Raw genomic sequence first — 72,089 nt, forward strand, 5'->3', positions numbered from 1 at the left:
GTCTTCCAGGAAGGGAGCCTACAATGGGTACAGAACCAGCAACCTGGCTTGAAGACTGAGGTCACGTGGTGGCAGCCGCAGCAGCCCACACTAGGCACAATTTAGCCATAAGGCGGGTGACCCTAACAGGACGGTGACTGATAGTGTGCTGGTTTCTGGTTGGGGTATAATGGTAATGGCAAATTATTTGCATTATTCTTGCTTTTTTTCTAATGAATACTTGTGACTGGAGAACACCAAAGCCATTGTAACAGTGATCACATTTAACGCACAAGTGTTATCATGATGCACGGTCTTGGTTTATGTAAAGATTCTGTATGTTCTGAGGCCAAAAAGTTACGGAGCATAGTAAGGGTTAATGCCAGAGATTTGGTACACTTGTAAGTCAGATAATTACCAGAGGTCAGGGGCTGGAGTTTAGTGGAAAGCAATGTCAGGGTAAAGATTGATGGTAGATATGTTTGCAGGGTAAATATAGTGGTTGAAGCGTGTAAGGCACCAGTGATGACATAATATGCAAGTCCATATAGTTTTCTCCATCAGATCACATGGACATGTGAGACACAGCAACAATCTAGTGTTCTTGGAACAGTCTTGCCAACCACTGGCACCAGAGACTCGTGTGTGCAACAGTCTCAACCAGGATGGCAATGACAAGAATGATTGTGGCAAGATGTCTTTATGAAGGCTGACTCTTACAGCATAAATGATCTAGTTATACATTATAGGACACAATGAATTGCTGTGATTCTGGATAAAGATATACTGATGTTAGGATTAATCAAAGGAATCCTTCAGTTAATAAATGTTTGTGAAACCCTAAAGAAAATGGAATCCCTAAAAGTAATAGAATAATGTGTCAATCCTCATAAAGGGGTCTAGTCATGTAGCAGTGAGAACTGTGGAGACGTGAGCCAGTGGAGAAGAACCAATCAGCATTAAGGTAACATTTATCATTTGCATACTATACAATTATACAGAGCAGCTGATTGGTTGCCATGGGCAACTTCTCCACAGGCTCACTTCTCCACTCTTTTCACTGCTTCATGAATAGACCCCCTGGTACCTACAACAATAATGTATCTCGGTAAGATATAACATTTCTGGTGTTTTTAGTTTTTAGTATGTTTTATACAGGACGGGTAGTTCTTATCATTAACCCTTTCACACACAGGGATCTATTCATGAAGCAGTGAAAACTGTGGAGAAGTGAGCCTGTGGAGAAGAACCAATCTGCACTGAAGTAACATTTATAATTTGCAGACTAGAAAATCATAGAGAGCAGCTGATTGGTTACCATGGGCTCACTTCTCCACACTTTTCACTGCTTCATGAATAGACACCTTAGTGAAAAGCCAGGTACAACTGGAGAAGGGGAAGCCACCTATAGATACATACATTCCCCCAGCCTCAGCCATCGTGCACTCTGTCAGTGTCCTCGCCTGTTACACTGTAGTAACATTATAGGACATTGGGATGTATAGTCCCATGACAGCTGGAGCCGGGCACAGGCTGCCCCTGCCTGTCAGCGCTTATCACCGACCCAGCAATACAGGACGTGGCAGACTATGTATGACGTCACGGGTATGATGTAGCCGGGTGCTGGCACGGGCTGTAATGTGCCCGGCAGGAGGCGGCGCCGGGTGAGCGCTTCCGGGTTAGCGGGTTACTGTTGTTATTATTATTATACGGTGAATGGGAACCCGAGCACCCGGCGCTGACATGTTTACCCCCCAGTACGGCGGCTGTGCCTCCGAGTGACCGGTCTGGCGGAGTGTATGGCGTCCATGTCCCACCTGGCAGCCTGGCTCTCCCACTCCGCCGCCGCCCGCTCATACGGGGTTTTCTCCAAAGGCCTGAGCCGCACTCTGCTGATATTCTTCAACCTGGCCTGGAGGCTGAGGATCAAGTTCCCCTACCTGTATGTCATCGCCTCTATGATGCTGAACGTTAGGCTGCAGGTGAGCGGACCTGGTGACCCGAACAGCTTCGCTCCCCACCCCACCGGGCCATATTCATGGCCCTAACTGTGCTTCCCCTCTGTATACTGACCAGCCTATGGCCCCAACACCTCTCTATACTGTTACAGCCCCTGGCTCAACCCCTCTATATACTGTCCATTATATGGCCTCCAATCCCTCTTGTATACTGTCCATCCTTTGGCCCCTACCCCTCTGCCCTTTGTATACTGGCCAGCCTATGGCGGCAACACCTCTGCCCCCCTTGAATAGCAGCCAGCCCCTCTGCCCCATGTATGCATTCAGCCCTTTGCCCTTCATATATACTGTCCATACTATGGTGGTAGAGACTAGATCCCCCTCTGTTTCGGTAACTGAAGAGGAACTAGACTATTTAGTATGAGCCTTCTATTTCCTCTTCTGTTTATGTACGTTTTTATGGAAGGGGAACTAGACACTATCAAAGTGTAGACTAGATCCCCCTCTGTTTCAGTAACTGAAGAGGAACTAGATTATTTATTATAAACCCTCTATTTCCCCTTCTGTTTATGTAAATTTTTGTCCCCGCTGTTCAGATAGGTTATTTGTTTTTGTCTATGCACCAATGGACGCTCGCCACGCTTCGGGCTCGGTGTCTCGCTTCGCTCGCCACAGGTTACTATTCCAAATAGTTTGTGACATGTCTTATGGGAAAGGTCCTCTCCACGAAGGGAAACTAGATGCTACCCTGTTGAAAAACGGACCGTCACATGGTCTGGTCACATGGCCTGTGATGTCACCGGCTAACATTTACGGAAGGGGAACTAGACCCTTCCATCCTATAGTACCAACCTTTGTCATTCTTATGTAACGTACTGTACATCATATGGATCCAACCTTTCTGCCTTTCGTATATATAATGTCTATCCTCATGGCTCCAACTCCTCTGCCCCTTTGTATACTGTCCAGCCCATGGCCCCAACCCCTCTGCCGCTCTGTATACTCACCAGCCTGTGGCCCCAGGCCCTCTGTATACTGTCACGGCCCCAGGCCCTCTGTATACTGTCACGGCCTCAGGCCCTCTGTATACTGTCACGGCCTCAGGCCCTCTGTATACTGTCACGGCCTCAGGCCCTCTGTATACTGTCACGGCCCCAGGCCCTCTGTATACTGTCACAGCCACTGGCCCCAAGCCCTCTGTATACTGTCACAGCCCATGGCTCCAGGCCCTCTGCATACTGTCACATCCCATGGCCCCAAGCCCTCTGCATATTGTCACAGCCCATGGCCCCAAGCCCTCTGCATACTGTCACAGCCCATGGCCCCAAGCCCTCTGCATACTGTCACAGCCCATGGCCCCAGGCCCTCTGCATACTGTCCCAGCTCCTGGCCCCAGGCCCTCTGCATGCTGTCCCAGCTCCTGGCCCCAGGCCCTCTGCATGCTGTCCCAGCCCATGGCCCCAGGCCCTCTGTATGCTGTCCTGGCCCCAGGCCCTCTGTATGCTGTCCCGGCCCCAGGCCCTCTGTATGCTGTCCCGGCCCCAGGCCCTCTGTATGCTGTCCCGGCCCCAGGCCCTCTGTATGCTGTCCCGGCCCCAGGCCCTCTGTATGCTGTCCCGGCCCCAGGCCCTCTGTATGCTGTCCCGGCCCCAGGCCCTCTGTATGCTGTCCCGGCCCCAGACCCTCTGTATGCTGTCCCGGCCCCAGGCCCTCTGTATGCTGTCCCGGCCCCTGGCCCTCTGTATGCTGTCCTGGCCCTCTGTATGCTGTCCCGGCCCCTGGCCCTCTGTATGCTGTCCCGGCCCCTGGCCCTCTGTATGCTGTCCCGGCCCCTGGCCCTCTGTATGCTGTCCCGGCCCCTGGCCCTCTGTATGCTGTCCCGGCCCCTGGCCCCAGGCCCTCTGTATGCTGTCCCGGCCCCTGGCCCCAGGCTCTCTGTATACTGTCCCAGCCCCTGGCCCCAGGCTCTCTGTATGCTGTCCCAGCCCCTGGCTCTCTGTATACTGTCCCAGCCCATGGCCCCAAGCCCTCTGTATACTGTCACAGCCCATGGCCCCAAGCCCTCTGTATACTGTCACAGCCCATGGCCCCAAGCCCTCTGTATACTGTCACAGCCCATGGCCCCAGGCCCTCTGTATACTGTCACAGCCCATGGCCCCAAGCCCTCTGTATACTGTCCCAGCCCATGGCCCCAAACCCTCTGTATACTGTCACAGCCCATGGCCCCAAGCCCTCTGTATACTGTCACAGCCCATGGCCCCAACCTCTCTGCTCTTCTTATATACTGTACTTAATATGGCCCCAACTCCTTTGCACTTATATAATTAATGTACATCCTATGGTCCCAGTCTGCTGCCATTCTTATATAATGTACATCCTATGGTCCCAGCCTGCTGCCCTTCTTATATAATGTTTATCCTCATGGCTTCAACCCCTCTACCCATCTTGTATAATGTCCATCTTATGGCAAAAACGCCTATGCCCCTCTTGTATACTGTCCATCCTTTGACCCTAACCCCTCTGCACCTCTTGTATACTGTCCATCCTGTGGCTCCAACTCCTCTGCCCCTCTTGTATACTGTCCATCCTGTGGCTCCAACTCCTCTGCCCCTCTTGTATACTGTCTATCCTGTGGCCCCAACTCCTCTGCCCTCTTGTATACTGTCCATCTTGTGGCTCCAACTCCTCTGCCCCTCTTGTATACTGTCCATCCTGTGGCTCCAACTCCTCTGCCCCTCTTGTACACGGTCTATCCTGTGGCTCCAACTCCTCTGCCCCTCTTGTATACTGTCCATCTTGTGGCTGCAACTCCTGTGCCCCTCTTGTATACTGTCTATCCTGTGGCTCCAACTCCTCTGCCCATCTTGTATACTGTCCATCCTGTGGCTCCAACTCCTCTGCCCCTCTTGTATACTGTCTATCCTGTGGCCCCATCCGCTCTTCCCTTCTAGTAGACCGTTCATGCTTTGTAGATGTATATGACTGCTTGAAGCACTGTGTTTGGTGCAGAAATACTGTTTAGTTATTAATTAACCAACTAGTAAATTAGTGTTGATTTTAATTTATTTTATTGACTTATTTATTTTCGGGGGGGGGGGGCGCTTTTAATGCTTATTCGTATCCAACAAAATAACACCTTTTGTATGCAAACATTAGGCATTAGTCATTGGAAAGTTGGAAATAATTCTCCAGCACTGGTTACCTGCCCTGCCCGTAGTATGTGATAATAGGACAGCCATCTTCCTTTAGTAAAATCAAATCCTATAATTCCTGTATTGTAGTTGTAAAATCTCCTGATGGCAATTTTTACTAGAAACCCTTGATATGTACTGCTTGGCAAAGCTGCATCTCAAACAAAAGCAGACAGTAGTTTCTATGCATGCCCCCCAAAAAATGCATTGTCACCCCTTTACCCCTTCCATTGTAATCTCAACAGCAAAGATGACTAAAGGTGCATACACACGGTGAGATTCGGGCTAACTCTGGTTCTCATTCTGGGATAGGAACTAGGTCGGTATTGCAAGCAAATAATGACTGTGCTTGCGATACTGGCTTTGTCTGATTTTGGCTAAGTGTCAATTTTGACTATCTTTTCTACAAGATAGTCAAAATTGACTTGTCTGCACAGTCTATCTAGGCTTGCGATGCCAACCGTGCGCGACCGCGCATCGGTATCACATCGGGATTGCAAGTTGACTTTCACCTTGCGATATGCACTAACTTTCCTTACTTTATAGTCAAAATCGTAAGAAAAAATCTCACCGTGTGTACACACCATTAGTGCTTAGCATTACTAACTTACAGCAATGAGGTCATGAGTTCATGGAACATCTGTACGGGGTTTGTATGTTATCCGTGGGTTTGCGTGGGTTTGCTCCCACATTACAAAAATATACTGGTAGGTTAATTGGCTTCTGACAAAAAAAAAAAAAAAAAAAAGTAACCCTAGTTTGAGTGTCTGTGTGATAGGGAATGTAGATTGTAAACTCAACTGGGGCAGGGACTACTGTATGTGAATGACTGACATATTCTCTATACTGCGCTGCAGAATATATGTGCACTGTTAGTAAATAACTAACTTTTTGCTCTCTGTGGCGGGTATCCAATTAGCCCTGATGCTGTTTCGGCCGATCAAAACGGCTGGATATCACGATTAATGACTGATGGTCATTATTGTGGTATCCAATTAGAGGACGTTTTGATCGGCAGAAATTGGACTCGCGATCTGGCAAGAACACATGGTATCGGGGATAAGTCCCTGATCCCACGTGTTATTGCGGCTCCAGTGGCCTGCTTATCATGAATTATGCTTCAGGTGCCTGAGGCACCCGAAGCATAATCCCCAGTAAGTGCCGGTATGTGGAGGAGAAGTCCGCCGCTTCAGGGCTAATAGGATATCCCCTGGTGATACTATTACCCGCGGTAATTAGCTACCCCCTATGTTTATTTGTTCATAATTCTAACTCCAGGTCAAAGAGGGAACAGAAACATAATGCGAGGCTACGTGCAATGACCGTGACACTGCACAGCATAACTATTGACACACCTTGTGTCTGATGCGGTTTCCAGCTGCCAATCACAAGCACAGTCTAATATGAGAGGGTTCTGCATGTATCCTTATCACCAAAATGATAATTTCTCTGACGTCCTAGTGGATGCTGGGAACTCCGTAAGGACCATGGGGAATAGCGGGCTCCGAAGGAGGCTGGGCACTCTAGAAAGATTTATGACTACCTGGTGTACACTGGCTCCTCCCACTATGACCCTCCTCCAAGCCTCAGTTAGATTTTGTGCCCGGCCGAGGTTGGATGCACACTAGGGGCTCTCCTGAGCCTTTAGAAAGAAAGATAGAAATTAGGTTTTTTATTTTCAGTGAGACCTGCTGGCAACAGGCTCACTGCAGCGAGGGACTAAGGGGAGAAGAAGCGAACCTGCCTGCTTGCAGCCAGCTTGGGCTTCTTAGGCTACTGGACACCATTAGCTCCAGAGGGATCGACCGCAGGCCCAGCCTTGGTGTTCGGTCCCGGAGCCGCGCCGCCGTCCCCCTTACAGAGCCAGAAGCAAGAAGAGGTCCGGAAAATCGGCGGCAGAAGACATCAGTCTTCACCAAGGTAGCGCACAGCACTGCAGCTGTGCGCCATTGCTCCTCACACACACTTCACACTCCGGTCACTGAGGGTGCAGGGCGCTGGGGGGGGGGCGCCCTGAGAAGCAATAATAACACCTTGGCTGGCAAAAATACCACAATATATAGCCCCAGAGGCTATATATGTGGAAAATACCCCTGCCAGAATATAGGAAAAAGCGAGAGAATAGTCCGCGGAAAAGGGGCGGAGCTATCTCCCTCAGCACACTGGCGCCATTTCTCCTTCACAGATCCGCTGGAAGGAAGCTCCCTGGCTCTCCCCTGCAGTCTACACTACAGAAAAGGGTAAAAAAGAGAGGGGGGGCACTAAATTTAGGCGCAGTATACAATTATATAGAAAAAGCAGCTATAGGGGACATAACTCAGTTAGTCCCTGCATTATATAGCGCTCTGGTGTGTGCTGGCATACTCTCACTCTGTCCCCCCAAAGGGCTTTTGTGGGTCCTGTCCTCTGTTGGAGCATTACCTGTGTGTGTGCGGTGTGTCGGTACGGCTGTGTCGACATGTTTGATGAGGATAATGATGTGGAGACGGAGCAGATGCCTTTAGAAGGGATGTCACCCCCTGCGGGGCAGACACCTGAGTGGTTGAGTTTATGGAAAGAAATGAGTGCACGTATAGACTCCTTACATAAGAAATTTGACGACATGCCAAATGTGGGACAGTCGGCTTCTCAGCTCGTGCCTGTCCAGGCGTCTCACAGGTCATCAGGGGCTTTAAAACGCCCGCTACCTCAGACCGCAGACCCAGATGTCGACACTGACGATGAGTCTAACCTGATGCCCACTAAGGCCATTCACTGCATGATTGAGGCAATGAAAGAGGTGTTACACATTTCTGATATAAATACAGGTACCACTAAAAAGGGTATTATGTTTGGGGAGAAAAAACTACCCGTAGTTTTTCCCCCATCAGATGAATTAAATGAAGTGTGTGAAGAAGCGTGGGCTTTCCCTGATAAAAAATTGGTAATTCCTAAGAAGGTACTAATGGCGTTCCCTTTCCCGCCAGAGGATAGGTCACGTTGGGAAACACCTCCTAGGGTGGATAAAGCGCTCACACATTTGTCTAAAAAGGTGGCACTACTGTCTCCGGATACGGCCGCCCTCAAGGAACCTGCTGATAGAAAGCAGGAGGCGATCCTGAAGTCTGTATACACACACTCAGGCATTATACTTAGGCCAGCTATTGCGTCAGCATGGATGTGCAGTGCTGCCGCTGCGTGGTCAGATAAATTGTCAGAAAATATTGACACATTAGACAGAGACACGATCCTGCTAACCATAGACCATATCAAAGACTCAGTCCTATATATGAGAGATGCACAGAGGGAAATCTGCCGACTGGCATCTAAAGTAAGTGCATTGTCCATTTCTGCTAGGAGAGGCTTATGGACTCGCCAGTGGACAGGAGATGCAGATTCTAAAAGGCACATGGAAGTTTTGCCATATAAGGGTGAGGAATTATTTGGGGATGGTCTCTCGGACCTAGTTTCCACAGCAACGTCTGGGAAGTCAGCATTTTTACCCCATGTCCCCTCACAGCCTAAGAAGGCGCCGTTTTATCAGGTTCAGTCCTTTCGGACCCAGAAAAACAGGCGGGTCTTTTCTGTCCAGAGGCAGAGGTAGGGGAAAAAGGCTGCAACAAACAGCAGGTTCCCAGGAGCAAAAGTCCTCCCCCGCTTCTTCTTCCAAGTCCGCCGCATGACGGTGGGGCTCCACAGGCGGAGCCAGGTACGGTGGGGGGCCGCCTCAAGAATTTCAGCGATCAGTGGGCTCGCTCACAGGTGGATCCCTGGATCCTTCAAATAGTATCTCAGGGGTACAAACTGGAATTCGAGGCGTCTCCACCCCACCGGTTCCTAAAATCTGCCTTGCCGATTGCTCCCTCAGACAGGGAGGCGGTGCTAGCGGCAATTCACAAGCTGTATTCCCAGCAGGTGATAATCAAGGTACCCCTACTTCAACAAGGCCGGGGTTACTATTCCACACTATTTGTGGTACCGAAACCGGACGGTTCGGTGAGACCCATTTTAAATTTGAAATCCTTGAACACATACATAAAAAAATTCAAGTTCAAGATGGAATCGCTCAGGGCGGTTATTGCAAGCCTGGACGAGGGGGATTACATGGTATCCCTGGACATCAAGGATGCTTACTTGCATGTCCCCATTTACCATCCTCACCAGGAGTACCTCAGATTTGTGGTACAGGATTGCCATTACCAATTCCAGACGCTGCCGTTTGGACTGTCCACGGCACCGAGGGTATTTACCAAGGTTATGGCGGAAATGATGATACTCCTTCGAAAAAAGGGAGTTTTAATTATCCCGTACTTGGACGATCTCCTAATAAAGGCGAGGTCCAAGGAACAGTTGTTGGTGGGAGTAGCACTATCTCAGGAAGTGCTGCACCAGCACGGCTGGATTCTGAATATCCCAAAGTCACAGCTGGTTCCGACGACACGGCTACTGTTCCTGGGTATGATTCTGGATACAGTCCAGAAGAAAGTGTTTCTCCCGGAGGAGAAAGCCAGGGAGTTGTCATCTCTAGTCAGAGACCTCCTGAAACCAAAACAGGTATTAGTGCATCGCTGCACGCGGGTCCTGGGAAAGATGGTAGCTTCTTACGAAGCAATTCCCTTCGGCAGGTTCCATGCCAGAATCTTTCAGTGGGACCTGTTGGACCAATGGTCCGGATCGCATCTTCAGATGCATCGCTTAATAACCCTGTCTCCAAGAACCAGGGTGTCTCTACTGTGGTGGCTGCAGAGTGCCCATCTTCTAGAGGGCCGCAGGTTCGGCATACAAGACTGGGTCCTGGTGACCACGGATGCCAGCCTTCGAGGCTGGGGGGCAGTCACACAGGGAAGAAACTTCCAAGGACTATGGTCGAGTCAGGAGACTTCCCTTCACATAAATATTCTGGAACTAAGGGCCATTTACAATGCCCTAAGTCAAGCAAAATCCCTGCTCCTACACCAGCCGGTGCTGATCCAGTCAGACAACATCACGGCAGTCGCCCATGTAAATCGACAGGGAGGCACAAGAAGCAGGATGGCGATGGCAGAAGCCACAAGAATTCTCCGATGGGCGGAGAATCATGTTCTAGCACTGTCAGCAGTGTTCATTCCGGGAGTGGACAACTGGGAAGCAGACTTCCTCAGCAGACACGACCTCCACCCGGGAGAGTGGGGACTTCATCCAGAAGTTTTCCAGATGCTGGTAAACCGTTGGGAAAAACCACAGGTGGACATGATGGCCTCCCGCCTCAACAAAAAGTTAAAAAGATATTGCGCCAGGTCAAGGGACCCTCAGGCGATAGCTGTGGACGCTCTAGTGACACCGTGGGTGTACCAGTCGGTTTATGTGTTCCCTCCTCTGCCTCTCATACCAAAGGTATTGAGAATAATAAGAAAGCGAGGAGTAAACACAATTCTCGTGGTTCCGGATTGGCCAAGACGAGCGTGGTACCCGGAACTTCAAGAGATGCTCTCAGAGGACCCGTGGCCTCTACCGCTCAGACAGGACCTGATACAGCAGGGGCCCTGTCTGTTCCAAGACTTACCGCGGCTGCGTTTGACGGCATGGTGGTTGAACGCCGGATCCTGAAGGAAAAGGGTATTCCGGAAGAAGTCATTCCTACGCTTATTAAAGCCAGGAAAGATGTTACGGCAAAGCATTATCACCGCATATGGCGGAAATATGTTGCATGGTGCGAGGCAAAAAAGGCCCCAACAGAGGAATTTCAGCTGGGTCGATTTCTGCATTTCCTGCAAGCAGGAGTGAATATGGGCCTAAAACTAGGCTCCATTAAAGTACAGATCTCGGCTCTGTCGATTTTCTTTCAAAAAGAACTAGCTTCAGTACCTGAAGTTCAGACATTTGTGAAAGGAGTGCTGCATATTCAGCCCCCGTTTGTGCCTCCTGTGGCACCTTGGGATCTCAACGTGGTGTTGAGTTTCTTAAAATCACATTGGTTTGAGCCACTAAAAACCGTGGATCTAAAATATCTCACGTGGAAAGTGGTCATGTTATTGGCCTTGGCTTCAGCCAGGCGAGTGTCAGAATTGGCGGCTTTATCATGTAAAAGCCCTTATCTGATTTTCCATATGGATAGGACAGAATTGAGGACTCGTCCCCAGTTTCTCCCTAAGGTGGTGTCAGCGTTTCACCTGAACCAGCCTATTGTGGTGCCTGCGGCTACTAAGGATTTGGAGGACTCCAAGTTGCTAGACGTTGTCAGGGCCCTGAAAATATGTTTCCAGGACGGCTGGAGTCAGAAAATCTGACTCTCTGTTTATCCTGTATGCACCCAACAAGCTGGGTGCTCCTGCTTCTAAGCAGACTATTGCTCGCTGGATTTGTAGTACAATTCAGCTTGCACATTCTGTGGCAGGCCTGCCACAGCCAAAATCTGTAAATGCCCATTCCACAAGGAAAGTGGGCTCATCTTGGGCGGCTGCCCGAGGGGTCTCGGCTTTACAACTTTGCCAAGCAGCTACTTGGTCAGGGGCAAACACGTTTGCAAAATTCTACAAATTTGATACCCTGGCTGAGGAGGACCTAGAGTTCTCTCATTCGGTGCTGCAGAGTCATCCGCACTCTCCCGCCCGTTTGGGAGCTTTGGTATAATCCCCATGGTCCTTACGGAGTTCCCAGCATCCACTAGGACGTCAGAGAAAATAAGAATTTACTCACCGGTAATTCTATTTCTCGTAGTCCGTAGTGGATGCTGGGCGCCCATCCCAAGTGCGGATTGTCTGCAATACTTGTAAATAGTTATTGTTAACTAAAGGGTTATTGTTGAGCCATCTGTTGAGAGGCTCAGTTGTTTTCATACTGTCAAACTGGATATAGTATCACAAGTTGTACGGTGTGATTGGTGTGGCTGGTATGAGTCTTACCCGGGATTCAAAATCCTTCCTTATTAGTCCGGGCACAGTGTCCTAACTGAGGCTTGGAGGAGGGTCATAGTGGGAGGAGCCAGTGTACACCAGGTAGTCATAAATCTTTCTAGAGTGCCCAGCCTCCTTCGGAGCCCGCTATTCCCCATGGTCCTTACGGAGTTCCCAGCATCCACTACGGACTACGAGAAATAGAATTACCGGTGAGTAAATTCTTATTTTTTAAATATATTTTATATATAATGGGACGCAGCTTTGTGTTATATCCAGCAGACTGGGGCTTTGCACTGTGAGCATGTTCCATAAAATAGCATTTAGTAAATTTGACTGCAAAAAAGCCATGGCTATCAGATAATCCATGTGTTAGGGAATCTGGTACAGTTCAGGAGGCAAACATAATTTTCAGGTCCTTAACTGCTTTACATTTTAACCACTTAACTGACGATTTTTCCCTTCAAAAGCATTAACAACATTGTTTTTTAAAATTTATTTCATTTAATAAAGTTGAAAAAGTATTTTTTTAAATATTTTAACATTATATTATGCACATCTGCAGAACGGATCTCCTCGTCAAAAACGGGGGGGGGGGACAGGGGGGGACGGTGCAGTTGCATGAAATCTGACCATGCCAGTTAAGTGGGGAGCATTGTGAAAACAACATTTTTGCCTGTGATCATTATATAGTTATAAAACTGAGCCATATCTTATTTGCAGTATACAATCTCTAATTGATGGCCTATAGTACATACATCTCCAGCAGCTCCTTTAATCATCAACAGGCCAGCTGTACAGAGATTCCTTTGTTTGGCTGGTCTCTCTGCTGCATCATTTTCCCAACATCTTCTGCCTTGTACAGAATAGCACAAAAACCAATTCAAAATATTTCATTCAAATCCAACAGTATTTAAGTTCAGTCTAGGATTTTTTTATGGCAGGGTGCTGACAACTGAGGAGGGCACACTTGAAATCTGAAGGGCAACATTTTGGACACCTCGCTAAAGCTGATGTATACAGTAATATAACATTAATATAATTTCTCTGACGTCCTAGTGGATGCTGGGAACTCCGTAAGGACCATGGGGAATAGCGGCTCCGCAGGAGACTGGGCACAAAAGTAAAGCTTTAGGACTACCTGGTGTGCACTGGCTCCTCCCCCTATGACCCTCCTCCAAGCCTCAGTTAGATTTTTGTGCCCGGCCGAGAAGGGTGCACACTTGGGGCTCTCCTGAGCTTCTTAGTGAAAGTTTAGTTTTAGGTTTTTTATTTTCAGTGAGACCTGCTGGCAACAGGCTCACTGCATCGAGGGACTAAGGGGAGAAGAAGCGAACCTGCCTGCTTGCAGCCAGCTTGGGCTTCTTAGGCTACTGGACACCATTAGCTCCAGAGGGACCGAACACAGGCCCAGCCTCGGAGTCCGGTCCCAGAGCCGCGCCGCCGGCCCCCTTACAGAGCCAGAAGCAAGAAGAGGTCCGGAAAAATCGGGGCAGAAGACATCAGTCTTCAACAAGGTAGCGCACAGCACTGCAGCTGTGCGCCATTGCTCCTCAGGCACACTTCATACTCCGGTCACTGAGGGTGCAGGGCGCTAGGGGGGGGCGCCCTGAGCAGCAATGTAAAACACCTTGGCTGGCGAAAATACACCACATGTAACCCCCAGGGCTATATGGATGTTTTTTAACCCCTGCCAGAATTCACCAAAAAGCGGGAAGGCCGCCGAGAAGGGGGCGGAGCCTATCTCCTCAGCACACGGGCGCCATTTTCCATCACAGCTCCGCTGGAAGGACGTCTCCCTGACTCTCCCCTGCAGTCCTGCACTACAGAAAAGGGTAAAAAAGAGAGGGGGGGGGCACTAATTTGGCGCAGTTTTGATAATAACAGCAGCTATAAAGGGAAAAGCACGTTATATAGTGGTATTCCTGTCTATATATAGCGCTCTGGTGTGTGCTGGCATACTCTCCCTCTGTCTCCCCAAAGGGCTAGTGGGGTCCTGTCCTCTATCAGAGCATTCCCTGTGTGTGTGCGGTGTGTCGGTACGATTGTGTCGACATGTTTGAGGAGGAAAATGAGATGGAGGCGGAGCAATTGCCTATAATAGAGTTGTCACCCCCTAGGGAGTCGATACCTGAGTGGATGAGCTTATGGAAGGAATTGCGTGACAATGTCAGCTCTTTACGAAAGACAGTTGACGATATGAGACAGCCGGCTACTCAGCTTGTGCCTGTCCAGGGGTCTCAAACGCCATCAGGGGCTCTAAAACGCCCGTTACCTCAGATGGCAGACACAGACACGGATACTGACTCCAGTGTCGACGATGATGAGACAAATGTAACTTCCAGTAGGGCCACACGTTACATGATTGAGGCAATGAAAAATGTTTTGCATATTTCTGATAATACAAGTACCACTAAAAAGGGTATTATGTTTGGTGAGAAAAAACTGCCTGTAGTTTTTCCTGTATCCGAGGAATTAAATGAAGTGTGTGATGAGGCGTGGGTTTCCCCCCGATAAAAAACTGATAATTCCTAAAAGGTTATTGGCATCATACCCTTTCCCGCCAGAGGATAGGGCACGTTGGGAAACACCCCCTAGGGTGGATAAAGCGCTCACACGCTTGTCTAAACAGGTGGCACTACCCTCTCCTGATACGGCCGCCCTAAAGGAACCTGCCGACAGAAAGCAGGAGAATATCCTAAAATGTATATACACTCACACGGGTGTTATACTGCGACCGGCAATCGCCTCAGCCTGGATGTGCAGTGCTGGGGTGGCGTGGTCGGATTCCCTGACTGAAAATATTGATACCCTAGATAGGGACAGTATATTACTGACTATAGAGCATTTGAAGGATGCATTTTTATATATGCGTGATGCGCAGAGGGATATTTGCCGACTGGCATCAAGAGTTAGCGCGCTGTCCATTTCTGCAAGAAGAGGGTTATGGACGCAGCAGTGGTCAGGTGATGCGGATTCCAAAAGGCACATGGAAGTATTGCCTTATAAGGGGGAGGAGTTATTTGGGGTAGGTCTATCAGACCTGGTAGCCACGGCAACTGCTGGAAAATCCACATTTTTACCCCAGGTAGCCTCTCAACATAAGAAGACGCCGTATTATCAGGCGCAGTCCTTTCGGCCCCATAAGGGCAAGCGGGCAAAAGGCTCCTCATTTCTGCCCCGTGGCAGAGGGAGAGGAAAAAGGCTGCAGCACACAGCCAGTTCCCAGGAACAGAAGCCCTCTCCCGCCTCCGCAAAGTCCTCAGCATGACGCTGGGGCTTTACAAGCGGACTCAGGCACGGTGGGGGCCCGTCTCAAGTTCAGCGCGCAGTGGGCCCACTCGCAAGTGGACCCCTGGATCCTTCAGGTGGTATCTCAGGGGTACAAATTGGAATTCGAGACGTCTCCCCCTCGCCGTTTCCTAAAGTCTGCTTTACCGACGTCTCCCTCAGACAGGGAGGCAGTATTGCAAGCCATTCACAAGCTGTATTCCCAGCAGGTGATAATCAAGGTACCCCTCCTGCAACAGGGAAAGGGGTATTATTCCACACTGTTTGTGGTACCGAAGCCGGACGGCTCGGTGAGACCAATTTTAAATCTAAAATCCTTGAACACTTACATACAGAGGTTCAAATTCAAGATGGAGTCACTCAGAGCAGTGATTGCAAACCTGGAAGAAGGGGATTATATGGTGTCTCTGGACATCAAAGATGCTTACCTACATGTCCCAATTTACCCTTCTCACCAAGGGTACCTCAGGTTTGTGGTACAGAATTGTCACTATCAGTTTCAGACGCTGCCGTTTGGCTTGTCCACGGCACCCCGGGTCTTTACCAAGGTAATGGCCGAAATGATGATACTCCTTCGAAGGAAGGGAGTTTTAGTTATCCCTTACTTGGACGATCTCCTGATAAGGGCAAGATCCAGGGAACAGTTGGAAGTCGGGGTAGCACTATCTCAGATAGTGTTGCGGCAGCACGGTTGGATTCTCAATATTCCAAAATCGCAGCTGATCCCGACGACACGCCTTCTATTCCTAGGGATGATCCTGGACACAGTCCAGAAAAAGGATTTTCTCCCGGAGGAGAAAGCCAGGGAGTTATCCAAGCTAGTCAGAAATCTCCTAAAACCAGGCCAAGTCTCAGTGCATCAATGCACAAGGGTCCTGGGAAAAATGGTGGTTTCCTACGAAGCAATCCCATTCGGCAGATTCCACGCAAGAACCTTCCAGTGGGATCTGCTAGACAAATGGTCCGGGTCGCATCTTCAGATGCATCAGCGGATAATCTTGTCACCAAAGACAAGGGTGTCTCTCCTGTGGTGGTTGCAGAGTGCTCATCTTCTAGAGGGCCGCAGATTCGGCATTCAGGACTGGGTCCTGGTGACCACGGATGCCAGCCTGAGAGGCTGGGGAGCAGTCACACAGGGTAAAAATTTCCAGGGCTTGTGGTCAAGCCTGGAGACATCACTTCACATAAATATCCTGGAGCTAAGGGCCATCTACAATGCTCTAAGCCTAGCAAGACCTCTGCTTCAAGGTCAGCCGGTGCTGATCCAGTCAGACAACATCACGGCAGTCGCCCACGTAAACAGACAGGGCGGCACAAGAAGCAGGAGGGCAATGGCAGAAGCTGCAAGGATTCTTCGCTGGGCGGAAAATCATGTGATAGCACTGTCAGCAGTGTTCATTCCGGGAGTGGACAACTGGGAAGCAGACTTCCTCAGCAGGCACGACCTCCACCCGGGAGAGTGGGGACTTCATCCAGAAGTCTTCCACATGATTGTTAACCGTTGGGAAAAACCAAAGGTGGACATGATGGCGTCCCGCCTCAACAAAAAACTAGACAGGTATTGCGCCAGGTCAAGGGACCCTCAGGCAATAGCTGTGGACGCTCTGGTAACACCATGGGTGTACCAGTCAGTGTATGTGTTCCCTCCTCTGCCTCTCATACCCAAGGTACTGAGAATTATAAGACGGAGAGGAGTAAGAACTATACTCGTGGCTCCGGATTGGCCAAGAAGGACTTGGTACCCGGAACTTCAAGAGATGCTCACAGAGGACCCGTGGCCTCTACCTCTAAGAAGGGACCTGCTCCAGCAGGGACCCTGTCTGCTCCAAGACTTGCCGCGACTGTGTTTGACGGCATGGCGGTTGAACGCCGGATCCTGAAGGAAAAAGGCATTCCGGATGAAGTCATCCCTACCCTGATCAAAGCCAGGAAGGATGTAACCGCACAACATTATCACCGTATTTGGCGTAAATATGTTGCGTGGTGCGAGGCCAGGAAGGCCCCTACAGAGGAATTTCAACTGGGTCGTTTCCTGCATTTCCTGCAAACAGGACTGTCTATGGGCCTAAAATTAGGGTCCATTAAGGTTCAAATTTCGGCCCTGTCGATTTTCTTCCAGAAAGAACTGGCTTCAGTTCCTGAAGTTCAGACGTTTGTCAAGGGGGTACTGCATATACAGCCTCCTTTTGTGCCTCCAGTGGCACCTTGGGATCTCAATGTAGTTTTGGGGTTCCTAAAATCACATTGGTTTGAACCACTCACCACTGTGGACTTTAAATATCTCACATGGAAAGTGGTAATGCTGTTGGCCCTGGCTTCGGCCAGGCGTGTGTCAGAATTGGCGGCTTTATCCTATAAAAGCCCTTACCTAATTTTTTATACGGACAGGGCAGAATTGAGGACTCGTCCTCAATTTCTCCCTAAGGTTGTTTCAGCGTTTCACCTGAACCAGCCTATTGTGGTACCTGCGGCTACTAGGGACTTGGAGGACTCCAAGTTGCTGGATGTAGTCAGGGCCCTGAAAATATGTTTCCAGGACGGCTGGAGTCAGAAAATCTGACTCGCTGTTTATCCTGTATGCACCCAACAAGCTGGGTGCTCCTGCTTCTAAGCAGACTATTGCTCGTTGGATTTGTAGTACAATTCAGCTTGCACATTCTGTGGCAGGCCTGCCACAGCCTAAATCTGTAAAAGCCCATTCCACAAGGAAGGTGGGCTCATCTTGGGCGGCTGCCCGAGGGGTCTCGGCTTTACAACTTTGCCGAGCAGCTACTTGGTCAGGGGCAAACACGTTTGCTAAACTCTACAAATTTGATACCCTGGCTGAGGAGGACCTGGAGTTCTCTCATTCGGTGCTGCAGAGTCATCCGCACTCTCCCGCCCGTTTGGGAGCTTTGGTATAATCCCCATGGTCCTTACGGAGTTCCCAGCATCCACTAGGACGTCAGAGAAAATAAGATTTTACTTACCGATAATTCTATTTCTCGTAGTCCGTAGTGGATGCTGGGCGCCCATCCCAAGTGCGGATTGTCTGCAATACTTGTACATAGTTGCTGTTACAAAAATCGGGTTTTTGTTGTTGTGAGCCATCTTTTCAGAGGCTCCGCTGTTATCATGCTGTTAACTGGGTTCAGATCACAGGTTGTACGGTGTGATTGGTGTGGCTGGTATGAGTCTTACCCGGGATTCAAAATCCTTCCTTATTGTGTACGCTCGTCCGGGCACAGTATCCTAACTGAGGCTTGGAGGAGGGTCATAGGGGGAGGAGCCAGTGCACACCAGGTAGTCCTAAAGCTTTACTTTTGTGCCCAGTCTCCTGCGGAGCCGCTATTCCCCCATGGTCCTTACGGAGTGCTCAGCATCCACTACGGACTACGAGAAATAGAATTATCGGTAAGTAAATTCTTATTTAATGTTACATTATATTTACTGCAATATAATTCCCCAAATTCACATTATGCCACAGACAGTACCCTCAATTCACATTATGCCACATTAGTGTCCCTTATACCCTTTCTCCACCAAAGTCCCGGGTCTGACCCAGGATTTGGAGCACTTATCCAAGCTGGGCCAGGCTCGGGATGACGTCCTCTCCAAGCACCGGAAACGACAGATCTCCCCTGAATGCCGGAGCAGACCGATTATCTGCAGGGGGAGAGCGTGTCCATCTGGGAGGGTGTCTGATGTCACAACTGTCAACGGGGGACGGGCAGGTAAAGACTACAGCCTCCCCGTAAGAATTGGGATTGGGGTAAAGACCGTAATGGTCCGGACCATACGAGGAGGCTGTAATCTCTCCCTTCCTGGTGACAGCTGTCACAAATCCCATTTAGATTTGGCCCAATCACCAAGCTGTAAATAGGTCTCGGTTCAGATGGCATGGGTTACCCGTTTACACTGCCCCTTAACCCGTGTCCTTCCTGTGTCCAACCCTACAAGCAATGTGGTTTAGATTCCTGGTTAACTGGATTCAGGATTTTTTGGGAGGACGCTTTTCCACAGACCAAATATCCGGGTTGATGTGTGTTCATGTGCAAAAACCCATGTATTTCAAGGCAGATGAAAAGGGGTATTATTCACATTACACCACACCGTATGTCCACAATTCTTGTTATGCCACAATAAGAGTGCCTCTTGATCACATTAAGCCACACACTAGTTCTCCTTAACCACTTAACTGACTATTTTACCCCCCCAAAAAACGCTCAGAAATTGTCAGGTTTTTTATGAGTGAATTAGGTGAAGAACATGAATTTAACCCTATGCAAAATGATTTTAGTTTAAAAAACAAAACAAACAAACTTGAAAAATTAAAAAAATATATTTTGTTTTGTTTTTTTCTCTCTAAACATCGGTCGAGAACATTGCGACCATTGGAACATCGGTAACATTGCGACCATCGCAATTTTACCTTTTAGAGCCCGGACAGCCCGCAGGTACACAGGGGGGAGCCGGGGGGGTATTGACTGCAGCCGCTGGGGGGGATCCTGCTGTGCTGACCGATCAGCAATGATCGGCAGCACAGCAACACTGTGGGGAGAGTGCAGGGAGGCAGAGGGACCTTCCGGTCCCTCTGGCAGCAGCAGCGGAGCGAAGTTTCCCTTCCCTGCCGCTGCTAGCACTGTTTATCTGACTGGTAACAACCTGTGCAACCAGGTCAGATAAAACACTGCCTGGTGTGGTCGCATCTGATGCAACCATGCCTGGCAAGTGGTTGATCGCATTAAGCCACAGTGGGTATGGTGTGTGCTGACTTCTTTCACACTTACTGCAGCAGAGACTGAGAGGGTAATTCAGACCTGATCGCTAGGCTGCGTTTTCGCACAGCGGGCGATCATGTCTAAACTGCGTATGCACCGCGAATGCGCAGGCGCGTCGCACAGGTACAGAGCGGATCGCCGCTCAGCGATGGGTTTGTGCGAAGGATACATTCGCACGGGCGATCGCAAGGAGATTGACAGGAAGAAGCCGTTTGTGGGTGTCAACTGACTGTGTTTAGGGAGTGTCTGGAAAAACACAGGCGTGTCCATGCGTTTGCAGGGAGGGTTCCTGACGTCAATTCCGGTCCCGGACAGGCTGATGTGATAGCAGCGGCTGAGTAAGTCCTGGGCTGCGCAAAGACTGCACAAAACCTGTTTGTACAGCTCCGCTACACATGCGTTCGCACACTTGCACAGCTGAAATACACTCCCCTGTGGGCAGCGACTATCTGATCGCAGCAGTGCAAAAAAATCGCTAGCTAGCGATCAGGTCTGAATTGGGCCCTGTGACTCTTGGCTTGTGTGGGGTCACGGTTGGCGTGTAGCCCGTGATATTGAGCTGGGTTTCTTCCCTCTTGACTTTTAAATGGTTTATACGTCCTAGGGGCTGGGCTGTGACCAGACGCCTGGCAATTTGCTCTGCAGTGCTCAAATCAGCACTTCAAAACGTGCAGGGTGCATCTCTACATTTACAAAATGGGCAGGGCGTGGCACCCTGCTAATAATGGCTAACGTGGACACTAGTTTTTGTTTTTGGATACAGGGGCTGTGTGTGGCTGGTGAATGATGGCAGAAGCTGCTGGAAAGTTACTAGAGTGTATGTAACAATTGGTAGCATATAATATAGGGTTTATATTAGCAAAATGAACCCTTTTGGTCTATTGCAGAGTTTACCAACTCCACCATTACAGTACAAGTTTGAAGGATTTCCATGCTCAAGCACAGGTGACTTAGAGCCTAGTTCATGTGTGGATGAAATGGCTCAGCTGCAAAGAAGCGGTTGGGCAACTGCATGTAATTAGAATTCAAATGCAGCAGGAGGCGATGTATGTAGGAGATTGACGCCTCCTGCATGCATTGCGAGACCCGAGTGCTGCATCTAAGGACGCAGCCTTGGATCACCATTGTGATGTTTCCCGGCTGTGATCAGCCTGCTGAAGCTTGCGCTGTCTGTCTGATCTGGACACCCGGGTCTATTATGTCTGCGTCCGACAATGTAGACCCTGGGCCCGTCAAACCTTCAAAATGAGGGCGACATGCCCCCTGTTTTGAAGAACGGTGCTAGGTACCGCACCCAAGCTGTGGCTAACAGTGCTGCGAGCGATAGCAGAAGACACGTTCTGCGCATGCGTAGACCGCACACCATCGGATTTGTACGTAAACCATCAGGTCCTTAATTAGTATCTCTTTGAACTTTATTTAACCATCTCAGCTCAAGCATGGACGTCCTTAAAACCTGGACTGTAATGGCGGAGTTTGGGAAACTTTAGTCTATTATATAGATGTAACCCTGAAAAAAAAAACATTCTATTGAATGAACATAAAGATGGAGTTACTTCAGTTCTGACTGTATTTTTGGGAAGGTTAGTTTATGGTTTGCACTTACTATGTCTCATGCCAACTGACATTCTAGATACATATTTTTTTTTTTTTGTATAATCTGTTTTTATCTAGGAAAATATAAAGATTACATCCCATTAGACAAAAGAGCTTCAAGACGCATAATTAACGTCAATTGCATTTTAGCCATAAGGAGCAGAATAACTTGCCACCCTGAACACTGGAAGTCAGTGCAAACGCAGGCCTTGATAGGGTGTTCTATGGAATCATCGCAATACCTACTCGTTATTTATCTAAACAGTGAGTGTAATCATAGTAACATAAGTAACACAATAGAAGAACTATAGAAAAGAGCAAGATATGAAAAAAAGGAAAGAGTAGAAGAAAAACATAGTGTGACCAAACCTGGGGGGCCATCAGACAGAGGGGAGAGGAATTGCAATCTCTTTAATCAATCAACTGCGAAACTCAAATCATTTAGTAGCACAAATGTAGTCTTTGTACTCTTTTGAGGACGTATATTCTATCCAAGGTAACCAAGTGGCCATGAATTCTGAAAGTTTATCTCTGGAGCCCAGGAGGATGTTCTCCATATTCATATAATAATTGATTCTAGTGAACCATGTTTTCCTTGTTGGTGGGGATGATGACCTCCATAGAGTGGGAATAACTGCCCGTGCTGCATTAGACAGATGACGGAGTAGTGATGTTTTATACTGAGCCAGTGACATAGAAGAGTGGGAAAGCAACCAGAAGGCCGGGTCAGAAGGGACGGGAGTATGAAGTATGTCTTGGGAAATAGAGATTACATCAACCCAGTATGGCCGAAGTAAGGAACAATTCCACCAGATGTGCAGTAGGGAACCAGTGGTATTAAGACATCTCCAGCACCTATCTGTCACTCCGGGGTACATGAAGTGGTGGAGGGAGGGGTGTCTGTACCATCTCATTAAGTTTATATTGGGTTTCCCTAACTTGTATACAGACTGAACTGTTGTGGGATTTGAGGAATATCATCCGCCAATCTTTGATAGTTGAAACCCGAGGTCTCTCTCCCAAGCTGACTGGTAAGGTGGAGGCGCCTGAGCGCCGGGACTCTGTACTAATTTGTAAAGTGTGGAAACGTAGAGACACACAGTCTCTCAAACGGTGTTAGTTCCCTAGAGGCTAGAAGATATCTGTGTTTGGAATGCAAAAAATGTCTAAGCTGTAAATATTTCCAAAAGTCGTGTTGTGGAATTTCCCATTTAGATCGCAGTTCCGAAAACGGTCTGACTCCTGAGGAGATCGCCAGCTGGCCTACCCTGAAGAGCCCTTCAAGAGCCCAATCACGAAAGTGAGAGAGTGTTAAGCCGGGTAGAAGGTCAGGGTTTGCTAGAAAAGAGGTCAACGGGGCGAAATCAGAAGAGAGAAAGGGCCAGCAGCGCGCTTTTTTCCAAAAGGAGAGGGTCGCGGTGACAGTTGGGTGAGGGGAGGGAGGCTTGGGGAGGGAAGGGAGCAAAGGGAAGATCTCAGACTGCTTTGTGTCCCGACTCCTCGTCCAATCCAAGACTCTATTAAGCAGAATTGCCCAATAGCCTCTGATATCAGGTAGCTGGAAACCACCGCATCGGGTGGAGCGAATCATAGTGGACCGACTAATTCTAGGCCGTTTCCGGGACCAGACAAATTGTTGTATCAAGAGTTGAATGGACTTGAACCAGGAGTCTGGGATCCGTATGGGAAGAGCCTGAAGTTTATAGAGTAGTTTAGGGAGAGTATTCATCTTCACAACATTCACCCTCCCCAGTCAGGAAAGAGGTTTGAGGTACCATCTACTGTAATCGGCCCTGAGAGTTCGGAGAAGGGGCATAAAATTCAATTAAACCAGACGGGAGAGATCACTTGGTAGTTGTATTCCCAAGTAGGACAAATGGGAGGTATTCCAAGTAAAGGGGAAAGATTGTTTAAGTTTAGCCACTGTATCGGGAGGGGTAGAAATGTTCAAGGCGCAGGATTTGGACATGTTGATCTTAAAACTGGAAAGTGAACCGAAATTGGACAGCTCCTTCATAAGATGGGGGAGGGAGGAAACCGGGTGCGTTATTGTAGCTAATAAATCGTCTGCAAACAGGGAAAGTTTGTGCTCTGTATCACCAACTCTCAGACCAGTAATACAATCATTGGCCCTGATAGCTCTAGCAAGAGCTTCGATACAAAGGACAAAGAGTAAGGGGGACAGTGGGCAGCCCTGTCGTGTCCCATTCCCTGTGGAGAAGGGATCGGATAAGGAACCATTAACTCGAACCCAAGCTGTGGGTGATCTATAAAGTCCCATAATCCTACCAAGTGCTAGGGGGCCCAGTCCGATGTGCCCCAGTATAGACCTCATAAATCCCCAACTGACTCTATCAAAGGCCTTTTCGGCATCAGTGGATAGCAACACAGTGGGGGAGCTACCCAGGGACGCTATGTGGATTAGGCTCAAAACCTTGGTGGTATTATCCTTGGCCTCACGGTTTGGGACAGCCCACCTGGTCGTTGTGAATTAGAGAAGGCAGGAATACGTTGTCTGTTCGCCATCAGTTTTGCGAAAAGTTTGACATCGACATTTAGAAGAGATATGGGCCTATAACTGGGGCACACCGAGGGGTCTTTACCGGGTTTAAGAAGAACAGAAATGTGGGCTTCTAAGGACTGGCCTGAAAAGTGGGTATCTGCGGAGATGGAATTAAAAGCCTGGATGAGATAAGGGGAAAGGAAACCTTTAAATTGTTTATAATAAGTAAGCGTGAAACCGTCCGGCCCTGGACTCTTACCAGAGGGTGTCGAGGTTATAGCGCTTTCCAGCTCTTGCGGGGTAAAAGGTAATTCCAAAGCTTCCCTGTCTGAAGGAGGTAGGACGGGGTAAGACACCTTTTCTAAATACGCCGTCGCCTTTAGAATGTCAAAAAAAGGGGTGGCGCCATCAGGTCGGTTCTCTAGGTTATATAAAAGAGAATAATACTGTTTGAAGCATGCAGCTACTTCAGGGGTTTTGAAACGGAGAGTGCCCCCGGGGTCCTTCACACTATTTATAAACAATGAAGAGCATTGGGCCTGAAGTGCCTGGGCCAGGAGGCGACCAGGTTTATTACCCCACTGGTAGTACTTGGAGTTGCATTTACGGACTGAAAGCTGGATACTATCAGTGAGGGTCTTCTTTAGTTGAGCCCGCGTGTCAAGTAATTCTAAGTAATCTGTCTCCGACAGAGACGTTTTATGCAAGGACTCAAGAAAGTGGAGTCGTTGCAAGAATTTGGTGATTATTGCTGACCTCTGTTTTTTCATAAATGTACCCAACTGTATAAGTTTACCCCGTATGGTGCATTTATGCGCTTCCCACAGGATAATCTTAGAGACCTCGTCGGTATTATTTATGAAGAAAAATTCAGTCAGGGCCTTCTCTATTTCTCCCCTGCAGTATTGGTCCTGTAATAAGGATTCATTAAGACGCCAGGTCCATTGACCTGGGGTAGTTTGGGGGGTTGAAAGTCATAGACACCGGAGCGTGGTCAGACCAGGTTATCAAGCCAATGGAAGAATCTATCGGTAAGGGGAGATGTCTGTGACTAAGGAATAGGTAATCAAGACGAGAGTAAGCTTTGTGTGGGGGTGAATAGAAGGAGTAGTCTCTATCGGAGGGGTGAAGGACCCCCCAGGAGTCGGCCAGCTGGAGATCGTGGAACAGTCTTCTAACTTGTCGGTACTGACGTTGGGAGGTCCGGGGAGCATTAGAAGAAGAGTCTAAGGATGGATCCATTATCCAATTCAAATCACCCCCCAAAACAACAACACCCGAAAGACGAGGCTCTATTTGGGAAAGGGCGGAACGGAAAAATGGAACCTGGTCCCTATTTGGGGCATAAAGTGCAACAAATGTGTAAGGGCACATACATAATTTACAACGCACTATCAGAAGCCGACCCGGGATCGGCTTATGAACTGATATATCAGACAGCTGAAGGGTCCTAGAAAATAATATTGCTACACCTTTTGCTTTAGAGTCTGGGTTGTTATTATAAAAGGCCTGGGGGAAACGATAGTTAGTCAGGGAGGGGCTACGAGCTGAGATTCTAAAATGCGTTTCTTGGACCAATGCAACATCTACTCTATCGGCCCAGAGAGACCGTAAAAGGGAGGCCCTTTTCTCCGGTACATTGAGGCCCTTCGCGTTGATCGATGATATTTTGAGTCTACCAGGGGATGTCATGGGAGGCAAAAGTCATAGTAGAAAGCGGTGGGCCCGGAATGGTCAAAAAGAGGAAAGAGAAAGGAACAGGGAGGAAGGAGAAAGAAACAGAGCAAGTAGAAAAAACAACAATAACATTCAAAAAACCCGCAGTGGGGTAGCTGATCCATCTAAGGATCAGAAACCCAAGAGGCATAACAGCCAGGAGCCGGGTAAGGGGCGAGTGAGGGAGCCACTGCCAGAGGCATATTGAGAAATGGGAAAAAAAATAATGCAATAATCCTTACACATACATAGTTTTAACTAACTGTAAACCTTGTTAACATGAAGAAATCTTCAAATGGTAGGATGAAAGAAATCTCATAGTCGAGAAACAGGAGCTGGCAATCAACGGCCTAATATATAATGGGAGGGACATGGCCCCAGTGACAGCAAGACATTGGATTAATAGTGTTCACTCTAGGAATTTTTTAGGGCAGGGTGCTGATCACGGGTAGGGCACATTTTTCATTCGGGAGGGCACATTTTTCGTTCGGGAGGGCACATTTTTCAATTAGAAGGGCAAAATTAGGTACATACTATAATGCTTGGTCCTCCCATTCCCACATGATAAAGAATGGGCAGTGCGCGCCAAAGGCGAAAATTTAGGGGCGTTGTTTTTCGTGGGGTTAGGGGCATGGCCACATAATAGTGGCAATTCACATTACACCACACAATAGTGCAGCTAATACACACTGCACCAGGTAGAACCTCCTATACACACTGCGACAGGTAGAGCACGTTATACATATTGCGCCAGGCAGAGCACATTCTACACTTTGCGCCAGGCAGAGCACGTTATACACATTGCGCCAGGTAGAGAGCACTGAGACACACTGCACCAGGTAGAGAGCACTGAGACACACTGCACCAGGTAGAGAGCACTGAGACACACTGCACCAGGTAGAGAGCACTGAGACACACTGCACCAGGTAGAGAGCACTGAGACACACTGCACCAGGTAGAGAGCACCGAGAAACATTGCACCAGGTAGAGAGCACTGAGAAACATTGCACCAGGTAGAGAGCACCGAGAAACATTGCACCAGGTAGAGAGCACTGAGAAACATTGCACCAGGTAGAGAGCACCGAGAAACATTGCACCAGGTAGAGAGCACCGAGAAACATTGCACCAGGTAGAGAGCACTGAGAAACATTGCACCAGGTAGAGAGCACCGAGAAACATTGCACCAGGTAGAGAGCACCGAGAAACATTGCACCAGGTAGAGAGCACCGAGAAACATTGCACCAGGTAGAGAGCACCGAGAAACATTGCACCAGGTAGAGAGCACCGAGAAACATTGCACCAGGTAGAGAGCACCGAGAAACATTGCACCAGGTAGAGAGCACCGAGAAACATTGCACCAGGTAGAGAGCACCGAGAAACATTGCACCAGGTAGAGAGCACAGAGAAACATTGCACCAGGTAGAGAGCACCGAGAAACATTGCACCAGGTAGAGAGCACCGAGAAACATTGCACCAGGTAGAAAGCACTGAGACACATTGGAGGAGGAGGGGGGGGGGGGGGTAGATGGTTCCGCACACACATAAGACAAGGGGTAGTGGGGCCACACACAGGGGGTTGGGGGGGGCAGGAGGGCACAAGGTGTCACACACACGGGGGGGGGGGGGGGGCGCACATACCAGGGTGAGGGGGGTAAAGTGTGCCACACACAAAGGCTGGGGGTAAATGGGGTCACATGCAGGGGGTGGGGGCAGGATATGGCAATGCATTAAAATACATGTTCATTACTTTGTGTGTATCTACTTACTCACACTCTGGCAGCTGAGGGTCACACTCCGGTAGATGGGTACGCTGGCCAGTGGCACTGGCTGGTGGGAGATGGGGGCTGCCCGCGGGTGTCTGGCCATGCACACAGAGAGGAGGGAGGGCTGGGTTTGCCTCGGCGGGAGAGGCAAACCCAGCCCTCCTGTCTCTCGCAGAGGAGGGGAGATGCGGCGGCTGACAACTAAGGACGGACGAGGTGGGCGGGCGGGACGGACGAGGTGGGCGGGACAGATGGGGCGGTACAGACGGGGCGGGCCGCGGAGGTCTCTGTCTCTCATGCAGGGAGACAGTGTGACTGTGATTAAGCACACTGGATTACTGCAGTAATGTGTCCGGTGGCTTGGCGGGGTCCGGCGGGCAGCAAAGTGCGGGGCGGGAGGGCGCACACAAATGGGCAGGGCGGCATTCAGGTGTCTAAAAAAGGGGCAGGGCGCAGCGCCCTGTGAAAGACATCTAGAGTGAACACTAGATTAAGACTCATCAGCGGTTAGAAATAGTATCACACTGTAACCTAGAGAGATAATTTAAGAAGAACATGAACAAACAAATGATCACAGGTTATCAATCAGGTAGCATTTGAGTCATTGTTAGAGGGGGAGTCATCGGTACTTTTCCTCCCGGCGTTCCGTACCTCCTGCCAGGGGATTCCAGTAGTCTGGGATCGGAGAGATGGCAATGCTGGAGTAGGGAAGTCCCAGTCGCGTAAGTCAAGTTTCGGTAGGCCAAGACCGTTACAGAACATAGGGAGATCAGAGTGGGAGTTGAGAATATGGGTTTTCCCCGAAGATGAGACTAGATTGAAGGGAAAGCCCCAACGGTATTTCAATTGGCGTTTACAGAGCTCATCCGTTAGGGGCTTGAGGGCTTTCCGCTGTTGGAGGGTGTGCCAGGACAAGTCTTGGTAGATATGGATCATTGAACCGTTAAAATCGACTCCATCGAGTTGGCGTACCTTGCGCATAATGTCGTCTTTCTGAGAAAAATAATGCAATCTGCAGATGACATCACGTGGTCTGTCAGCGGAGAGACCTCTTGGTTTCAGAGCACGGTGGGCCCTGTCGAAGGTGATAGTGTCGTTAGGATCATTACCCAATATCTCGTTAAAGATTTTTGTAAGAGCATCAATCAAGCCTGTTTGAGGGACGTCTTCCGGCAAACCCCGTACACGGATGTTATTTCTCCTCCCTCTATTATCCAAATCTGTTAACCGTGTTTGGAGAGAGCGGATCTCTGTCAACTGAGCTTCAATGACATTCGTCAATGACTTCAGGAACGTGTCGGAAGAGGCCTGGTGATCCTCCAGATTCGACATCCGGTCGGAGATATGGGAAATGTCCTGTCTCATGGTAGCCAGTTCACGTCTCACAGTATCTTGTAGATCTTGTTTAGTGGGTAGATTTTTCATATAGGCCAAGATATCTTGTAAATCCCTACCTCCTGGAGGGCAGATATGTGGTACATCCGCACCTGAAGGGGATGGATGAGGGGCAGGCGGGGAGAGGGGATGGTTTGAAGCAGAAGGGTTTTCTGTAAATGCGGGCGAGGTGGGTTGTAAGAATGGTCTCATAGCGGACTGCGACATGGTCCCCCGTGGAGTTGATGTACCGGTCTTTTGAGAAGATTTCTTGTTCCTGGGCATCACTCATTCAGCATCGAGTAGTTTAGGTTCACTAAGGTCAGGATAACGAGGTGAACTAAGTTTGCATAACTCACAGAAGAATACCTTCAGCGGTGTAGCTCCCTGTGGGGTGGCATCAGCAGTTCATTACGGTATCAATGGCAGTAACAGCCTAACGTAGCACACATCCATAGCACAAAACCGCTGGGACGTTTCAGCGGGTTAGAAAAGCATTCATTAGGAGACAACGGTTTAACACCTGTCGTCTGACGTGGTTGAAAATCGGTTTCTTATATTTGAACAGGAATGCACATCTCAGATGGATTTTCCCAGGGTGGCCACCAGAGGGAGTGATCTGTAAAAGCTGCAGCACAGGGTTTGCAATTGGGTCTATCCTGCGTATTGGGTGTTGTAAGACAGCAGGAGTGTGACCCACTAGATCAGGCAAAGGTGTCAGTGCAGGCTGTGGCAGCACCACTCCACAGAGTCACCCCTTAGTACTACAGCCAAAAGGCAGTCCACAGTGTAAAAGGAGCTAGGCAAGATGGCCGCCGCGGTGAGGAGCTGGGGCACCAGGAGGGTATGTACCTGTGTTTGCAGGAGTTCTTCAAGGTGCTCTCCGGTCTCACTATCAATCGCGGGGTCCGTGGTGTCTGCCTGCGGGATGGGGCGCTGTTAGGAGCGTCCGCCGTGATGTGCACGTCACGGAGCCCGCCCGAAACTCGAGGTCCCGGTTTCCGGGGGCCGTCTAGGCCGCAGACTGCGGGGTGAAGCGGCCGCTTCCGCCTGCTCAGTGGCCGTATAAGGTACACGTCCAGGGAAGGGGGACCAACAATAAAGCACACTAGGAAGGAGAGGGGGCTGTTAGTACCGCAAATCAGGGAGAAAGGCCGCCGTTTTACAGAGGAGCACTACCCGAGCACGTCCTCTCCTCAGCTCGCCAAGCCACGCCCCCACCTCTAGATACATATTAACACCAGTATCACTGTATGACAAGTTGTTTTATATTATTACTTCAATTTTCACTAGAGTTTTAGTTTTAAGGCTTTCCAGTGTGTCTAAATGCATCAAATGCAAAAAAACAAACAAGTAGTGTTACAGAACGCCGTACTGAATTGCATTACACTGCAACACAAGGACAAAAGCTAGTAGTATAGAAGCACTAGAAACATTGGATTCTAGAATTAGAACCTGTACATGCAGTTTACAAATGGTAAGAATATATTTTAAAAAGCATCCCCTTTAATATTAAATGTAGAGTACATTGGCTGAGGGACACTTATCTTGGTCGCTCACCATTAGCTGCAGCTCCAATGCTGACGTATAGGGGAGGCACCACAACCGAAGTACAGGTTGAGTTTCCCATGTCTTTTTTTTTTTTTTTTTTTTTTAGCATGACCGGGATAGGGACACCTTTGCTTTTTGATGGTTCAGTGTACACAAACTTTGTTTAATTCACAAAATGCTTAAACATTTTGTATAAAATGATCTTCAGGCTGTGTGTATAATTTGTATGTGAAGCATAACATGCATTCAGTATTTAGACTTGAATCCCATCACCAAGCTATCTCATTATGGTATGCAATTATTCAACAATACAAAATTCTTCGGTTCCAAACATTTCAGATATGGGAGACTCAACCTGTACTGTTATTGGCAAGTTATGTTTATTGGTGAAATTCAATATTTAAATTGAAGCCTTCTATAGAATCTTGCAAACATAGTAGTACAATATGGTCCGATTAGCAGGTAATCGGCTATTAACTGCGCATTAGCACGTCTCTAAACAACAGGCATCGCAGGTCAGCGACAGGCTGGTGCAAAAATTCGAATCGCACAGCCATTCGCATGCTGATTGACTGGAGGAAGCAGTTTGTGGGTGGTAACTGACTGTTTTCTGTGAGTGTCGGGGGAAAACGCAAGCGTTCTCAAGTGTTTTCAGGGAGGGTGTGTGACGTCTGCTCCGGCCCCGATCAGCCCGTCTGATCACACTGTATGAGTAAGTCCTGGGCTGCTCAGAGACTGCACACGCTGGTAATAAGAATTAACTGGTGAGTGAGGTGCGAACGGATTTGCAGCTGTCCGCTGACTGAGGGATTTTTTAGCTGTTTGGCGTACATATGCAATCACACCCTTGCACGGCGAATATATACTCCTCTTAGGCGGCGACTTTCTGATTGCAGGCCTACAATTTTAGCAGCCTAGCGATCAGGTCTGAATCACCCCTATGTTTCTTCTTTCAGCCACTTCATGGGTTGTAGTAGAAGCTATGGGATGGGGCAGCTGTATTAAGCCTGGAGAAGTGATAAACAAGTGATAAGTGGAAGGTGATAACGCACCAGCCAATCATTGCTGGTTTGAAAAATGACAGTTATGAGCTTATTAGCTGGTGCGTTATCACCTTCCAGGCTTAATGCATCTGCCCCAATGTTTGTACTGGTCTAGATATGGTTAAGGACTGTAATAAAGGTAATGCAACCAGGTTTGTGTTTTGGTTGTTTTTATTTGCAGATATTTCCACGTCCTTTCATACTTAGATTCTCCTTACACCATACTGCAGGTAGATGATGGTAGGAAAAGTAACATGTACTGTAGATCTTGTAAGGTTGTGAGGCAAAGAAACATGGCCGATGTGAAGATGAAATTTAGGGCTGATTCTCAGTTGGGAGCAAAGAAAAAAAAAAACCTGTGTGCACGGTATCCGGACTCCAGGTCGACAACAAAAAGTTCGACATACCTTAGGTCGACTCCAATTGGTCGACACACCTTAGGTCGACATGGACAAAATGTCGACAGGAACAAGGTCGACATGGAAAAAGGTCGACATGAGTTTTTCACAATTTGTTTCTTTTTTTGGAACCTTTTCATACTTAACGATCCACGTGGACTACGATTGGAACGGTAATCTGTGCCAAGCGGAGCGGAGTAAAGGCACCATGCCCGAAGGCATGCAAGGGGACGCGGTGCACTAATTGGGGTTCCCCGTCACTCTACGAAGAAAACGACACCAAAAAAACATAAAGAAACTCATGTCGACCTTTTTCCATGTCGACCTTGTTCCTGTCGACCTTTTGTCCATGTCGACCTAAGGTGTCGACCAATTGGCGTCAACCTTTTTGTTGTCGACCTGGAGTCCCAGACCTGTGTGCACATTGACAAAACCATGTTGCACTGTGGGTGGGGCACATTAAAACTGTGCACAGAGAATTAGGGGCGTGTCCAAACGCCATCTAAATTGCAGTGTAAAAATGAATCTGTTGAGCATTTGTGGGCTACATGCGACTTGCGAAAGCAGCCAGTATTACCCTACATGCAAAAAATAACTATATACACCCCTTACATTGCAGCATTTTTGCTTTGCTCCAATCTCAGAATTAGGCCCTTAGTCTCACCACACTATGCTTGTCGGCTACATTTAGCCAAAATGGACATTTCTCTATCGTCCTAAGTGGATGCTGGGGTTCCTGAAAGGACCATGGGGAATAGCGGCTCCGCAGGAGACAGGGCACAAAAAAGTAAAGCTTTTACCAGATCAGGTGGTGTGCACTGGCTCCTCCCCCTATGACCCTCCTCCAGACTCCAGTTAGATTTTGTGCCCGAACGAGAAGGGTGCAATCTAGGTGGCTCTCCTAAAGAGCTGCTTAGAGAAAGTTTAGCTTAGGTTTTTTACTTTACAGTGAGTCCTGCTGGCAACAGGATCACTGCAACGAGGGACTTAGGGGAGAAGTAGTGAACTCACCTGCGTGCAGAGTGGATTTGCTGCTTGGCTACTGGACACTAGCTCCAGAGGGACGATCACAGGTACAGCCTGGATGGTCACCGGAGCCGCGCCGCCGGCCCCCTTGCAGACGCTGAAGAGAGAAGAGGTCCAAAATCGGCGGCTGAAGACTCCTGAGTCTTCATAAAGGTAGCGCACAGCACTGCAGCTGTGCGCCATTTTCCTCTCAGCACACTTCACACAACAGTCACTGAGGGTGCAGAGCGCTGGGGGGGGCGCTCTGAGAGGCAAATAAAAACCTTATTAGAGGCAAAAAATACCTCACATATAGCCCACAGAGGCTATATGGAGATATTTAACCCCTGCCTAACTTCAAAAATAGCGGGAGACGAGCCCGCCGTAAAAGGGGCGGGGCCTATCTCCTCAGCACACAGCGCCATTTTCTCTCACAGAAAAGCTGGAGAGAAGGCTCCCAGGCTCTCCCCTGCACTGCACTACAGAAACAGGGTTAAAACAGAGAGGGGGGGCACTGATTTTGGCGATATTGTATATATATAAAAGATGCTATAAGGGAGAAACACTTATATAAGGTTGTCCCTATATAATTATAGCGTTTTTGGTGTGTGCTGGCAGACTCTCCCTCTGTCTCCCCAAAGGGCTAGTGGGTCCTGTCCTCTGTCAGAGCATTCCCGGTGTGTGTGCTGTGTGTCGGTACGTGTGTGTCGACATGTATGAGGACGATGTTGGTGAGGAGGCGGAGAAATTGCCTGTAATGGTGATGTCACTCTCTAGGGAGTCGACACCGGAATGGATGGCTTATTTAGAGAATTACGTGAGAATGTCAACACGCTGCAAGGTCGGTTGACGACATGAGACGGCCGACAATCTATTAGGACCGGTCCAGGCGTCTCAGAAACACCGTCAGGGGTTTTAAAAACGCCCATTTACCTCAGTCGGTCGACACAGACACAGACACGGACACTGAATACAGTGTCGACGGTGAATAAACAAACGTATTTCTCATTAGGGCCACACGTTAAGGGCAATGAAGGAGGTGTTACGTGTTTCTGATACTACAAGTACCACAAGAAAGGGTATTATGTGGGAGTGGAAAAAACTACCTGTAGTTTTTCCTGAATCAGATAAAATAAAATGAAGTGTGTGATGATGCGTAGGGTTACCCCGATAGCAAATATTGGCGTTATACCCTTTCCCGCCAGAAATTAGGGTACGTTGGGAAACACCCCTTAGGGTGATAAGGCGCTCACACGCTTATCAAGTGGCGTTACCGTCTCCAGATACGGCCGCCCTCAAGGAGCCAGCTGATAGGAAGCTAAAAAAATATCCTAAAAAGTATATACACACATACGGTGGTTATACTGCGACCAGCGATCGCCATCAGCCTGGAGATGCAGTGCTGGGTTGGCTTGGTCGGATTCCCTGACTGAAAATATTTTATTCATGTAGAGCATTTAATAGGATGCATTCTATATATATGTATGTGAGATGCACAGAGGGATATTTGCTCTCTGGCATCAAGATAAGTGCGTTGTCCATATCTCCCAGAAGATGTCAGGGACACGACAGTGGTCAGGTGATACAGATCCCATACGGCAGATGGAAGTATTGCTGTATAAAGGGAAGGAGTTATTTGGGGGTCGGTCCATCGGACCTGGGGACCACAGCAACAGCTGGGAAAACCTTTTTTACCCCAAGTTACATCTCAGCTAAAAAAGACACCGTCTTTTCAGCCTCAATCTTTCCTTTCCCATGAGGGCATGCAGGCAAAAGGCCAGTCATATCTGCCCAGACATAGAGGTAAGGGAAGTAGACTGCAGCAGGCAGCCCTTTCCCAGGAAAAGAAGCCCTCCACCGCGTCTGCCAAGTCCTCAGCATGACGCTGGGGCCGTGCAAGCGGACTCAAGGTGGGGGGGTAGTCTCAAGAGTCTCAGGGCGCAGTGGGATCACTCGCAAGTTGACCCCTAGATCGTACGAGTATTATCCCAGGGGTAAAGATTGGAGAGTCGAGACATCTTCTCCTCGCAGGTTCCTGAAGTCTGCTTTACCAACGGCTCCCTCCGACAGGGAGGCAGCATTGGAAACAATTCACAAGCTGTATATCCAGCAGGTGATAATCAAAGTACCCCTCCTACGACAAGGAAAAGGGTATTATTTTTCCACACTATATTGTGGTACTGAAGCCAGACGGCTTGGTGACACATAGTCTAAATCTAAAATGTTTTGAACACTTACATAAAAGGTTCAAATCGAGATAAAGTCACTCAGAGCAGTGATAGCGAACCGGAAAAAAGGGGACTATATGGTGTCCCTGGACATCAAGGATTACCTCCATGTCCAAATTTTGTCCTTCTCATCAAGGGTACCTCTGGTTCGTGGTACAGAACTGTCAATATCAGTTTCAGACGATGCCGTTTGAATTATCCACGGCACCCCGGGCCTTTTTACCAAGGTAATGGCCGAAAAGATGTTTCTTCAAAGAAAAAAGGCATCTAAATTATCCCTTACTTGCACGACCTAAAAAGGGCAAGTTCCAGAGAACAGTTGGAGGTCGGAAGAGCACTATCTAAAGTAGTTCTTCGACGGCACGACTGGATTCTAAATATTCCAAGAATCGCAGCTGTTTTCCGACGATACGTCTGCTGTTCCTAGGGATGATTCTGGACACGGTTCAGAAAAAGGTTTTTCTTCCCGAGGAAAAAGCCAAGGAGTTATCCGACCTGTCAGGAACCTCCTAAAACCAGGAAAGGTGTCTGTACATCAATGCACAAGAGTCCTGGGAAAAATGGTGGCTTTTTACGAAGCAATTCCATTCGGCAGATTCCATGCAAGAATTTTCCAAAGGGATCTGTTGGACAAATGGTCAGGGTCGCATCCTCAGATGCACCTGCGAATAACCCGGTCGCCAAGGACAAGGGTATATCTTCTGTGGTGGTTGCAAAAGGCTCATCTATTGGAGGGCCGCAGATTCGGCATACAGGATTTGATCCTGGTGACCACGGACGCCAGCCTGAGAGGTTGGGGAGCAGTCACACAAGGAAGAAACTTCCAGGGGGTATGGACGAACCTGGAAAAGTCTCTTCACATAAACATTCTGGTACTAAGAGCAATCTAAAATGCTCTAAGCCAGGCGGAACCACTCCTGCAAGGAAAACCGGTGTTGATTCAGTCGGACAACATCACGGCGGTCGCCCATGTAAACAGACAGGGCGGCACAAGAAGCAGGAGTGCAATGGCAGAAGCTGCCAAGATTCTTCGCTGGGCGGAGAATCACGTAATAGCACTGTCAGCAGTGTTCTTCCCGGGCGTGGACAACTGGGAAGCAGACTTCCTCAGCAGACACGATATTCACCCGGGAGAGGGGGGTCTTCATCCAGAAGTCTTCCACATGCTAATAAACTGTTGGGAAAGACCAATGGTAGACATGATGGCGTCTCGCCTCAACAAGAAACTGGACAAGTATTGCGCCAGGTCAAGAGATCCACAGGCAATAGCTGTGGACGCACTGGTAACACCTTGGGTGTACAAATCAGTATATGTGTTTCCTCCTCTGCCTCTCATACCAAAGGTATTGAAGATTATACGGTGAGGAGGAGTAAGAACAATACTAGTGGCTCCGGATGGCCAAGAAGGACTTGGTACCCGGAACTTCAAGAGTTGGTCACGGACGACCCGTGCCCTCTACTTCTGAGAAGGGACCTGCTACAACAGGGTCCCTGTCTCTTTCAAGACTTACCGCGGCTGCGTTTGACGGCATGGCGGTTGAACGCCAGATCCTAAAAGGGAAAGGCATTCCAGAAGAAGTCATTCCTACCTTGATTAAGGCAAGGAAGGAAGTCACCGCGAAACATTATCACCGCATTTGGCGAAAATATGTCGCGTGGTGCGAGGATCGGAGTGTTCCGACGGAGGAATTTCAACTGGGTCGTTTCCTACATTTCCTACAATCAGGATTGTCTATGGGTCTCAAATTGAGATCTATTAAGGTTCAAATTTCGGCCCTGTCAATATTCTTCCAAAAAGAATTGGCCTCAGTTCCTGAGGTACAGACTTTTGTTAAAGGAGTACTGCATATACAGCCTCCTGTGGTGCCTCCGGTGGCACCGTGGGATCTAAATGTAGTTTTAGATTTCCTCAAATCCCATTGGTTTGAACCATTGAAAAAGGTGGATTTTAAATATCTCACATGGAAAGTGACTATGTTACTGGCCCTGGCTTCCGCCAGGAGAGTATCTGAATTGGCGGCTTTATCTTATAAAAGCCCTTATCTAATCTTCCATTCGGATAGGGCAGAACTGAGGACTCGTCCGCATTTTCTCCCTAAGGTGGTATCAGCGTTTCACCTGAACCAACCTATTGTGGTGCCTGCGGCCACTGGCGACTTGGAGGACTCCAAGTTGTTGGACGTTGTCAGAGCCTTAAAAATATACATTTCAAGGACGGCTGAAGTCAGAAAATCTGACTCGCTGTTGATACTATATGCACCCAACAAGTTGGGTGCCCCTGCTTCTAAGCAGACGATTGCTCGTTGGATTTGTAACACAATTCAACTTGCTCATTCTGTGGCAGGCCTGCCACAGCCTAAATCTGTTAAGGCCCATTCCACAAGGAAGGTGGGCTCATCTTGGGCGGCTGCCCGAGGGGTCTCGGCATTACAATTCTGTCGAGCAGCTACGTGGTCGGGGGAAAACACGTTTGTAAAATTCTACAAATTTGATACCCTGGCAAAAGAGGACTTGGAATTCTCTCATTCGGTGCTGCAGAGTCATCCGCACTCTCCCGCCCGTTTGGGAGCTTTGGTATAATCCCCATGGTCCTTTCAGGAACCCCAGCATCCACTTAGGACGATAGAGAAAATAAGAATTTACTTACCGATAATTCTATTTCTCGGAGTCCGTAGTGGATGCTGGGCGCCCATCCCAAGTGCGGATTATCTGCAATACTGTACATAGTTATTGTTAACAAATTCGGGTTATATTGTTAAGGAGCCATCTTTAAGAGGCTCTTTCTGTTATCATACTGTTAACTGGGTTTAGATCACAAGTTGTACGGTGTGATTGGTGTGGCTGGTATGAGTCTTACCCGGGATTCAAATTGCCTCCCTTATTGTGTACGCTCGTCCGGGCACAGTACCTAACTGGAGTCTGGAGGAGGGTCATAGGGGGAGGAGCCAGTGCACACCACCTGATCTGGTAAAAGCTTTACTTTTTTGTGCCCTGTCTCCTGCGGAGCCGCTATTCCCCATGGTCCTTTCAGGAACCCCAGCATCCACTACGGACTCCGAGAAATAGAATTATCGGTAAGTAAATTCTTATTTTTACAAGTAATGACTGTAATATATACATATTTAAGTGAAGCGGGAAACTGGTCTCATTAAAAGATCATACCACTTCATCACTCTGATGATATCAGGGATCCATAAAGAATGTACAGAATTGAAGCAAAGGAGTGCAATTTTAATCTTGACTTCTGTGTATCATACTTGCCACTTCAGCCCATGCGTAGAATAGTATTTAGATGCCCCATCGCTACTGGTTACTGCTGTGGAGCTTTGGAATGTAACCATAAGCAAGATTAAGCTACCATCAAGGAGCCTGGCATTTTACCACCTCCCATTGTAATGAATTCCTCCTTGTGGATGCCAGATTTTCATGTGAGTTTCTTTTGTCTAATTTAGATTGAATATTTGCTTTTATTTGAATCCAGAAAAAAAATCCCTAACACTGATACTGGCAGACAACAAAAGCCTGGCATTACAACATACATTAATGTTTCCAACCATTGTCTGACATTTGATTCAAATCTCTTTCAGGTTCACATAGAAATCCACTAATATCTGGATAGCTGCTGCAAAAGTCAGAACTGGATTCTTTTTATGCACTAACTATGGATGGACCGTGGTCTAGTACCTCGCGTAGCAAACAAGACTTAGATCACGCTCGTTTACAAGATGAAGATACCTCGTTGCAAGATGTGAAACATGACGTTGTGGAAATATCTCTTTCAATGTGCAAGTTCTATGAGTTTCTTTCTACTAAACTACATAAGGAAATCTTATTTGCCGCTCTCAGGAAATGTCATTTATACAGAGTTTTCCATAAGCCTGATAAATGCAGGAGTCATTTCTTAAGGACAAAACCCATTTTATCCAGTTGTTTCCAAAATAACGTTACTTGTATCTCTAGTAATATTCTCATGAAATGATTGATAGTCTGGCATGACTGCCACCAGATACATGTATCATACTGGAGATAGTCCACTGTATCTCAGTCATAGTTGAATTAGCTGCCCAAGTTTGAAAAGCTGAAGTGGTTATTGTTCTTAAGTGGAGCATCGGACACGTGGGGTGTTTGTTCAGAGATCCCCACCGAAACATTGAGTCACTGTGTGTTTTTCTGGACTGGCATGGGAGAATTTCCAGAATGTCAACACAACTGCGTGCCAATGTAAAGGGTTGTGTTTTTTTTGCTTTATTTTTTTAATTTAAAGTATGGCCCATGTACAAGGTTTATTGCTGGCGAATCTGTGGCATGATTTAGAGCAAGTAGCAGGAAACAGCATGTACTATTAAGGATTGATCAAGGAAACCAGTCCATAAAGTTCTAAACTTTGACCCGCATCCTTTTTGCAAGTACAACTCTAATATGGTCACTGAAATGCTTTAGATAGGTTTTATTTTATTTATACTTTTAAATTGTTTTTCTTCACCACTTGTTGAGGATCAGTGATCCTGAATCCACCATTTTATGTAATTTTAAGACTAGCATGGGAAGTTCCAGTACAAGGAAACTGTTTGTTTGAGATGTTAGTGTGACTCTTAGCACAGTTACTCAGGTGCTGGCAAAGATGAGTAATCCTCTCGCTCAATCTTTTGGTATAGAAAAGCCTGGTTACTACTGCATCATTTTATGTGTTTGGGCTGTATGGAAGCTGATAAATCATCTCACTGCCACAGGATGCTGTATGACTGAAGACACAGAATTTAAAGGTCTAAGGAATGACAATTTTTTTTTTTTTTTTAAAGGAAAACATTTTATATTCCTACATTGATTTCTTTAAGTCATTCATGATGTACGATTGTCCTAATGAATAGAGGATGTGCCTTTTTCTGTGTGTGGGAGGAGTTCACTTTACACACCAATGTGCCTGACTTACCTCCCACTGTTCTGTGGACAGTTATGGTTGTTGGTGGGTAAGTCACAGTATCTGCTGCTATAGGTTTTCGCCAGGCAAACACCGTTTTGGGATCCATTCATGAATATAGATGTCCGCCAGGGAAACACTGTTTAGGAATCCATCCATTCAGGAATGGCAAGTTTACACCATTAAATAAATGATCCATTCTTAAAACATCAGAACTTGGTTGTTTTTTCAGTGCAACCTTATTGGTTTGTGACGCCTGGTGCCAAAAATAAGAATTTACTCACCGGTAATTCTATTTCTCGTAGTCCGTAGTGGATGCTGGGAACTCCGTAAGGACCATGGGGGATAGACGGGCTCCGCAGGAGACTGGGCACTCTAAAGAAAAGATTAGGTACTATCTGGTGTGCACTGGCTCCTCCCTCTATGCCCCTCCTCCAGACCTCAGTTAGGGAAACTGTGCCCGGAAGAGCTGACATTACAAGGAAAGGATTTTTGGAATCTAGGGTAAGACTCATACCAGCCACACCAATCACACCGTATAACTTGTGATAACATACCCAGTTAACAGTATGAACAACAACTGAGCCTCACTCAACGGATGGCTCATAACAATAACCCTTAGTTAAGCAATAACTATATACACGTATTGCAGAAAGTCCGCACTTGGGACGGGCGCCCAGCATCCACTACGGACTACGAGAAATAGAATTACCGGTGAGTAAATTCTTATTTTCTCTGACGTCCTAGTGGATGCTGGGAACTCCGTAAGGACCATGGGGATTATACCAAAGCTCCCAAACGAGCGGGAGAGTGCGGATGACTCTGCAGCACCGAATGAGCAAACACAAGGTCCTCCTCAGCCAGGGTATCAAACTTGTAGAACTTTGCAAAGGTGTTTGAACCCGACCAAGTAGCCGCTCGGCAAAGCTGTAAAGCCGAGACCCCTCGGGCAGCCGCCCAAGAAGAGCCCACCTTCCTTGTGGAATGGACTTTTACTGATTTTGGATGCGGCAATCCAGCCGCAGAATGAGCCAGCTGAATCGTGCTACAGATCCAGCGAGCAATAGTTTGCTTTGAAGCAGGAGCACCCAGCTTGTTGGGTGCATGCAGGATAAACAGCGAGTCAGTCTTCCTGACTCCAGCCGTTCTGGAAACATATATTTTCAAAGCCCTGACTACGTCCAGCAACTTGGAGTCCTCCAAGTCCCGAGTAGCCGCAGGCACCACAATAGGTTTGTTCAAATGAAACGATGATACCACCTTTGGGAGAAATTGGGGACGAGTCCGCAATTCTGCCCTGTCCATATGGAAGATCAGATAGGGGCTTTTACATGACAAAGCCGCCAATTCTGACACACGCCTAGCCGATGCTAAGGCCAACAGCATGACCACTTTCCACGTGAGATACTTTAGTTCCACGGTCTTAAGTGGCTCAAACCAGTGGGATTTCAGGAAATCCAACACAACGTTAAGATCCCAAGGTGCCACTGGTGGCACAAAAGGGGCTGAATATGCAGCACTCCCTTAACAAACGTCTGAACCTCAGGCAGTAAAGCCAGTTCTTTTTGAAAGAAAATGGATAGGGCCGAAATCTGGACCCTTATGGACCCTAATTTTAGGCCCATAGACACTCCTGACTGTAGGAAGTGCAGGAATCGACCCAGCTGGAATTCCTCTGTAGGGGCCGTCTTGGCCTCACACCAAGCAACATATTTTCGCCATATACGGTGATAATGCTTTGCTGTCACGTCCTCCCTAGCCTTTATCAGCGTAGGAATAACTTCATCCGGAATGCCTTTTACCGCTAGGATCCGGCGTTCAACCGCCATGCCGTCAAACGCAGCCGCGGTAAGTCTTGGAACAGACAGGGCCCTTGTTGCAGCAGGTCCTGTCTGAGAGGCAGAGGCCATGGGTCCTCTGTGCGCATTTCTTGCAGTTCCGGGTACCAAGTCCTTCTTGGCCAATCCGGAACAATGAGTATTGTTCTCACTCCTCTTTTTCTTACAATTCTCAGCACCTTTGGTATGAGAGGAAGAGGAGGAAACACATATACCGACTGGAACACCCACTGTGTCACTAGCGCGTCCACAGCTATCGCCTGAGGGTCCCTTGACCTGGCGCAATATCTTTTTAGCTTTTTGTTGAGGCGGGACGCCATCATGTCCACCTGTGGCAGTTCCCATCGATTTGCAATCTGTGTGAAGACTTCTTGATGAAGTCCCCACTCTCCCGGGTGGAGGTCGTGTCTGCTGAGGAAATCTGCTTCCCAGTTGTCCACTCCCGGAATGAACACTGCTGACAGTGCTTGCACGTGATTCTCCGCCCAACGAAGAATCTTTGTGGCTTCCGCCATTGCCACCCTGCTTCTTGTGCCACCCTGGCGGCTTACATGGGCAACCGCCGTGATGTTGTCTGACTGAATCAGCACTGGTTGGTCTCGAAGCAGGGGCTCCGCTTGACTCAGGGCGTTGTATATGGCCCTTAGTTCCAGTATATTTATGTGCAGACAAGTCTCCTGACTTGACCACAGCCCTTGGAAGTTTCTTCCCTGAGTGACTGCCCCCCATCCGCGGAGGCTTGCATCCGTGGTCACCAGGACCCAGTCCTGTATGCCGAACCTGTGGCCCTCGAAAAGATGAGCACTCTGCAGCCACCACAGAAGAGACACCCTGGCCCTTGGGGATAGGGTGATTAACCGATGCATCTGAAGATGTGATCCGGACCATTTGTCCAGTAAGTCCCATTGGAAGGACCTCGTATGGAACCTGCCGAAGGGAATTGCCTCGTATGAGGCCACCCTCCTTCTCAGGACTCGAGTGCAGTGATGCACTGACCCCTGTTTTGGTTTTAATAGATTCCTGACCAGTGTCACGAGCTCCCTCTATCGGGAGATAACCCTTTTCTGGTCTGTGTCTAGGATCATGCCTAGGGGAAGCAGATGAGCTGTAAGAACCCACTGCGACTTTGGAATATATAGAATCCAACCGTATTGCCGTTACACTTCTAGAGAAAGTGATACGCTGTTCAGCAACTGCTCTCTTGATCTCGCTTTTATGAGGAGATCGTCCAAGTACGTGATAATAGTGACACCTTGCTTCCGCAGGAGCACCATCATTTCCGCCATTACCTTGGTGGACATTCTCAAGGCCGTGGAGAGACCAAACGGCAACCTCTGAAATTGGCAATGACAATCCCGTACCGTAATTCTGAGGTACGCCTGATGAGGTGGATAAATGGGGACCTGAAGGTATGCATCCTTTATGTTCCGAGTCGCCTTTCAGGCTTGCAATAACCGCTCTTAGCGATTTCAACGTGAACTTGAACCTTTTCAGGTATATGTTCAGGGATTTTAAATTCAATATGGGTCCCACCGAACCGTCAGGTTACGGGACTACAACATGGTCGAATAATAACCCCCTCCTTGTTGAAGGAGGGGAACCTTGACCACCACCTGGTGAAGATACAATTTGTGAATTGCAGTTAACACTGTTTCCCTCTCGTGGGGGGAAGCCGGCAGGGCCTTCGGTGAGGGGGCATCTTCTCAAAATGCAGCTTGTATCCCTGAGACACAATATCTATTGCCCAGGGATCTAACAGGGAGTGAACCCACTTGTGGCTGAACTTACGAAGGCGTGCCCCCACCGGGCCCAGCTCCGCCTGTGGAGCCCCAGCGACATGCGGTGGATTTTTGTAGAGGCCGGGGAGGACTTCTGTTCCTGGGAACTAGCTGTGTTGTGCAGCTTCTTTCCTCTGCCCCCGCCTCTGGCAAGAAAGGACGCACCTCGGACTTTCTTGTTTCTTTATTTGAAAGGCTGCATTTGATAATGTCGTGCTTTCCTAGGCTGTGCAGGAATATAAGGCAAATATCAGAATTACCAGCTATAGTTGTGGAGACCAGGTCCGAGAACCTTTCTCCACACAATCCTCAGCCTTCCATATGCCTCTTAAGTCGGCATCATCTGTCCATTGCATATTCTACAGGACACGTCAAGCAGAAATCGACATAGCTTTGACTCTAGGACCCAGTATACTCATGTCTCTTTGGGCATGTTTATATATATATATATATATATATATATATATATATATATATATATATATATATATATATATATATATATATATATATATTTATCTATATGCATACTAGGGTCTCAATCTCTGCTGATAAGGTACCTGTCCACGCTGCCACAGCGCTATAAACCTATTTAACCTGAGGAAAATGACGGAATAAAGTCATTGAAACGTTGTACACTACCTGCCTTAAAGTGCTATTATTTGAGACACCAGGAGTGCCACGGCTTTCGTATCTATGCATGACCCCACACGGAGGCACCCGGTGCAGTAAGGTATACTATAGGAGAGCCGGATCCAAAGGACGTGTGTGTGTGTGTGTGTATCTATATATATCTATATGTGTGTGTGTGTGTGTATATATATATATATATATATATATATATATCTATATATATATATATATATATATATATCTCTATATGCATACTAGGGTCTCAATCTCTGCTGATAAGGTACCTGTCCACGCTGCCACAGCGCTATAAACCCATGCCGACACCATCGCCGGTCTGAGTAGTGTACTAGAATGTGCACGCTATCTGCAGGATCCCTGAGAACAGCTAGTGCTACCGTCTGGGCAAACGTGACACCCTAGGGGAAGATTCCCATCACATCCTGGCCCTAGTGGGGAAAGGATACTGCCTGAGAATTCCTTGTGGGAAGCTGCAGTTTCTTGTCTGGAGATTCCCGCCCTTTTTCCTCATGAGAGGAGGGAAATTTACCTTAGCTTTCTTCCCCTTAAACATGTGTACCCTTGTGTCAGGGACATGAGTCATCAGTGATATGCAAATCTCTTTTATTACAATAATCATATATTGTATACCTTTCAGCCATTTTGGCTTTAACTTTGCCTTATCGTAGTCGACACTGGAGTCAAACTCCGTGTCGATATCAGTGTGTATTATTTTGGATAGTGATCATTGTGAGACTCTGAAGGTCTCTGCGACATAGGGACAGACATGGGTAGATTTCCTGTCTGTTCTCTAATCTTTTGTGCAATAAATTCACCTCAGCACTTACACATATCCAAACAGGTGTCAGCGTTGTCAATGGAGACACTCTCTCACACACACATTTTCTCTATCTCCTCCTTAGGGGAGCCTTTTACCTCAGACATGTCGACACACGCGTACCGACACCACACACACAGGGGATGCTCTATTTGAAGACCGTTCCCCCACAAGGCCCTTTGGAGAGACAGAGGGGTATATGCAATTCACGGCGAATCGCGGCAATTTTTCGCCGTTTTTTAATTCGACTTAATTCGACAGGTGAATTCCGGAAGGTGGCTGCCGGAATTCACCATATTCAATGAAAAACGGATTCGCCAGAACCGCGGGCGAAAATCGGCCGATTTGGCGGATTTTGCCACGATTTTAAAAAACGGGAAAAACCCGAAAAAAAAATGGCGTGGGGTCCCCCCTCCAAAGCATAACCAGCCTCGGGCTCATCGAGCTGGTCCTGGTTCTAAAAATCCGGGGGAAAATTGGCCAGGGATCCCCCGTATTTTTAAAACCAGCACCGGGCTCTGTGCCTGGTGCTGGTGCCAAAAATACGGGGGACAAAAAGAGTAGGGGTCCCCCGTATTTTTAACACCAGCATCGGGCTCCACTAGCTGGACAGATAATGCCACAGCCGGGGGTCACTTTTATGCCGTGCCCTGCGGCCGTGGCATTAAATATCCAACTAGTCACCCCTGGCCGGGGTACCCTGGGGGAGTGGGGACCCCTTCAATCAAGGGGTCCCCCCCCCCCCAGCCACCCAAGGGCCAGGGGTGAAGCCCGAGGCTGTCCCCCCCCATCCAATGGGCTGCGGATGGGGGGGCTGATAGCCTTTTGTGATAATGAAAAGAATATTGTTTTTTCCAGCAGTACTACAAGTCCCAGCAAGCCTCCCCCGCAAGCTGGTACTTGGAGAACCACAAGTACCAGCATGCGGGAGAAAAACGGGCCCGCTGGTACCTGTAGTACTACTGGAAAAAAAATACCCAAATAAAAACAGTACACAGACACCTTGATAGTAAAACTTTATTTCTCTAACGTCCTAAGTGGATGCTGGGGACTCCGTAAGGACCATGGGGAATAGCGGCTCCGCAGGAGACTGGGCACATCTAAAGAAAGCTTTAGGACTATCTGGTGTGCACTGGCTCCTCCCCCCATGACCCTCCTCCAAGCCCCAGTTAGATCTCTGTGCCCGAACGAGAAGGGTGCACACTAGGGGCTCTCCTGAGCTTCTTAGTGAAAGTTTTAGATTAGGTTTTTTATTTTCAGTGAGACCTGCTGGCAACAGGCTCACTGCATCGAGGGACTAAGGGGAGAAGAAGCGAACTCACCTGCGTGCAGAGTGGATTGGGCTTCTTAGGCTACTGGACATTAGCTCCAGAGGGACGATCACAGGCCCAGCTTGGATGGGTCCCAGAGCCGCGCCGCCGGCCCCCTTACAGAGCCAGAAGGCAGAAGAGGTCCGGAAAATTGGCGGCAGAAGACGTCCTGTCTTCAACAAGGTAGCGCACAGCACTGCAGCTGTGCGCCATTGCTCTCAGCACACTTCACACTTCGGTCACTGAGGGTGCAGGGCGCTGGGGGGGGGGGCGCCCTGAGACGCAATAAAAACACCTTGGATGGCAAAAAAATGCATCACATATAGCTCCTGGGCTATATGGATGCATTTAACCCCTGCCAGAATCCATAAAAAAGCAGGAGAAAAGTCCGCGAAAAAGAGGCGGAGCCTATCTCCTCAGCACACTGGCGCCATTTTCCCTCACAGCTCCGTTGGAGGGAAGCTCCCTGTCTCTCCCCTGCAGTCACTACACTACAGAAAGGGTTAAAAAAAGAGAGGGGGGCACTAAATGGGCGCAGTATTAACTATACAGCAGCTATAAGGGGAAAAACACTTATATAAGGTTATCCCTGTATATATATATATATATATATATATATATATAGCGCTCTGGTGTGTGCTGGCAAACTCTCCCTCTGTCTCCCCAAAGGGCTAGTGGGGTCCTGTCCTCTATCAGAGCATTCCCTGTGTGTGTGCTGTATGTCTGTACTTTTGTGTCGACATGTATGAGGAGAAAAATGATGTGGAGACGGAGCAGATTGCCTGTAATAGTGATGTCACCCCCTAGGGGGTCGACACATGAGTGGATGAACTGTTGGAAGGAATTACGTGACAGTGTCAGCTCTGTATAAAAGACAGTGGTTGACATGAGACAGCCGGCTACTCAGCTTGTGCCTGTCCAGACGTCTCATAGGCCGTCAGGGGCTCTAAAGCGCCGTTACCTCAGATGGCAGATATAGACGCCGACACGGATACTGACTCCAGTGTCGACGGTGAAGAGACGAATGTGACTTCCAGTAGGGCCACACGTTACATGATTGAGGCAATGAAAAATGTTTTACACATTTCTGATAATACGAGTACCACCAAAAAAAAGGGGTATTATGTTCGGTGAGGAAAAACTACCTGTAGTTTTCCTGAATCTGAGAAATTAAATGAGGTGTGTGATGATGCGTGGGTTTTCCCCGATAACAACGGATAATTTCTAAAATGTTATTGGCATTATATCCTTTCCCGCCAGAGGTTAGGGTGCGTTGGGAAACACCCCCTAGGGGGGATAAAGCGCTCACACGCTTGTAAGGGCTCTACCTTTGCCTGAGATGGCCGCCCTTAAGGATCCTGCTGATAGAAAGCAGGAGGGTATCCTAAAAGGTATTTACACACATACTGGTGTTATACTGCGACCAGCAATCGCCTCAGCCTGGATGTGCAGTGCTGGGTTGGCGTGGTCTGATTCCCTGACTGAAAATATTGATACCCTAGATAGGGACAGTATATTTTTGCCTATAGAGCATTTAAAAGATGCATTTTTATATATGCGTGATGCACAGCGGAATATTTGCCGACTGGCATCAAGTCTAAGCGCGTTGTCCATTTCTACCAGTAGAGGGTTATGGACACGTCAGTGGTCAGGTGATGCGTATTCCAAACGGCATTTGGAAGTATTGCTTTATTAAGGGAGGAGTTATTTGGGGTCGGTCTTTCAGACCTGGTGGCCACGGCAACAGCTGGGAATTCCACGTTTGTACCCCAGGTCGCCTCTCAACATGAGAAGACGCCGTATTATCAGGCGCAGTCTTTTCGTGGACAAGCGGGCAAAAGGTTCCTCATTTCTGCCCCGTGACAGAGGGAGAGGAAAAAGGCTGCAGAAATCAGCCAGTTCCCAGGAACAGAAACCCTCTCCCGCCTCTGCCAAGCCCTCAGTATACGCTGGGGCTTTACAAGCAGAATCAGGCACGGTGGGGGGCCCGTCTCAATGAATTTCAGCGCGCAGTGGGCTCACTCGCAAGTAGACCCCTGGATCCTTCAGGTGATATCTCAGGGGTACAAATTAGAATTCGAGACGTCTCCCCCTCGCCGTTTCCTAAAGTCGGCTTTACCGATGTCTCCTTCTGACAGGGAGACAGTTTTGGAAGCCATTCACAAGCTGTATTCCCAGCAGGTGATAATCAGGATACCCCTCCTGCAACAGGGAACGGGGTATTATTCCACACTGTTGTGGTACCGAAGCCGGACGGCTCGGTGAGACCGATTCTAAATCTAAAATCTTTGAACACTTACATACAGAGGTTCAAATTCAAGATTGAGTCACTCAGAGCAGTGATTGCGAACCTGGAAGAAGGGGACTACATGATGTCTCGGGACATCAAGGATGCTTACCTTCATGTCAAAATTTACCCTTCTCACCAAGGGTACCTCAGGTTTATGGTACAGAACTGTCACTATCAGTTCAGACGCTGCCGTATGGATGGTACACGGCACCCCGGGTCTTTACCAAGGTAATGGCCGAAATTATGATATTCCTTCGAAGGAAGTGAATTTTAGTTATCCCTTCCTTGGACAATTCCCTGATAAGGGTAAGATCCAGGGAACAGTTGGAGGTCGGTGTAGCACTATCTCAGGTAGTGTTGCGGCAGCACGATTGGATTCTCAATATTCCAAAATCGCACCTGGTTCCGACGACGTGTCTTCTGTTCCTAGGGATGATCCTGGACACAGTCCAGAAAAAGGTGTTTCTCCCGGAGGAGAAAGCCAGGGAGTTATCCGAGCTAGTCAGGAACCTCCTAAAACCGAGCCAAGTCTCAGTGCATCAATGCACAAGGGTTCTGGGTAAAATGGTGGCTTCCTACGAAGCAATCCCATTCGGCAGATTCCACGCAAGAACTTTCCAGTGGGACCTGCTGGACAAATGGTCCGGATCGCATCTTCAGATGCATCAGCGGATAACCCTGTCACCAAGGACAAGGGTGTCCCTCCTGTGGTGGTTGCAGAGTGCTCATCTTCTAGAGGGCCGCAGACTAGGCATTCAGGACTGGGTCCTGGTGACCACGGATGCCAGCCTGCGAGGCTGGGGAGCAGTCACACAGGGAAGGAATATCCAGGGCTTATGGTCAAGCCTGGAGACATCACTTCACATAAATATCCTGAAGCTAAGGGACATTTACAATGCTCTAAGCTTAGCAAGACCTCTGCTTCAAGGTCAGCCAGTGTTGATCCAGTCGGACAACATCACGGCAGTCACCCACGTAAACAGACAGGGTGGCACAAGAAGCAGGAGGGCAATGGCAGAAGCTGCAAGGATTCTTCGCTGGGCGGAAAATCATGTGATAGCACTGTCAGCAGTATTCATTCCGGGAGTGGACAACTGGGAAGCAGACTTTCTCAGCACGACCTCCACCCGGGAGAGTGGGGACTTCACCCAGAAGTCTTCCACATGATTAAAAACTCGACAGGTATTGCGCCAGGTCCAGGGACCCTCAGGCAATAAGCTGTAGACGCTTTGGTAACACCGTGGGTGTACCAGTCAGGGTATGTGTTCCCTCCTCTGCCTCTCATACCCAAGGTACTGAGATTGATAAGATGGAGAGGAGTAAGCACTATATTTGTGGTTCCGGATTGGCCAAGAAGGACTTGGTAACCGGAACTTCAAGAGATGCTCACGGAGGATCCGTGGCCTCTACCTCTAAGAAGGGACCTGCTCCAGCAAGGACCCTGTCTGTTCCAAGAGCTGCGTTTGACGGCATGGCGGTTGAACGCCGGATCCTGAAGGAAAAAAGGCATTCCGGATGAAGTCATCCCTATCCTGATCAAAGCCAGGAAGGATGTAACCGCAAAAACATTATCACCGCAATTGGCGAAAATATGTTGCGTGGTGCGAGGCCAGTAAGGACCGACGGAGGAAATTCAACTGGGTCGATTCCTACATTTCCTGCAAACAGGAGTGTCTATGGGCCTGAAATTGGGGTCCATTAAGGTTCAAATTTCGGCCCTGTCAATTTTCTTCCAAAAAGAACTAGCTTCAGTCCCTGAAGTTCAGACGTTTGTAAAAGGGGTACTGCATATACAGCCTCCTTTTGTGCCTCCAGTGGCACTTTGGGATCTCAATGTAGTTTTGGGTTCCAAAAGTCACATTGGTTTGAACCACTTAAATCTGTGGAGTTAAAATATCTCACATGGAAAGTGGTCATGCTGTTGGCCCTGGCCTGGGCCAGGCGCGTGTCAGAATTGGCGGCTTTATCCTGAAAAAGCCCTTATCTGATTTTCCATTCGGACAGGGCGGAATTGAGGACTCGTCCTCAGTTTCTCCCCAAGGTGTTTTCAGTGTCTCACCTGAACCAACCTATTGGTGGTGCCTGCGGCTACTAGGGACTTGGAGGCCTCCAAGTTGCTAGACGTTGTCAGTGCCCTGAAAATATATGTTTCCAGGACGGCCGGAGTCAGAAAATCTGACTCGCTGTTTATCCTGTGTGCACCCAACAAGCTGGGTGCTCCTGCTTCTAAGCAGACTATTGCTCGTTGGATTTGTAGTACAATTCAGCTTGCACATTCTGTGGCAGGCCTGCCACAGCCAAAAATCTGTAAATGCCCACTCCACAAGGAAGGTGGGCTCATCTTGGGCGGCTGCCCGAGGGTTCTCGGCTTTACAACTTTGCCGAGCAGCTACTTGATCAGGAGCAAATACGTTTGTAAAATTCTACAAAATTGATATCCTGGCTGAGGAGGACCTGGAGTTCTCTCATTTGGTGCTGCAGAGTCATCCGCACTCTCCCGCCCGTTTGGGAGCTTTGGTATAATCCCCATGGTCCTTACGGAGTCCCCAGCATCCACTTAGGACGTTAGAGAAAATAAGAATTTACTTACCGATAATTCTATTTCTCATAGTCCGTAGTGGATGCTGGGCGCCCATCCCAAGTGCGGATTGTCTGCAATACTTGTACATAGTTATTGTTACAAAAATCGGGTTATTATTGTTGTGAGCCATCTTTCAGAGGCTCCTCTGTTATCATGCTGTTAACTGGGTTCAGATCACAGGTTATACGGTGTGATTGGTGTGGCTGGTATGAGTCTTACCCGGGATTCAAAATCCTTCCTTATTGTGTACGCTCGTCCGGGCACAGTGTCCTAACTGAGGCTTGGAGGAGGGTCATGGGGGGAGGAGCCAGTGCACACCAGATAGTCCTAAAGCTTTCTTTAGATGTGCCCAGTCTCCTGCGGAGCCGCTATTCCCCATGGTCCTTACGGAGTCCCCAGCATCCACTACGGACTATGAGAAAATAAGATTTTACTTACCGATAAATCTATTTCTCGTAGTCCGTAGTGGATGCTGGGGACTCCGTCAGGACCATGGGGATTAGCGGCTCCGCAGGAGACAGGGCACAAAAATAAAGCTTTAGGATCAGGTGGTGTGCACTGGCTCCTCCCCCCATGACCCTCCTCCAAGCCTCAGTTAGGATACTGTGCCCGGACGAGCGTACACAATAAGGAAGGATTTTGAATCCCGGGTAAGACTCATACCAGCCACACCAATCACACCGTACAACTTGTGATCTGAACCCAGTTAACAGTATGACAACGTAGGAGCCTCTGAACAGACGGCTCACAACAAGAACAACCCGATTTTTTTTGTAACAATAACTATGTACAAGTATTGCAGACAATCCGCACTTGGGATGGGCGCCCAGCATCCACTACGGACTACGAGAAATAGATTTATCGGTAAGTAAAATCTTATTTTCTCTAACGTCCTAGTGGATGCTGGGGACTCCGTCAGGACCATGGGGATTATACCAAAGCTCCCAAACGGGCGGGAGAGTGCGGATGACTCTGCAGCACCGAATGAGAGAACTCCAGGTCCTCTTTAGCCAGGGTATCAAATTTGTAGAATTTTACAAACGTGTTCTCCCCCGACCACGTAGCTGCTCGGCAGAGTTGTAATGCCGAGACCCCTCGGGCAGCCGCCCAGGATGAGCCCACCTTCCTTGTGGAATGGGCCTTGACAGATTTAGGCTGTGGCAGGCCTGCCACAGAATGTGCAAGTTGAATTGTGCTACAAATCCAACGAGCAATCGTCTGCTTAGAAGCAGGAGCACCCAGCTTGTTGGGTGCATACAGTATAAACAGCGAGTCAGATTTTCTGACTCCAGCCGTCCTTGAAATATATATTTTCAATGCCCTGACAACGTCCAGCAACTTGGAATCCTCCAAATCGCTAGTAGCCGCAGGCACCACAATAGGCTGGTTCAGGTGAAAGGCTGACACCACCTTAGGCAGAAAATGAGGACGCGTCCGCAGTTCTGCCCTGTCCGAATGGAAAATCAGATATGGGCTTTTATACGATAAAGCCGCCAATTCTGACACTCTCCTGGCTGAAGCCAGGGCCAGTAGCATGGTTACTTTCCATGTAAGATATTTCAAATCCGCCGATTTGAGTGGCTCAAACCAATGGGATTTGAGAAAATCCAAAACTACATTAAGGTCCCACGGAGCCACTGGGGGCACAACCGGGGGCTGTATATGTAGTACTCCTTTTACAAAAGTCTGGACTTCAGGAACTGAAGCCAATTCTTTCTGGAAGAAAATCGACAGGGCCGAAATTTGAACCTTAATGGACCCCAACTTGAGGCCCATAGACAATCCTGTTTGCAGGAAATGTAGGAATCGACCCAATTGAAATTCCTCCGTGGGGGCCTTCCTGGCCTCACACCACGCAACATATTTTCTCCAAATGCGGTGATAATGTTGTGCAGTCACCTCCTTCCTGGCTTTTACCAGTGTAGGAATGACCTCTTCTGGAATGTCTTTTTCCCTTAGAATTCGGCGTTCAACCGCCACGCCGTCAAACGCAGCCGCGGTAAGTCTTGGAATAGACACGGTCCCTGCTGAATCAGGTCCCGTCTTAGAGGTAGAGGCCACGGATTTTCTGTGAGCATCTCCTGAAGTTCCGGGTACCAAGTTCTTCTTGGCCAATCCGGAGCCACGAGTATCGTTCTTACTCCCCTTTGCCGTATAATTCTCAGTACTTTGGGTATGAGAGGCAGAGGAGGAGACACATACACTGACTGGAACACCCACGGTGTTACCAGAGCGTCCACAGCTATTGCCTGAGGGTCTCTTGACCTGGCGCAATACCTGTCCAGTTTTTTGTTGAGGCGAGACGCCATCATATCCACCTTTGGTTTTTCCCAACGGTTCACAATCATGTGGAAGACTTCTGGATGAAGTCCCCACTCTCCCGGGTGTAGATCGTGTCTGCTGAGGAAGTCTGCTTCCCAATTGTCCACTCCCGGAATGAACACTGCTGACAGTGCTATCACATGATCTTCCGCCCAGTGAAGAATCCTTGCAGCTTCTGCCATTGCTCTCCTGCTTCTTGTGCCGCCCTGTCTGTTTACGTGGGCGACTGCCGTGATGTTGTCCGACTGGATCAACACCGGCTGACCCTGAAGCAGGGGTTTTGCCAGGCTTAGAGCATTGTAAATCGCTCTTAGCTCCAGTATATTTATGTGAAGAGACATCTCCAGGCTTGACCATACTCCCTGGAAGTTTCTTCCCTGTGTGACCGCTCCCCAGCCTCTCAGACTGGCATCCGTGGTCACCAGGACCCAGTCCTGTATGCCGAATCTGCGGCCTTCTAACAGATGAGCACTCTGCAACCACCACAGAAGAGACACCCTTGTCCGTGGCGATAAGGTTATCCGCTGATGCATCTGCAGATGCGATCCGGACCATTTGTCCAGCAGATCCCACTGAAAAGTTCGTGCGTGGAATCTGCCGAATGGGATTGCTTCGTAAGAAGCCACCATCTTTCCCAGGACTCTTGTGCATTGATGCACAGACACTTTTCCTGGTTTTAGGAGGTTCCTGACAAGTTCGGATAACTCCTTGGCTTTCTCCTCCGGAAGAAACACCTTTTTCTGAACCGTGTCCAGAATCATTCCCAGGAACAGCAGACGTGTTGTCGGGGTCAACTGAGATTTTGGAAAATTCAGAATCCACCCGTGTTGCTGCAGCACTACTTGGGTTAGTGCTACTCCATCCTCCAGCTGTTCTCTGGACCTTGCCCTTATCAGGAGATCGTCCAAGTAAGGGATAATTAATACGCCTCTTCTTCGCAGAAGAATCATCATTTCGGCCATTACCTTGGTAAAGACCCGAGGTGCCGTGGACAATCCAAACGGCAGCGTCTGAAACTGATAATGACAGTTTTGCACCACGAACCTGAGGTACCCTTGATGTGAAGGGCAAATTGGGACATGCAGGTAAGCATCTTTTATGTCCAGGGACACCATAAAGTCCCCTTCTTCCAGATTCGCTATCACTGCTCTGAGTGATTCCATCTTAAACTTGAATTTTTGTATGTACAGGTTCAAAGATTTCAGATTTAGAATAGGTCTTACCGAGCCGTCCGGCTTCGGTACCACAAATAGCGTGGAGTAATACCCCTTTTCCTGTTGTAGGAGGGGTACCTTGACTATCACCTGCTGAGAAAACAGCTTGTGAATGGCTTCCAATACCGTCGCCCTGTCTGAGGGAGACGTTGGCAAAGCAGACTTTAGGAACCGGCGAGGGGGAGACTTCCCGAATTCCAACCTGTAACCCTGAGATACTACCTGCAGGATCCAGGGGTCCACCTGTGAGCAAGCCCACTGCGCGCTGAAATTCTTGAGTCGACCCCCCCACCGTTCCTGAGTCCACTTGTAAAGCCCCAGCGTCATGCTGAGGGCTTTGCAGAACCCGCGGAGGGCTTCTGTTCCTGGGAAGGAGCTGCTTGCTGCCCTCTCTTACCCTTTCCTCTGCCTCGGGGCAGATATGACTGTCCTTTTGCCCGCTTCTTATAGGACCGAAAGGACTGCGGCTGAAAAGACGGTGTCTTTTTCTGTTGGGAGGGGGTCTGAGGTAAAAAGGTGGATTTCCCGGCAGTTGCCGTGGCCACCAAATCCGATAGACCGACGCCAAATAATTCCTCCCCTTTATACGGCAATACTTCCATATGCCGTTTGGAATCCGCATCACCTGACCACTGTCGTGTCCATAAACTTCTTCTGGCAGATATGGACATCGCACTTACTCTCGATGCCAGAGTGCAAATATCCCTCTGAGCATCTCGCATATAAAGAAAAGCATCCTTTAATTGCTCTAAAGTCTGTAAAATACTGTCCCTATCCAGGGTATCAATATTTTCAGTCAGGGAATCCGACCAGACCACCCCAGCACTGCACATCCAGGCTGAGGCGATGGCTGGTCGCAGTATAACACCAGTATGTGTGTATATACTTTTTAGGGTAGTTTCCAGCCTCCTATCAGCTGGATCCTTGAGGGCGGCCGTATCAGGAGACGGTAACGCCACTTGTTTTGATAAGCGTGTGAGCGCCTTATCCACCTTAGGGGGTGTTTCCCAGCGCGCCCTAACCTCTGGCGGGAAAGGGTATAATGCCAATAACTTTTTTGAAATTAGCACTTTTCTATCTGGGTTAACCCACGCTTCATCACATACATCATTCAATTCCTCTGATTCAGGAAAAACTACAGGTAGTTTTTTCACCCCCCACATAATACCCCTTTTTGTGGTACTTGTAGTATCAGAGATATGCAAAGCCTCCTTCATTGCCGTGATCATATAACGTGTGGCCCTACTGGAAAATACGTTTGTTTCTTCACCGTCGACACTAGATTCAGTGTCTGGGTCTGTGTCGACCGACTGAGGTAAAGGGCGTTTTACAGCCCCTGACGGTGTCTGAGACGCCTGGGCAGGTACTAACTGGTTTTCCGGCCGTCTCATGTCGTCAACTGATTTTTGTAATGTGCTGACATTATCACGTAATTCCATAAACAAAGCCATCCATTCCGATGTCGACTCCCTGGGGGGTGACATCACCATTACCGGCAATTGCTCTGCCTCCACACCAACATCGTCCTCATACATGTCGACACACACGTACCGACACACAGCAGACACACAGGGAATGCTCTATTGAAGACAGGACCCCACTAGCCCTTTGGGGAGACAGAGGGAGAGTTTGCCAGCACACACCCAAGCGCTATAATATATATGGGAACAACCCTATATAAGTGTTGTATCCTTATAGCAGCTTAAATATAGTAATATCGCCAAAAAAAGTGCCCCCCTCTCTGTTTTACCCTGTTTCTGTAGTGCAGTGCAGGGGAGAGTCCTGGGAGCCTTCCTCACAGCGGAGCTGAGCAGGAAAATGGCGCTGTGTGCTGAGGAGAATAAGCCCCGCCCCCTATTTCGGCGGGCTCTTCTCCGGAGTTTGTGAGATCTGGCAGGGGTTAAATACATCCATATAGCCTCAAGGGCTATATGTGATGTATTTTTTAGCCATAAAAAGGTATTATACATTGCTGCCCAGGGCGCCCCCCCAGCGCCCTGCACCCTCCGTGACCGCTGTGTGAAGTGTGCTGACAACAATGGCGCACAGCTGCAGTGCTGTGCGCTACCTCAGGAAGACTGAAAAGTCTTCTGCCGCCTGCTTCTGAACCTCTTCCATCTTCGGCATCTGCAAGGGGGGTCGGCGGCGCGGCTCCGGGATCGGACTCCATGGCTGGGCCTGTGTTCGATCCCTCTGGAGCTAATGGTGTCCAGTAGCCTAAGAAGCCAATCCATCCTGCACGCAGGTGAGTTGACTTCTCTCCCCTAAGTCCCTCGATGCAGTGAGCCTGTTGCCAGCAGGACTCACTGAAAATAAAAAACCTAAAAACTTTTTCTAAGCAGCTCTTTAGGAGAGCCACCTAGATTGCATCCTGCTCGGACGGGCACAAAAACCTAACTGAGGCTTGGAGGAGGGTCATGGGGGGAGGAGCCAGTGCACACCACCTGATCCTAAAGCTTTATTTTTGTGCCCTGTCTCCTGCGGAGCCGCTAATCCCCATGGTCCTGACGGAGTCCCCAGCATCCACTAGGACGTTAGAGAAATAGAATTATCGGTAAGTAAATTCTTATTTACACACTACCGACACACACATACTTACCTATGTTGACACGCCGACTGCCACGGTCTCCGACGATCCGAGGGTACCTGTGAAAAATTTTTACTCACCTTCCAGCGTCCAGAGGTAAATCCAGGTCCAGAGATAATCCACGTACTTGGCAAAAAAACAAACCGCAAATACCCGCTCCATACCGGACTGAAAGGGGTCCCATGCTTTCACATCAGACCCCTTTCTCCCGAATGCCGGGACATCACGTGACTCCTGTCACTGAAGTCCCTTCAGCCAATCAGGAAGCGCTACTTCCGTGGCGCTCACCTGATTGGCTGTGCACTGTCTGAGCTGTCAGACAGCGCATCGCAAAGCCGCTCCATTACTTTCAATGGTGGGAACTTTGCGGGTAGCGGTGGGGTTAACCCGCGGTCAGCCGCTGACCGGCGGGTGACCTCACCGCTAGCCGCTAAGTTCCCACCATTGAATATAATGGACAAGGCTGTGCGATGCGCTGTCTGCTCAGACGCGCAGAGCCAATCAGATGAGCGCAACGAAATTGCGCTTCCTGATTGGCTTTAGAGACCTTTGTGTGACAGCTGTCACTGACAGGTCTCATTCGTGGAAAGGGGTCTCATGTGTCAGCATGGGACCCCTTTCAGTCCGTTTGGTCGGGTATTTGCGGTTTGTTCTTTTCTACAAGTACGTGGATTTATCTCTGGACCATGGCTGAGGTGAGTATATTGATCTTTTATTTTCAGGTACCCCTGGATTCTACATGGAGAAGAGGACCGATGTCGGCGTGTGAACATAGGTAAGTATGTGTGTGTCGGTAGTGTGTAATAAAGTTTTACTGTCACGGTGTCTGTGTCCTGTTTTTATTTGGGTATTTTTTATCCAGTAGTACTACAGGTACCAGCGGATCCGTTTTTCTCCCGCATGCTGGTACTTGTGGTTCTCCAAGTACCAGCTTGCGGGGGAGGCTTGCTGGGACTTGTAGTACTGCTGGAAAAAACAATATTCTTTTCATTATCACAAAAGGCTATCAGCCCCCCCATCCGCAGCCCATTGGATGGGGGGGGGACAGCCTCGGGCTTCACCCCTGGCCCTTGGGTGGCTGGGGGGGGGTGACCCCTTGATTGAAGGGGTCCCCACTCCCCCAGGGTACCCCGGCCAGGGGTGACTAGTTGGATATTTAATGCCACGGCCGCAGGGCACGGCATAAAAGTGACCCCCGGCTGTGGCATTATCTGTCCAGCTAGTGGAGCCCGATGCTGGTGTTAAAAATACGGGGGACCCCTGCTCGTTTTGTCCCCCATATTTTTGGCACCAGCACCAGGCGCAGAGCCCGGTGCTGGTTTTAAAAATACGGGGGATCCCCTGTCAATTTTTTCCCCGCATTTTTAGAACCAGGACCAGCTCGAAGAGCCCGAGGCTGGTTATGCTTTGGAGGGGGGACCCCACGCCATTTTTTTTTAGGATTTTACCGTTCCAGCAATAAAAAAAAAAATAAAAATAAAAAATATTTTAAAAAATATATAAATAATATTTGTGCCTCCAAAAAAAAAAAAAAAGTACCTAATCCCTTCTAATATAAATAGATATGCTATTCCTAAAAAAAAAAACACCAAAAAAAACATGTTTAAATTTTTTTTTATTGTTTTCACCCTCCAAAGTGTGGCGGATTGAAAATGACGAATTTGCTGTCTAAAAGCACTGCTGTCGAATTTTCAAACTTGAATTGAATATGCTTTGGTCGAATTGCAGCACTTGTATCATTGCAGAAAAGTCGAATTTGCAAAAATTCGAATTTCAAAAAGTCGAATTTTGAAAGTCCGTTTTTTTGGTCGGAAAGCACTGAATTGCATAGGCGAATTTTTTTTTTGGGCGAAAATGACCCGAAATTCGACAATTTTGGGAATTCGACCGCAATTGCATATACCCCAGAGAGAGAGTATGCCAGCACACACCCCAGCGCTATATAACCCAGGGATTACACTACAACTCAGTGTTTACCCAGTAGCTGCTGTATATACAAATTTGCGCCTAAATTTATGTGCCCCCCCCCCCCCCTCTTTTCACCCTTTGTGTATCTGGATACTGCAGGGGAGAGCCTGGGGAGCTTCTTTCCAGCAGAGCTGTGAATAGAAAATGGCGCTGGTGTGCTGAGGAAGAAGGCCCCGCCCCCTCAGCGGCAGGCTTCTGTCCCGCTTTCTGTGAAAAAATGGCGGGGGTTTTTACATATATACAGTGCCAGACTGTATATATGTATTTTTATTGCCAAAAGGTACTTCAATTGCTGCCCAGGGCGCCCCCAGCGCCCTGCACCCTACAGTGACCGGAGTGTGTAAGTGTGCTGGGAGCAATGGCGCACAGCTGCGGTGCTGTGCGCTACCTTAAATGAAGACAGGAGTCTTCTGCCGCCGATTTCGTCGTCTTCAAGCTTCTGTTCTTCTGGCTCTGCGAGGGGGACGGCGGCGCGGCTCCGGGAACGGACGATCGAGGACAGGTGCCTGTGTTCGAACCCTCTGGAGCTAATGGTGTCCAGTAGCCTAAGAAGCACAAGCTAGCTGCAAGCAGGTAGGTTTGCTTCTCTCCCCTTAGTCCCACGTAGCAGTGAGTCTGTTGCCAGCAGAAGCTCACTGAAAATAAAAAACCTAATAAATACTTTCTTTACTAGTAAGCTCAGGAGAGCCCACTAGGAGCACCCAGCTCTGGCCGGGCACAGATTCTAACTGAGGTCTGGAGGAGGGGCATAGAGGGAGGAGCCAGTGCACACCAGATAGTACCTAATCTTTTCTTTAGAGTGCCCAGTCTCCTGCGGAGCCCGTCTATCCCCCATGGTCCTTACAGAGTTCCCAGCATCCACTAGGACGTCAGAGAAAGCACTAATGTAACCCTGAAACTGTCAGACCTAGATTTCCATGATTCTTTTCACATATAATAAAAGGGGAAAGCAGAGTACTGAAAATCTCAAGATCAATATAGAAATACATTCATAACAGTTAGTCTACTGGTGGAAGACAAATAGTTGTACACATGGTGCCCTACTATAAATGAAGAATCCTGACAGTTGTCCCATTGCTAATGACCCTTAAAATGTCCACCAAAGAATAGTGTAGACATCTGTAATCTTACCAGCTGGCAATTCTTTCTCCATTGGTTATAATCAAACATTGCTTGGTAATTTTATAAAAGTAATCACTCACTCTTTGGTTACTGGCCAAGTATAGTTATAAAGGACTTGCATCATTCTTAGGAATACAGAATTGTATAGTTCATGTGATTCATGAATGATATTAGGAGCTCTTATAATATTTAACCATCAGTCATTTAAGAATGGATATTTGAAAAAGTCAGTGCGAGCCTTCCCGATCTCCACTGGCTTAGTAACCGCAAGAATACTAGTCTAGGTTTATCAACTCCACTCCATGGCAATAAAAAGAAGATCCTCCAGGATAGGAGAAGCCAATGTGTGGCACTCTAGTTGCTGTGGAACTACAAATCCCATCATGCTCTGCAACAGTTTTTGCTGTTATGGCATACTAAAACTGTGGCAGGGCAGGCTGGGATATGTAGTTCTGCAGCAGCTGGAGTGACGCATGTTTCCAGCCCCTGCTCCAGGACCTACCTTTTCACTGATGCGTTTCTTTTTCATCCACTAGGAGTCACTGGAGTACTCTTGGGATATGGACGGTGCATTAGCAGGGAAGGCACATTTAAATGTGTAACCTCCTCTTCCCTCCTCCATACTCCCAAGTACCTCAGTGCTTTTTATGTGCCTCACGGGAAGCACATACTGGACTCTGCTTCCAGATATATTTTTAAATTTTTTTTTTTTTTTTCCATTTAACCACAGCCCTTCCCAGCTTACAAAAGAGGCTTGGGTCCGGGTCTGTGTGTACTGCTGTGGCAGAACAGGCTTGTCGGCACTCAGGCAGAGGAGTCCCACCATAGACCTAAATCAGTTTCGGCTGATTCAGTCTCAGGCTGCAAAGGAGCTGGACGACACTTGTATGTAGAAGCCCCGTCAGAGCCTCCGTTACCTTCCCAGCATGCAGGTACCGAGCGGGCAGGCAGATCAGCTGCTGAGGCTCCGTTTTATATTGTGGGTTTACTGAATGTGGATTCCTCACTGCTCCCCCGTACCAATGGCCCCCCTCCTGCCTGCACAGCAGCCGCCGCTGGGCGCCAAGCCGCCGCTGTTCCCGGCTGTCCATTCCCTGGCGCGCGCTCTCCAGCGCCGCTTCCCCCCTCCCTCCCGTGGTTAGCTTTTGCTAGCCGCTATCCGCCAGAGCTCCGGAGCCGAGAAATGGCGGCTCCGGCGACTCTGCATGCAGAGGGGGGAGAGCCGCGGACAGCGTACCAGCTGCCGCGGCTCACCCTCATGTACAGCCTCAGACAACACAGCTCACGCTGCCGCTGGCCGCCATCACTCCCACACAGGCCCGCAGCGTCATGGCAGCTAAGGGAGATGCGGCCGCGGACAGCTCCATGTCTGCAGTGGCTCGTCTCTCCCTGCTCACCGATAGCTTCTAGTTATGCACACTTCACTGTGCGAGTATTATCTAATGGAACCACGTGCAGTGTGAATACCAGTCCACATACGGACATCTACCCTGACGCAATTGGCAATAAGGCGGCTAAATCTAACTCTATTTCTCTGACGTCCTAGTGGATGCTGGGGACTCCGTCAGGACCATGGGGATTAGCGGCTCCGCAGGAGACAGGGCACAAAAATAAAGCTTTAGGATCAGGTGGTGTGCACTGGCTCCTCCCCCTATGACCCTCCTCCAAGCCTCAGTTAGGTTTTTGTGCCCGTCCGAGCAGGGTGCAATCTAGGTGGCTCTCCTAAAGAGCTGTTAGAAAAAGTTTTTAGGTTTTTTATTTTACAGTGAGTCCTGCTGGCAACAGGCTCACTGCAACGAGGGACTTAGGGGAGAAGAAGTGAACTCACCTGCGTGCAGGATGGATTGGCTTCTTAGGCTACTGGACACCATTAGCTCCAGAGGGATCGAACACAGGCCCAGCCATGGAGTTCGGTCCCGGAGCCGCGCCGCCGACCCCCTTGCAGATGCCGAAAAGTGAAGAGGTCCAGAAACCGGCGGCAGAAGACTTTTCAGTCTTCATGAGGTAGCGCACAGCACTGCAGCTGTGCGCCATTGTTGTCACACACTTCACACCAGCGGTCACGGAGGCTGCAGGGGGCGCCCTGGGCAGCAATGAGAATACCTTGTTCTGGCTAAAAAATACATCACATATAGCCCCTGGGGCTATATGGATGTATTTAACCCCTGCCAGGTCTCAGAAAAACGGGAGAAGAAGCCCGCCGAAAAGGGGGCGGGGCCTATTCTCCTCAGCACACAGCGCCATTTTCCCTCACAGAAATGCTGGTGGGAATGCTCCCAGGCTCTCCCCTGCACTGCACTACAGAAACAGGGTTAAAACAGAGAGGGGGGGCACTTATTTGGCGATATGATTATATATATTAAGATGCTATAAGGGAAAAACACTTATATAAAGGTTGTCCCTGTATAATTATAGCGTTTTGGTGTGTGCTGGCAAACTCTCCCTCTGTCTCTCCAAAGGGCTAGCGGGGTCCTGTCCTCTATCAGAGCATTCCCTGTGTGTGTGCTGTGTGTCGGTACGTGTGTGTCGACATGTATGAGGACGATGTTGGTGAGGAGGCGGAGCAATTGCCTGTAATGGTGATGTCACTCTCTAGGGAGTCGACACCGGAATGGATGGCTTATTTAAGGAATTACGTGATAATGTCAACACACTGCAAGGTCGGTTGACGACATGAGACGGCCGGCAAACCAATTAGTACCTGTCCAGGCGTCTCAAACACCGTCAGGGGTGTTAAAACGTCCTTTTACCTCAGTCGGTCGACGGACACAGACACGGACACTGACTCCAGTGTCGACGGTGAAGAAACAAACGTATTTTCCTTTAGGGCCACACATTACTTGTTAAGGGCAATGAAGGAGGTGTTACATATTTCTGATACTACAAGTACCACAAAAAAGGGTATTATGTGGAGTGTGAAAAAACTACCTGTAGTTTTTCCTGAATCAGATAAATTAAATGAAGTGTGTGATGATGCGTGGGTTTCCCCCGATAGAAAATTATTGGCGGTATACCCTTTCCCGCCAGAAGTTAGGGCGAGTTGGGAAACACCCCTTAGGGTGGATAAGGCGCTCACACGCTTATCAAAACAAGTGGCGGTACCGTCTCCAGATAGGGCCGCCCTCAAGGAGCCAGCTGATAGGAGGCTGGTAAATATACTAAAAAGTATATACACACATACTGGTGTTATACTGCGACCAGCGATCGCCTCAGCATGGATGTGCAGCGCTGGGGTGGCTTGGTCGGATTCCCTGACTGAAAATATTGATACCCTTGACAGGGACAGTATTTTATTGACTATAGAGCATTTAAAGGATGCATTTCTATATATGCGAGATGCACAGTGCACAGAGGGATATTTGCACTCTGGCATCAAGAGTAAGTGCGATGTCCATATCTGCCAGAAGTTGTTTATGGACACGACAGTGGTCAGGTGATGCAGATTCCAAACGGCACATGGAAGTATTGCCGTATAAAGGAGAAAAAGACAACGTCTTTTCAGCCTCAGTCCTTTCGTCCCCATAAGGGCAAGCGGGCAAAAGGCCAGTCATATCTGCCATGGGATAGAGGAAAGGGAAGAAGACTGCAGCAGGCAGCCCATTCCCAGGAACAGAAGCCCTCCACCGCTTTTGCCAAGTCCTCAGCATGACGCTGGGGCCGTACAAGCGGACTCAGGTGCGGTGGGGGGGTCGTCTCAAGAGTTTCAGCACGCAGTGGGCTCACTCGCAAGTGGACCCCTGGAACCTACAAGTAGTATCCCAGGAGTACAGATTGGAAATTCGAGACGTCTCCCCCTCGCAGGTTCCTGAAGTCTGCTTTACCAACGTCTCCCTCCGACAGGGAGGCAGTAGTGGAAACAATTCACAAGCGGTATTCCCAGCAGGTGATAATCAAAGTACCCCTCCTACAACAAGGAAAGGGGTATTATTCCACACTATATTGTGGTACTGAAGCCAGACGGCTCGGTGAGACCTATTCTAAATCTGAAATATTTGAACACTTACATACAAAGGTTCAAATCAAGATGGAGTCACTCAGAGCAGTGATAGCGAACCAGGAAGAAGGGGACTATATGGTGTCCCGGGACATCAGGGATGCTTACCTCCATGTCCCAATTTGCCCTTCTCACCAAGGGTACCTCAGGTTCGTGGTACAGAACTGTCACTATCAGTTTCAGACGCTGCCGGTTGGATTGTCCACGGCACCCCGGGTCCTTACCAAGGTAATGGCCGAAATGATGATTCTTCTTCAAAGAAAATGGACGATCTCCTGATAAGGGCAAGGTCCAGAGAACAGTTGGAGGTCGGAGTAGCACTATCTCAAGTAGTTCTACGACAGCACGGGTGGATTCTAAATATTCCAAAACCGCAGCTGTTTCCGACGACACGTCTGCTGTTCCTAGGGATGATTCTGGACACAGTCCAGAAAAAGGTGTTTCTCCCGGAGAAGAAAGCCAGGGAGTTATCCGAGCTAGTCAGGAACCTCCTAAAACCAGGAAAAGTGTCAGTGCATCATTGCACAAGGGTCCTGGGAAAAATGGTGGCTTCTTACGAAGCGATTCCATTCGGCAGATTTCACGCAAGAACTTTTCAGTGGGATCTGCTGGAAAAATGGTCCGGATCGCATCTTCAGATGCATCAGCGGATAACCCTGTCTCCAAGGACAAGGGTGTTTCTTCTGCGGTGGCTGCAGAGTGCTCATCTACTAAAGGGCCGCAGATTCGGCATTCAGGACTGGGTCCTGGTGACCACGGATGCCAGCCTGAGAGGCTGGGGAGCAGTCACACAAGGAAAAAATTTCCAGGGAGTGTGATCAAGTCTGGAGACTTCTCTCCACATAAATATACTGGAGCTAAGGTCAATTTACAATGTTCTAAGCTTAGCAAGACCTCTGCTTCAAGGTCAGCCGGTATTGATCCAGTGGGACAACATCACGGCAGTCGCCCACGTAAACAGACAGGGCGGCACAAGAAGCAGGAGGGAAATGGCAGAAACTGCAAGGATTCTTCGCTGGGCGAAAAATCATGTGATAGCACTGTCAGCAGTGTTCATTCCGGGAGTGGACAACTGGGAAGCAGACTTCCTCAGCAGGCACGACCTCCACCCGGGAGAGTGGGGACTTCATCGGGAAGTATTCCACATGATTGTGAACCGTTGGGAAAGACCAAAGGTGGACATGATGGCGTCCCGCCTGAACAAAAAACTGGACAGGTATTGCGCCAGGTCAAGAGACCCTCAAGCAATAGCTGTGGACGTTCTGGTAACACCGTGGGTGTACCAGTCGGTGTATGTGTTCCCTCCTCTGCTTCTCATACCCAAGGTACTGAGAATTATAAGACGTAGAGGAGTAAGAACTATACTCGTGGCTCCGGATTGGCCAAGAAGGACATGGCACCCGGAACTTCAAGAAATGCTCACAGAGGACTCATGGCCTCTGCCGCTAAGAAGGGACTTGCTTCAGCAAGTACCAGGTCTGTTCCAAGACTTACCGCGGCTGCGTTTGACGGCATGGCGGTGGAACGCCGGATCCTAAGGGAAAAAGGCATTCCGGAAGAGGTCATTCCTACCCTGGTCAAAGCCAGGAAGGAGGTGACCGCACAACATTATCACCACATGTGGCGAAAATATGTTGCGTGGTGTGAGGCCAGGAAGGCCCCACGAAGAAATTTCAACTCGGTCGATTCCTGCATTTCCTGCAAACAGGAGTGTCTATGGGCCTCAAATTGGGGTCCATTAAGGTTCAAATTTCGGCCCTGTCAATTTTCTTCCAGAAAGAATTGGCTTCAGTTCCTGAAGTCCAGAAGTTTGTCAAGGGAGTATTGCATATACAACCCCCTTTTTGTGCCTCCAGTGGCACTGTGGGATCTCAACGTAGTTCTGGGATTCCTCAAATCACATTTTAAACCGCTCAAATCTGTGGATTTGAAATATCTCACATGAAAAGTGACCATGCTGTTGGCCCTGGCCTCGGCCAGGCGAGTGTCAGAATTGGCGGCTTTGTCTCACAAAAGCCATATCTGATTGTCCATTCGGACAGGGCAGAGCTGCGGACTCGTCCCCAGTTTCTTCCTAAGGTGGTGTCAGCGTTTCACCTGAACCAGCTTATTGTGGTACCTGCGGCTACTAGGGACTTGGAGGACTCCAAGTTGCTAGATGTTGTCAGGGCCCTGAAAATATAGGTTTCCAGGACGGCTGGAGTCAGGAAAACTGACTTGCTGTTATCCTGTATGCACCCAACAAACTGGGTGCTCTTGCTTCTAAGCAGACGATTGCTCGTTGGATTTGTAGCACATTTCAACTTGCACATTCTGTGGCAGGCCTGCCACAGCCTAAATCTGTCAAGGCCCATTCCACAAGGAAGGTGGGCTCATCCTGGGCGGCTGCCCGAGGGGTCTCGGCATTACAACTCTGCCGAGCAGCTACGTGGTCGGGGGAGAACACGTTTGTAAAATTCTACAAATTTGATACCCTGGCTAAAGAGGACCTGGAGTTCTCTCATTCGGTGCTGCAGAGTCATCCGCACTCTCCCGCCCGTTTGGGAGCTTTGGTATAATCCCCATGGTCCTGACGGAGTCCCCAGCATCCACTAGGACGTCAGAGAAAATAAGATTTTACTTACCGATAAATCTATTTCTCGTAGTCCGTAGTGGATGCTGGGCGCCCATCCCAAGTGCGGATTGTCTGCAATACTTGTACATAGTTATTGTTACAAAAAAAATCGGGTTGTTATTGTTGTGAGCCGTCTGTTCAGAGGCTCCTACGTTTGTCATACTGTTAACTGGGTTCAGATCACAAGTTGTACGGTGTGATTGGTGTGGCTGGTATGAGTCTTACCCGGGATTCAAAATCCTTCCTTATTGTGTACGCTCGTCCGGGCACAGTATCCTAACTGAGGCTTGGAGGAGGGTCATAGGGGGAGGAGCCAGTGCCCACCACCTGATCCTAAAGCTTTATTTTTGTGCCCTGTCTCCTGCGGAGCCGCTAATCCCCATGGTCCTGACAGAGTCCCCAGCATCCACTACGGACTACGAGAAATAGATTTATCGGTAAGTAAAATCTTATTATTAACACCGTCTGAGCTGCTAAAATAGGCACATGGTATGTCAAGGACTTAGCAAAGTTACCAAAGTCCAAGTCTTGCTCAATTCCTAACAGTAGCCATCATTGGTTTAACAGTTTTAGCTGTGTTGCAATTTGGCGATTCAATGCCAGACCTTATATCTATCACACACCAGCCACGAGTCACATAGTGAAGTTATTCACAGCGCAAGGTTCTGATTTTTACTGAACCTGTTTGGGTGTGTGTATTTTCTTTATTCTAATATTACGCCATTCTCTATAACAGAGTATATGCCAATTCTGTAGGATAATACACTGACTGCATTCCTCAGTGTCAAAACTTTACAATAGGTTACCTATTTGGTCCCAGCTGCAACTACGCTTAATGACCCATCAGAGCATACATTCAAGCTATGCTAAAGTCAATGTATATGCTGTAGTTGGGGCTTGGATTAACAACGTTATAGTTGCATAGACAACGTAGTTGGTAGCCGGATGTTGCTTTAGAAGATTTTTTACTTTTTGCTAATCACAGCGGAGTATTTTCGCATGGCTGCTATAGACGTCAGCCAGGTTAGTCTCTGATTTCAGCATCAATCATTGTGTTTGACACTTTACCTACACAGATGGACGCAGAATAAAAACGTTGCCTTACACGGGCAATATGTTATTTACTCCTAACTTTGGAGAATTAATTCTCGGGCTACAGCGTCAAAGTCTGTTTTCCGGCCATTGACACACTAGTTCCTATAGGGAAACACGCTACAACCAGCGTTCACATCTTTAAGACTTATGCCTTTTCGAGGCTGTCCTACAGCTCAGTCATAATAGAGGATGTGGTTTTCAATAAACCACTAAACGTTGTTTGGTCACAAAGCATGCTGCTATGCCAGTGGCATGGCGAGCTTTCAACTGGCTCAACTCTTCTTTTGTGGGAGCAAATCTTCAGACCATTGTCTACCACCTTTGCGGTGGGATTTTTCCAAGGCAACGACCAAAGCAAGCCTGTCTGTGTCAGAAGACACAAGGGCAGTCCTGTAGACCACAATTAAGTCTCTCGTAGATTCAAGGTTATGATTACAATTTTTTTTGTAGTACCACAGCCGGATGGCTTGGTCATAACCATACTGAACCTAAACAGGCTCAATCAGTACGTGACTTAATACATATTTCTCTGACGTCCTAGTGGATGCTGGGGACTCCGTAAGGACCATGGGGAATAGACGGCTCCGCAGGAGACTGGGCACATCTAAAGAAAGATTTAGGACCATCTGGTGTGCACTGGCTCCTCCCCCTATGACCCTCCTCCAAGCCTCAGTTAGATTTCTGTGCCCGGCTGAGCTGGATGCACACTAGGGGCTCTCCTGAGCTCCTAGAAGAAAGTATAGTTTAGGTTTTTTATTTTCAGTGAGACCTGCTGGCAACAGGCTCACTGCAACGAGGGACTAAGGGGAGAAGAAGCGAACCTACCTAAGTGGTGGTAGCTTGGGCTTCTTAGGCTACTGGACACCATTAGCTCCAGAGGGATCGAACACAGGACCCGACCTTGTCGTCCGTTCCCGGAGCCGCGTCGCCGTCCCCCTTACAGAGCCAGAAACAAGAAGGTGGTCCGGAAAATCGGCGGCTGAAGACTTCTGTCTTCTCCAAGGTAGCGCACAGCACTGCAGCTGTGCGCCATTGCTCCTCATGCACACCACACACTGCGGTCACTGATGGGTGCAGGGCGCTGGGAGGGGGGCGCCCTGAGCAGCAATAATAACACCTTGGCTGGCAAAACTAACACCATATATAGCCCCAGAGGCTATATAGGTGTATTTCTCTAACGTCCTAGTGGATGCTGGGGACTCCGTCAGGACCACAGGGATTAGCGGCTCCGCAGGAGACAGGGCACAAAAATAAAGCTTTAGGATCAGGTGGTGTGCACTGGCTCCTCCCCCTATGACCCTCCTCCAAGCCTCAGTTAGGTTTTTGTGCCCGTCCGAGCAGGGTGCAATCTAGGTGGCTCTCCTAAAGAGCTGCTTAGAAAAAGTTTTTAGGTTTTTTATTTTCAGTGAGTCCTGCTGGCAACAGGCTCACTGCAACGAGGGACTTAGGGGAGAAGAAGTGAACTCACCTGCGTGCAGGATGGATTGGCTTCTTAGGCTACTGGACACCATTAGCTCCAGAGGGATCGAACACAGGCCCAGCCATGGAGTCCGGTCCCGGAGCCGCGCCGCCGACCCCCTTACAGATGCCGAAAAGCGAAGAGGTCCAGAAACCGGCGGCAGAAGACTTTTCAGTCTTCATGAGGTAGCGCACAGCACTGCAGCTGTGCGCCATTGTTGTCACACACTTCACACCAGCGGTCACGGAGGGTGCAGGGCGCTGCAGGGGGCGCCCTGGGCAGCAATGAGAATACCTTGTTCTGGCTAAAAAATACATCACATATAGCCCTTGGGGCTATATGGATGTATTTAACCCCTGCCAGGTCTCACAAACTCCGGAGAAGAGCCCGCCAAAATAGGGGGCGGGGCCTATCTCCTCAGCACACAGCGCCATTTTCCTGCTCAGCTCCGCTGCGAGGAAGGCTCCCAGGACTCTCCCCTGCACTGCACTACAGAAACAGGGTAAAAAAGAGAGGGGGGGGCACTTTTTTTGGCGTTTTTGATATATATTAAGCTGCTATAAGGGAGACAACACTTCTATAGGGTTGTTCCTATATATTTATAGCGCTTGGGTGTGTGCTGGCAAACTCTCCCTCTGTCTCCCCAAAGGGCTAGTGGGGTCCTGTCTTCGATAAGAGCATTCCCTGTGTGTCTGCTGTGTGTCGGTACGTGTGTGTCGACATGTATGAGGACGATGTTGGTGTGGAGGCGGAGCAATTGCCGGTAATGGTGATGTCACCCCCTAGAGAGTCGACACCGGAATGGATGGCTTTATTTATGGAATTACGTGATAATGTCAGCACATTACAAAAATCAGTTGACGACATGAGACGGCCGGAAAACCAGTTAGTTCCTGTACAGGCGTCTCAGACACCGTCAGGGGCTGTAAAACGCCCTTTACCTCAGTCGGTCGACACAGACCCAGACACGGACACCGAATCTAGTGTCGACGGTGAAGAAACAAACGTATTTTCCAGTAGGGCCACACGTTATATGATCACGGCAATGAAGGAGGCTTTACATATCTCTGATACTGCATGTACCACAAAAAGGGGTATTATGTGGGGTCTGAAAAAACTACCTGTAGTTTTTCCTGAATCAGACGAATTGAATGAAGTGTGTGATGAAGCGTGGGTTAACCCCGATAGAAAACTGCTAATTTCAAAGAAATTATTGGCATTATATCCTTTCCCGCCAGAGGTTGGGGCGCGCTGGGAAACACCCCCTAGGGTGGATAAGGCGCTCACACGCTTATCAAAACAAGTGGCGTTACCGTCTCCTGAAACGGCCGCCCTCAAGGATCCAGCAGATAGGAGGCTGGAAACTACCCTGAAAAGTATATACACTCATACTGGTGTTATACTGCGACCAGCCATCGCCTCTGCATGGATGTGCAGTGCTGGGGTGGTTTGGTCGGATTCCCTGACTGAAAATATTGATACCCTGGATAGGGACAGTATTTTACTGACTATAGAGCATTTAAAGGATGCATTTCTATATATGCGAGATGCACAGAGGGATATTTGCACTCTGGCATCGAGAGTAAGTGCGATGTCCATATCTGCCAGAAGAAGTTTATGGACGCGACAATGGTCAGGTGATGCGGATTCCAAACGGCATATGGAAGTATTGCCGTATAAGGGGGAGGAATTATTTGGGGTCGGTCTATCGGATTTGGTGGCCACGGCAACAGCCGGGAAATCCACCTTTTTACCTCAGGTCCCCTCCCAACAGAAAAAGACACCGTCTTTTCAGCCGCAGTCCTTTCGTTCCTATAGGAACAAGCGGGCGAAAGGACAGTCATATTTGCCCCGAGGCAAAGGAAAGGGTAAGAGAGTGCACCAAGCAGCTTCTTCCCAGGAGCAGAAGCCCCCCCCGGCTTCTGCAAAGCCCTCAGCATGACGTTGGGGCTTTACAAGCGGACTCAGGGGCGGTGGGGGGTCGACTCAAGAATTTCAGCGCACAGTGGGCTCACTCACAGGTGGACCCCTGGATCCTGCAGATAATATCTCAGGGTTACAGGTTGGAATTCGAGAAGTCTCCCCCTCGCCGGTTCCTAAAGTCTGCTCTGCCAACGTCTCCCTCAGACAGGGCGACGGTATTGGAAGCCATTCACAAGCTGTATTCTCAGCAGGTGATAGTCAAGGTACCCCTCCTACAACAGGGAAAGGGGTATTATTCCACACTATTTGTGGTACCGAAGCCGGACGGCTCGGTAAGACCTATTCTGAATCTGAAATCTTTGAACCTGTACATACAAAAATTCAAGTTCAAGATGGAGTCA

At 48.7% G+C, this 72,089-nt stretch overlaps 1 protein-coding gene across 1 annotated transcript; it reads left to right on the top strand.

The window, feature by feature from the left end:
* The first annotated feature begins 1,478 nt into the window (after positions 1 to 1,478).
* Positions 1,479 to 40,340, top strand: SMIM10L3 (small integral membrane protein 10 like 3). Its single transcript, XM_063934467.1, has 2 exons — positions 1,479 to 1,961; positions 38,795 to 40,340. Exons 1-2 carry the CDS (start codon positions 1,779 to 1,781, stop codon positions 38,813 to 38,815), a joined length of 204 nt encoding a protein of 67 aa, XP_063790537.1. The 5' UTR covers positions 1,479 to 1,778; the 3' UTR covers positions 38,816 to 40,340.
* Positions 40,341 to 72,089: the final 31,749 nt, after the last annotated feature.

The sequence above is a fragment of the Pseudophryne corroboree genome, chromosome 7 (genome assembly GCF_028390025.1).
Source record: "Pseudophryne corroboree isolate aPseCor3 chromosome 7, aPseCor3.hap2, whole genome shotgun sequence".
Lineage (NCBI taxonomy): Eukaryota > Metazoa > Chordata > Amphibia > Anura > Myobatrachidae > Pseudophryne > Pseudophryne corroboree.

Excerpts from the sequence above, each read along its gene's own strand:
- SMIM10L3 (XM_063934467.1), top strand. The coding sequence starts at position 1,779 with ATGGCGTCCATGTCCCACCTGGCAGCCTGGCTCTCCCACTCCGCCGCC. Across the intron at positions 1,962-38,794 it reads TGCTGAACGTTAGGCTGCAG|GTTCACATAGAAATCCACTA; the intron begins GTGAGCGGACCT and ends AATCTCTTTCAG.